This window comes from Anopheles cruzii, chromosome 2, assembly GCF_943734635.1.
Source record: "Anopheles cruzii chromosome 2, idAnoCruzAS_RS32_06, whole genome shotgun sequence".
Lineage (NCBI taxonomy): Eukaryota > Metazoa > Arthropoda > Insecta > Diptera > Culicidae > Anopheles > Anopheles cruzii.
The window spans coordinates 50,046,960-50,119,048 of NC_069144.1; the positions used below are offsets into that span (position 1 = coordinate 50,046,960).

General features: G+C 47.7%; 1 protein-coding gene across 1 annotated transcript; it reads left to right on the forward strand.

Annotated features, from left to right (window-relative positions):
• The first annotated feature begins 38,519 nt into the window (after window positions 1–38,519).
• Window positions 38,520–58,930, forward strand: LOC128266891 (uncharacterized). Its single transcript, XM_053003680.1, has 4 exons — window positions 38,520–38,563; window positions 56,594–56,685; window positions 57,701–58,242; window positions 58,904–58,930. Exons 1-4 carry the CDS (start codon window positions 38,520–38,522, stop codon window positions 58,928–58,930), a joined length of 705 nt encoding a protein of 234 aa, XP_052859640.1.
• Window positions 58,931–72,089: the final 13,159 nt, after the last annotated feature.

Below are 72,089 nucleotides of genomic sequence, written 5' to 3' on the forward strand. Positions count from 1 at the left end.
CCATTTGGCCTCGCCGCCAGCCGGTGTTTCGATTTTAAAGTCGGTCCGCAGTTTATCGCCAGCAAAATCCGGGAACTGCAGCCGGTCGGCGAGCGGTGCCACTAAGTATGACAAATTGAGGCTCCTGAGTGTCCCCGGGCCACGTGTTTTGCCCGTGCTGTGAAACATCAGCTCGCTGAGCAGTGAAAAAATGGTACTAATTTGTGCGAAAAACACCCCGAAGGAAGAAAATAGCCATTTCACGGTGGCCATAAACCCGTACCGATTAGGCTAAATGAGAAGGGAAGGTGCGTTTTATGCTCACGGTGTGCCCGTCTTTTAAATTGGGACTTCCCGGCGCGTGATGGTGTCTCCACTTGCGGACTAAATTAAGTCTGCAGGCGACAATACAGTTTTGGTACCGGCGCTTTTTAGTGGCGGCCAGGAATTGAAAAAGGACAATTTCTTAGCTAATGCTCGAAAGCGCCCTGCACTGTTGGTAAATTCTTCATCGCTTACGAATGATTGCAAACGCAATATCTCCAAAACGCAACAACTCGGTTAAATTGTGCGGTGGACCTACCACGGCCACAGCGACAGTGATTTGCGGTATATTACGGAATAGAAAATAAATTTACCTTATTTATTACCCACCGCGAAGGTATCCTTGTTTGCCATCGGCCTGCAAGTCCGCCGGTCACGTGCGAACCACCCGGGAGAAGTATGTGCCCCGAAGTAACGCCTACGATCCTGCACGATCCCGCACACCGTGTTATTGCTGCTAAATTCAAATCAAGCCCACACACGCATCAACAGGATCAACGGATCTCGCGAGATGGCACCGGCACGGTGTCGGTGCCATCGATGATGCTGCGTGTGGCCTGTGAGACTCACGATTGTCAACAACGTCGGGTGGTCGTTTGGGTCGGGAAAAGCCCCACAGGATATGCGAAGCGTCTGATGGGTTTCGAAAGCTCCTCGTAGCACACGGGCGACTCATAAAACATCCCCCCCGCCACCGTAAGACGGGCGGTCCGCGTCCTTGGAGGCTGCCAGCGTGTCCGATGCGTAGCCAGAATCGGCTCCTTCACGAACGCCACCGCAGGTCGTCAACGAGACGCGCACGCACACGATACGCGGCCTGATTGAGTGCACGCACAAGAGTGGAATATTTTATGAACTCTCATAATCATAAATGATGCTTCTTTGTTTGAATATAAATTCGGCATTATTCACTTGATTAAACGGATGAGACCGTCGAAAGGTGCCCTTTCATCTCCATTGTGCGTCGGGGACGAGCCTTGCGCGAAAAACGCGATTCCAGCGAGATCACTCTCGGTCTCCGGCCGACCCACCGACCGTCATTCGATCCACGAATATTCAATTGAAGCATCTTCAAGAGGCTTTCCTTGGCCGCTGCGGTGGTGGCGGCGCCCCAACAAAGGCTACGACCGAGCGCGCGATGGGAAAAACGAAAGCAAATTGAAAACGAGCCTCATCGGGGGCAGAGATCTCTTTGAAGATGAGATGGCGGACCCGTTCTCGAGGTTGTTGTTGGGATGACACGGCAAGCCGCCGGCCGGCTACATAAACACTTTGCGCTGAAATCTCTTCTTTTGAGAACCGGCGTGCAGTTAACTTCTCCTCTGGGGCAGCGTGCCCAACGGCTTGCCGTCCGCGCAGGCAGCTGCTGGCAAGGATGTGGTGTGGTTCGCGCTATACGCCCGGAGGCTTCGAGCCATGTTCGGGGCGCCACGACGAGCTAGGCCCGCGTTACCGCCGACTTCTGTCGACGATATAATTCAAAGATTTAAGATTTAATTTTAGATAGTGCACAGGGCCCCAAGTGACAGGTCTCGGGCGCTTCTATTCGGTGCAGCCACCCCATAGCGAGTCCAGCGAGATTGCTTAGAAAATTGCACCCGACTGGTGGACTGGCGGCGACGGTACCGAGCGACCTAAGAAGCTCTTAGAGTATTCCCAGTCCAGATGAGTCTCTCGAATTCTTTACGTTTTTGTTTCAAACATAGTCGCTGCACTTGTCCGAACAAAAATGCATCCGAATACATAAACATAAGGATGTGGCAAACGGTACGGTATCTTTTGCGCTCAAAGGTAGTACTCACCTACCTGGCGTTATCAGATTCCCGTTTTGGAATGCCTTTCAGAGAGTTAAATAGTTTCGCGTTGCTGCTTGTCAAACGATGAGATGACAATTCTATTGATTGTATTAACAAAGCCTTCCGGGGCGAACGTTGCGGTATTTCTGAACCGAATCCTCTATTCTAGGCATTGGACGGGTGCTATCAGTGTTCTCCTCGCTGTACGCCTTTTAATCTTCTGCATTTCGAAATGAAGTATGTACTGATCAGCGTTATTTATGAGAAAATGGCCAACAAAACGATCACATCAAGAGGAAAACACATCAAGCGAAGCAACATAAAAGTGTTTCACTTATTGCATAGTTTCAGGCGTTTCTTCCGAACCATTCGACAATTCCATTTTAACGAGCACAATGCGAATCATACAGAATATAGAAAGGAGAATAAAGTGGTAAATGAGCAAAATGCGCTACTCAACAGGCAGCCAACACTCTCCATCATCAGCTGGGCCTCGTGTCGACTCGAAAAAATGTTCAAAAATCTAAAAATATTAATTTCATGCAGCTGCTTACCATCTTTTGCGCTTTGGATTACACGCTTAAAAGACAAACAATCTGATGGGCGAATCACGGAGACTTGGCTAATATGCAACTTTATCAATCAATAATTATATTCTTAAAACTGTAGCCCTCAGTGTAGCCCAGGTTGGTCAAAAAGCTTTCTGTATTTGGATTCAATTTGTTTGTTTACTCACTGACGAGCCGTAATTGGGCCAAATGGTAGAGTAATGTTTCTTTCAAAACGACTTCGGGTTGATGGCACTGCTGGTTAGAGTTGATTTTGGCTAACAGTTCCTGGCGTGCGTTGCCATAGATTACCGAATGGGTCCTAAATAGACAATCGGCTGCGCCAATCAAGATTGTCCCATCTTCACGCTTCATCTAGGCCATGTCCCTAGTTGGTCGATAAACTCGGAGATCAAAGCCCGAAGACCACATAGACGGTTCTTCTGGTGGCATCAACTCAACGGATGGTTCAGCACTCTTCGCTCGGTAAGTACCATAACCATAGATAATGCCAATTGCAGGTGCTTAATGCCCACTTCTTCGTTTCCTTCTTTCTGCCCTGCAGTGAACCTTCGCCGAGTCCCCCCCATTGAGTGTCTATCGCCAACGGTCCTGATCGTAGGGAACGTGCAATAAAATGTGTCACCCTCTAGTCGCTGTGCCCAGAAGCTATCTCAGTTCGGCCGATATCTAGCGTCGATTATGTTTCAATACCTGAGCCCGAAACTGCCTTCGGCGAGCATTTGCTAAATGGTACAGAAGTTGCAATAAAAATACACTATCTACCATCATGCTGCTGCCATCGCCGTGGGGTGTCCAGCATCGTTCAGCCTTCAAATCGCCTCGAGCCCCGGTGTCTAGGCGTATGCCGGATGCAGATATCAAAGTGGAGGAGCTGCTGAAAGCCTCAACGGAACGGAACCACACCGCCCGCTGTTTCGATCACCGAAAGGCGTGATTCTTTTCAAGATTCAACATTTTGCGAGAACAGAACCAAGAGACAGACGAAGTCTCTACCCAGAGGACAGAAAATCTATTAAATGCTCAATGAAAAATACTCACACATGAAATAACGGGCAAAAAGAAACAATATGTACGAAGCCTCCGTCAAGCGGTTCATCTGTCGTTTCCGGCTTGGAGAAGACCAATGGCTTCGGGCCATACAAATGGTGGAGCGCAAAAAAAAGGAATCTTCCAGGCACGCAGTCAGCAGCCAGCTCCTAAACGGTAGATGCTGCGAGCAGTACCTGACAAAGCAAGGACCTTCTCGATCCGAGCCTAGGTGGGTGGAGGAAAAATAAAACCAAACCGAAAGATGTTCTACATTTATTTAGATGAGCTTCCTTCCGGTTCGGCTCCATGTTCGTACCATCTGTATAATGTATGTTTAGTAGTGCGTCGCCCGCCACCCAAACTACGCCCCAGGATCACCACGGTACATGGGGTCGTGTGTGTGTGTGTGTGAAGGCATCTTCTAAAGGGACTCGACCCGATTTCGGCACTTCCCGAATCAGCGTCTGCATCTCTCTCGGGGAATCTGCAGATGGCAGGAGTGGCAGATAAATAAAGAAGCAAGCAAGAGCGACCAAGAGATTCCTTTCTCCCGGAAGTGACGATTTGTTGACGACCGGAAAGCAATCTTGTAGCCTGTGTGCCAGAGTGACAATGTCGGGATGTGGGTTCCTTCCTGGATTGGGAAATGTTTACTACGAGGCACCATTTTGCCAAATTGAACAAACTATTAAGCACCCCGAACCATTTAGAATGATTGACGAGTGGTCGTCAAAGGCACACACACCAGGCGGACCGAGAAGCTCTTTATCCGTCAGTGAATGGAAGTGGAAGTTCTGGGACGGCTCCTCGGCAGGAGCTGTGTGCCTTTGTTTGCATTTAATTAAATTGTTTGATGATCTACTTCACGGTCTAGTTGCACGATTGTGCTTTTGGTCTACGTCTGCTTTGGCCGATCGGCAGATCGATAATACAGATCCGGGAGATGTTGTTGATTCGATGCCCTTCAATGGATGCCAAAGTACACTTACACTTGACCAGCCCGACTAATATTACTGACCGTTCATTGGCGTTTTATTCGATGAACGACGCTAGTGAGCTAATGGGTTCATTAGCACGACTTGAACTTTAAGCAAACTAATTGTGCATTAGAATTCAATCGCTTTGCTTAGTTGAAGTATTCAGAGATAAATTGAAGCTTCATTCGATGATTAGATAATACTCCAAAAGAGGGACAGCAGAGCTCGTACCCATTTTTTCCAACATGATGTAATTATGATCAGTTGATTGGTTAAACAGGCGAAATTAGTATCACAATAGCACGCTCGTTAGATCTCTTTGGGCCAAACAAAGAGATCTAACACTTGACTACAAAGAACGGCATTAAGTTTCATTTTCCATCTCCATAATTATGATTATTATATTCTCCATTCTCTATCTCTTTGTACGTTGTTTGAGTTTGAATTTATTCATTTTTTTGGGTTTTTGGGTTTGACAACACACATGACACTACATCTACTGATATTAAAAGATATGTTAATGCAAACGCATCAACTGCATGTTCGGCTAAGGTGGCTTTAGCTTAAAACTAGTAAGGATCCTTGAATAACCAATGACTTTGAAGAATGGTCGGGTGTTGTCCATATCGTACAGGAATGCAAGAACGCTATGACTAAAAGACAGCGCTGACACCATCGTCCGTGGTAAGCTCGTGTTCTGATCGAGCATGTCTCGCAAGCGTATCATAAACAGCGCAAAATATGACTGCCAGACTGCTGAGCAGAAGTTGGGTAGCATATTGCAGGAGCGACCTTGGGGGATGGTCCCAATAGTAGCACGCGACAGAGTAGAGCGCAACTGCGCACCACATAGTGCGCGCTGGCCGCGCAGTATGCTTCCAATCAACGTAAAAGGAAAGCTCGGTTATACCAATTTGCATACTAAACTCACGAAGCAAGCGCCACAATAGTCACCCCGGGGGTGGCTGTTAAACGATGTATCTCCCAACGTTTGTCTGTTTTCTTTTGTCCCCTCGGCACTGTTGCGTTCAGCGGTAAGTGGTGCGATGCCACAGCGGTCTCCGACCCCGCCACCGACGACCATGCGCCTCCATCGCAAAGCGCAGCACGCAGCCACTCGCACCTGTAATGGCCCTGCGGTTAGGCAGCCTAGAAGGCCGATGACTACCGCGTTGATTCGTATCAGTCGGTGGTGTAAACGGCGCCGTTAGCGTCCTTCTGCAGCGCTCATCCTCCTCTCGGAGACCGGGCACACAATAGCGGCAGCTAAATGTTTGCGTGTCTATTGGGTAGCGTTATCTTCTCTGTTCGTTCCTCCAAACAGGGTCCTTCAGCAACAGGAACAAGACGAAAAAGCTTTCTTTCTACCGCTCTCGCAGTCGTCAGTGGCCGATAAATGGCACCACAACCACATGAATGGCTGCTAAAGGCACTCTAGCTGCCCAACAGCTTCCAGATCCAGCTCTGGGCGCCCCCGGGTCCCCTACTTTTGCCACTGCAAACTGCCGTTCCGGACGGTTTACGTATCAAAAAACTGTGACGAAAGTATCACCAGCCGTTGGTTCGTCATTCCACTGACGGCCCAGTTCCGGTGACAAACTGGGCGGTGGGTTGGGTCCCATTTTCCAGCCGTCAAATGCGAGAAGCCGGCACCGCGACTGGGCGAGCCACACTCGGAGGGTGTGAGGCCCATAACGTTGCATGGGTGTTTAATCTCAAATGACCGTAAAAATCATAAATAATAAACACGAACACCGAAGTCACGGACCGTGTTTAAAACATCCGCATCAAGAGAGAGAGAGAGCGAGGAATGGAAAACAAACATGCCGAAAGATGCTGCGGAAAATGTTGTGTGTCGCATGGAAGGAGCTAATGGAACGAAGAGGGTCTCTCGTTCACTCTTGTCCCCTCTCGAGGTTTGGCCACGGCTTGGCTCAGTAAAGACACACCACACCTCACTCGCACGTTCGTTTACTTCGTTTGAGGGGCTTTTTTTTGCTTCGATTGCATACGTTTCGCCTACATAGTTTTCCCATTTTTCGCCAGCACAGCTTTGGACATAAGAGAGAATTTAGATTGCTACTTTACGCAGGACCTCGCACGTTATCGCACGGCCGAGTCGGCTGTAAAGTTGCTCGTCGCCCCCCCCCCCTAAGGTGTTTCCGGGGCTGGTCCTTCCCTCCGTCCGTGTCACAAAAAAGGTGTCACAATATTGCGCACATTCTCACCAGCAGCAGCACCTCACGTTTGGACGGGCATTCGATTAGGAAATCAATAACCGCAGACTGGAACCGGAACCGCAAGGGACTCGCTCCGGGAGCTCGCAGATACTTCGTCGCCCGATGGGCGCGTTCCTGTGGTACACGGTCCATGTTGGTCTGTTGCTGAACGACAACTAAACTCGCCCTACGCCTCGCCCGACAACTGGTGCAGCCTTACGGCCGCAGGGAGGACTGCAGATCTGCGAAGAGAAATGGGGAAATAGTGTTCACTTCGCGGTTCACTTTCGGGTTCACGTTTAGTTCAGCGGGTTTTCCACGCGGTACTCAAGTGGCACTGTGATCACAGGAGAGAGCTTTAACTTAAAGTAGGGGAGAAATGTGTACGGTAGTGTGCGTGTTGCTCGGAAACCGTTTTCCCCTGCTGGCTACGTCACCGATGAAAACACCGAAGCGGCAGGCAGAAACAAACGTCACTCGTGACGTAGTTGGCTCAGGAAAGGTTGGTTCACCCAATTTCGCTCAGGTAAAATTCGTAACTTTTGTAGCTGACATAACCAAAGCGAAAAAAGGCATATCGAAAATGAATTAATATATTAATAATGGTAAAATTGTTGTTGAAGTCACAAACGAATTTTATTTTAACGGTTGCCCAATATAATTATTTATTGGAGTTTCTTCTTTATTTGTCAATTTTTCATATATTTGGTGACCATTGAGTTCGACGATGGCCAACAAACGAACAATTTCGTATAATTCTAACGTATGACAAAGTAAGTGTGTAACAGTGATGCTCAATCACGAGCCTGTAGAATTGTAACACATTATCTAGCTTCATTTTGGAATATAAATCCTGAACAAAAATCCCACAAATCTCAACAAACACTCTCTGCTCCGAATTGGTGCCATTTACTTGAAAAGTAAAAGATCCTTCACCACATGGTCCTTCATTAGGTATTCTTGAAGCGCAGCGGTCTGGCCTGGTTCTGCAGTGGTGCACCTGGTGCAACCTGGGAGCTCCTAGAATCTCCGCCGATCTCCGATATGTCGTTCGAGTTACAGCCCCAGGTCACGAACAGTCATCTCAAAACAAATAGCTTAATTTAATTGCCACTCTTACCAGTTTGCTCCGGTGCAGCCGTCGAAGGGGTGCTCGAAGCTTTGGTACCACTCTGAGGTGATCGCCATATTACAAGCTTGAAGGCCGGGCCCGTTTTGATTGAATTACCCGGCCAAGCTCATCCTTCATCAAATAGTTGGCCTGCCAAGCGTCAATTGGCCTGCAACATGACACCACTCGCCGGAGCATTGATCCGTCATGATGAGGGGCTCCAGCGCCCCAAGAACTACTTTCGTTTTCGGACATGAAACACGAGAAGGCACCCGGTAGCCGCACTTGGGCACGGGAGAATGATCAAACGTGGCAGTGGTAATTGGCATTCATCGAATTTGAAATTCACATCCGATGGCGCCGGTTTCCGATATCAAAAACCGAGCAAACCAGCAGCCCAGTTGCAGGCCGCTGGCATGCTCGTTATCACGCGGGCATGCTGCAGACACACGGCACACTGGACATGCCACTAATGGTTAGCATTTGTTGGAACAAGCGTAAGGATCCATCTTTCTGCCACCGATCGTGTGTCCGACTAGAGATTGACGGCCGAAGAAAAACAGCGTGCTTCCCGTGCTTTGGAGAAGATCATAAATTATTCGGTGGCTTTTGACTTATTGCCTACAAAGGTCGACTAAGAACAGGGTCAACGATGTCCGACCACAAGTACTAGGGAATGATGTGTGTGTGTGTGGTTATTTTTAGTTTTATGTGTTGGGTTTACCGTTTTGCATTCGGGAACTCAACCGTACCATTGGTGTAGCTTCCACCGATGGCGGATTGCAGCGTGGGCAATTGCATAACCGAGTGCCCAACATCCCCGCGCCGTGGGTGTGCCCATCTTCGAACCAGCTGATGTCGGTATATTGTCGTCGCATCAACCAGTTCGTACGTGGACGGACTTGATTATCAAACTCGAGTGCAATATTTTACATCTCATAATGGCGCGTTGCAGAGAAAGGGAGAGATACGGATACGGAACACGGACCTAAAGGGCACTGCCGTACCGCGTACGCTTCCTTTCGTTCCTTTTCAGTAGTAACGCACGGCCGGTAGAGCATATTTTTGTTGCGCTCTAGAACGGGTGAGTGCATATAAAAGACCGACTGTGCCATTATTGGCTTATGGAGCATAAAACGTGCTGTTTAGACATGAATGCAATCAGTGAGCGGAAGAGAAAAAAACACATGTCCGCATCCGATTTGGGTCTTGAGCTACCCAAGTTTGTCGTGGGTTTTATTTTTGGCGCATGACAGCAACCTCAAAGAACACAAAAAGTGTGTGTAATAAATCAGGATAAACATATTGCATTATTGCTTTATTCTCCTAGGTTGGGGGACATCTTTTCAATTAGAACCCAACACACCCCAACGAAGCAAAGAACAGACAAATTTGAGACTTTTCTTTCAAGTTTTACAACATCAGATTTAAGTCCCAATCTGTTTTTTAACATTCTTTTTCGTACATCTTTTTCCGGTACATATTTTTGGGATGTTATTGAAAGTAAACTAAACATAAACAGCTGACACAGCCTCGTACGTGACTTGGTGGACTTATTGAACGAGAAACTTTCGGCGAGAAAGAAGTTGAATACTTTTCAAAGCGCACACTTGTTTAGGTTCCCGTGTCTGGCGTACAGAAACAAAAGCAATCCTGAATGTTGAAGTTGGCGTTCCACTTGCTCCACTTGCCACATATATTCTTCTCCCCATGGTTCGTAAACTCAAAAAATCATTCTGAAGGTTACATGCGGGCAACAAAAATGATCATATTATGCTGTGCCGCGTGGACTTATTTTTAACGGCGCGCTCTGCTCGCCATTCATCTTGCAGGATTACAGTAGGCTATGAGCGAGACGTAGAGCCGTACATTCAAAACAATCAGTTTCAAATAAATCAACATAAATCGGTCGTTGGCAAAGATTCGTAGAAAACTTTTGCCATTTACCGTCGGGCGGTAGACACATCATCATCGACGAATCGATCGAATGCGATTTGCATTCGTATGCTGTTGGTATCGGAAAATAGAATGATAGCAAAAACCAGCAAATGTTTGTTTATTCGTAACTTAAAGTAAGGAAATATAGTAACAAAAGAAATGCAATGATCAAGATGCAAACATATTTTTGAACAGCAAAATATGACCCAACCTGTGATACAGATAGTTTCCCAAGTGGCGATTGCATTATATTGGCTTTAGTAAAGTACATTGAACGAACCACTTTGCGAACCACTTTCAACTAGGCCAATGTTCGAACCTCGAAACATCAACACCTTGGTGTTCACCTTCGACGTACAACAGTTGTTACATGATATGAAGATTAAAAACAAATAGATTTCAGCAAAGCTTTTGGGTGTGTAAACATGCTGTTCTGCCCTAACAACATCCAGCACGGTTAAAACCTTTTAGTGGTGCAATTGAGCTGGTTGTGAACTTTGAAAGCACTTTCCAGAGCATCGTAACGGAAGATATTATCCAAACACCAGAAAGCAAAACAAGCAAATGCGCTGACAATCAGCTTCTGACGGATCCTGACCAAACCAGGAACATGAACGATGATACATCACGCCGATAAGCGATAAGCTTTGCATCGTTTTGCGTGAACATGTAACTCGATTTATCACGTACCTTGGTCCAATAATTCTCTCCCGATGAAGCAGTCGCTGCCACGCAACGGAAACACGTGGTGGGGGTCGTGGTGCCGATAAGACATGATGTCAGGCGATGTTCTGACACAAATTAATCGACACCGAATACCGATGGTCACGGAGCCGATTGTTTGTGGGTGTGTCTGAAAACAATAAGCAAGCCGGAAAGCTGAAGCGCCATGAATGGGACATAAAATTGTGCATAAGATAGCGAGGGGCGAACATAGCAAAGAATGCACGTAACCCGTTCCGGCGGTGGATACGGTTGAATCAAAACGTCAATAAATCATTGAATGCGTTATCCGGCGCTGACCGGTGAACGCTGCAGTATGTGAGGTATTTACATGCAAATTGCATTTTGTTACCTTAGCGCTGAGCAGAGGAGACGTTTTATGCTTTACGTGCGATGCATGGGTGTTGTTGGGGTTTTTCAAAAATGACCGTACAACACTTGTTTCTATATAACTAGTAAGAGAACAAATAAAACGAATAGCAGAGTTGTAATAGGCTCAACAGAAATGTTTTGGGATCACCATTTATAGCACCATTTGCGAATGTGTAAAGTAAATAAGGAATAGTTCAAATAAAGCCAAACAGAACCATAGTATTGTGATAAACCAATGTAGGCATTGATTTCATTCCGGTGAGAATGATTTGTTATTAGTGCATTATTGTAAACAATTCTCTTCCGGTATAGAGTTCGGAATAGCTCTAAAGGATGCGACGCCTCTAGCATCGTATCGGTATGCTTTAAAAAGGAAAAGCAAAGCATTTCGGTCGTGCGGCAACAGTTGCTCGATGAGTGCCAGCATTACGACTGAATGGAACGAATACAGTATCCATTCCTTATGTAAATGAACAGTCAGAAAAGCGATGGGAATTTTATCAATTGCTAACACATCCGTTTGTCTTGTTAAGAATGTGGATGTGAGTGCAGAGCAGCATAGGTTGCAAGTGCAAGCAGTAGTTTACCTGCTTCTGTACCGATTATATTGAACTGAACGAACAGCTATAAGACGTATTGCTACTTCCGTATTGCTGGACCTTTTTGTATGTTTGTAAATGGAGGATTCTAGGTGATTCAAGTGTGAAAACTCGGCAAGTGTCCGGACGTGACGACTTTTTTGTGTAACGCTCAAGTAATAGGACGATTCTGCGGAAACGTTCAACCACCGAAATGGTCAGCGGTTGAAGAATTCGGTTTTTAAAGTTCCTAGTGATAGAATGACGTAAAGTTTGACAACACAGTCGTAAGACGTAAAATGGTAGCGCCCGTCAGCGATTACAGGCGTTAATACGACCATATAAATTATGCTACTAGTTTCAATGAATAATTTACAATTTAACAGGAGCTATGGTTTGAAATAGTCTATAATTTGGATAATATGTTGCAAAACCTTCGATGATGGATGACGGGTCATCAGTCATCGTGTGTTTACGATCGTCCAATGCCAAATCACACGTACCATGCATCTTTCTGCACCCAACAGGGAGTATTACAAAACACTCCGCAAACTTCGCATGCATCCCTTCAGCTCGCGCCGCAACAGCGGGAGCGGTGCATCATAATTATGGCCGAGAGGTGTCAGCGTAACGCCGCTACCAACTGCCATTCGTTATCATTCTCTTTGATCCGATACGCGTAAAGCAGGCACCGTAGTGAGTCCCACTCCCCAGGGCACATCCCTCAGGCGGGCAATAGTCTATGCAGCGGCAACGCAAGCAGTAATCCATCGTTTAGCACCGGAGAGCCAGCACCTTTCAGTGATTTCTTAACTCCCCTCCCCGAGGTGGCAAGGGATTGCGTTCTCGCGCTCCTAACGTGCGGGGACGATGATCGGCCCCAGGCACGGCACGAAGCAAGACATTTTTCAATTAGAAATCCATTCACCGGCCGGGCAATGTTTCGATGTTTGATAGCAAACCCACCCACCCACTGCGGGCGGTGTTCATGGCGATTGCCCATTGCACGTTGTCCGCCCTCATCTGACGGGCAAAATTGGCCAGCTCAGCTCAGTCATCGTTCCGTGAGCCGTTGGTGAGCCGGCTGTTGGTTTAAGTGCGCGCGTAAAACGCTCGGGTTGGCGATTAATGTTTATGTTTCGCCGATACCGACGCCGCTACCGAAACCCCGCGTCTACTGGCTGCGCCGGGTGGACTAACCGGACTAGCTCATAACTTCATGATGAAATGGACAAGCTGGGATGGTGCGCCCGAGCTAGAAATAATTTCAATTAAAAATGCGCACAGAACGGCACACTGCTCCGAAGCGTTCTGTTTGCGTTGCCGGCGGCCGGCGCTAGGCGCGAGCAGAAAATTGGAGCCAGAAATGTGGGCACCATGTTTGGCGCCTGGGAAAGGCCCCTAAATTAGGTTAATGCTTTGCGAATGCTTGCCCAGTGCGCGGCAATCGGCGCCCAGCGAGAGGATGACTAGCATGGGAAACAATGCCATCGAGTGAATCACTTGCAGACTTTCGTCCGGTTTCGAGGCGATGATAACTTAACGCACCACAATGGAGTGATGAGACTTAAGCGGGAATTCCTTCGCCGAATCGTTCAAACTTTGAGCGATTCCGTTTATTGTTACTCATGCGCGAGCAACGAAATGAATCATAACGCAGATTATTCTTACCCTAGTGCGCAGCGAGGATGACGTACAGTGTTCAGAATGGTGTCAACATTGGCTCCAGGTGACAAACCCCATAACGTCATGCTTGACATCATCTGGAAGAATGCAACGCGTTGCCCCATTATCATACGACCCCGACATACACTCACCATTATGCAAATTCGGTGCACCATTAAAGCGCCCTTCGATTGCTCATCGAGACCATTTTCTAGCCGAGGCGTGCTGTGATTAGCCGCTCGAGCCCGCAGCATGTCCGATCTGATCCGTGCGAAACCAAAGGGGGCGATCTAAGCAAGCCGCCCGGAGTCTTACAGCCCTTCGAGAGCGGAGGCGACCGATCGGAACCCGACGATGGGTCATAATTTTCGGCTTCCACCTCCACAGACGCGCACATGTGGCTCCAATAAAAGCAGATTTATTGCACTTTCATAGCTTCAGTGATGTCATAGTCGACCGAATGTCGCCGACGCCGACGGACCACCCCGCCACCCTGCGTGAGCATTAGAGGGCGTCCGTTCGCCGCTCGCTGCAGCCTTCGGGGCGTCAGTACATAATTAGCACACATGTTTTCCGTTCCGGCAATTTTCCCAGTGGGAAGATTTATCATTTCCTTCCGATCGCATAAATTGGATTAATGTTGCGCAAAACTTCATCGACCTGGAATGTCCTGTGTGCCGAGCGTTCCTTATTCTTCGCCTACGGTCCAACCATGAGTCACGGTCACGGTGGACACCTCGGACAGTCACTGGCACCTCCGGGGTTCCAACCAGGCGCACGCACTACACCGGGAGAGTGTCTTCGGTCAGACCGCTTTGTCTGCCAGCTTCCTCGTCGTCGCCGCCACCGCCGTTTCGGGACTATTTTTAGCTCACTCGAGTGCCCGGAAACATAAGGAGAAAATTACGAGCACGGCGAAGAGAGAACCAGCGTGCGTTGGTAAAACCCAACTCATCTTCCGTAGCATTTCCCATGACCAGGAAGCACCGAAAGAGGGCGGCTTCCCACACTGCGGTCCGTGAACCGTTCACTCAACGCCCGCCCGGTGCAACGGTGATGATAATGTTCTGTGTCATGTCGATAAAGCAGAAAACCACATCCCTGCCGAAGGGTCATTCCCGTGTAGTAGACCAGCAGCAGCAGCAGCAGAGGTTGGTGTCGTCTCGGTGGCACCTTTCTGCAAGTTGGTGTTATTTTCTGTAAGCAGAGAGTGGGAGAATTCACGGGAAGGACGCGGGCTGTGGGTACATGTGTCTGTTCGATGAGTTGCTGTACTCGGACACAAATCCGAAGGATTTCTCCTGTTTCTGCTGGGCAGCAGAGCCGCGTGCACGTGTCCGTCACTAGGAAGGAAGCACCCGGAATGGGATCCGGAATGTAAATCGGACACCGCCCAGCATTCAGTGACGTTCGACGACGGTGCGTCATCGATCTAATCCAAGGCCGCCCGCTTCCTTTTAATTATAGTCTGATTGTTCAAAACGTTGCCCCACAAAGGCAATATTTGACCATTCGAATATTCGACTCCTTTGGCGATGATGGTGGTTTATGAATATGTTAATGTGTTCACTGCATGTCGTTTGATATTTGATTGATTTAGACAGATGAGATGAGATTTAGATTTAGATGAGTGCCCAATATTGCAATTTGCATTGCAATTGACTAATACGGTGATACATACCTCATTAGCAATATTTACACTATTTTTTCAGACCAGTTGTAAAGTTAAATAAATTGATAGAAAAAATTAAAACAAAACTCTATCCAAATACTTTCGGTTGCTAATGTCTGCCATCTGTTTCCTTCGACCCGGCTGAGTCTTTTCGTCAATCGCAAGAAGAAATCGATCGCCCACTTCCTTCGGCGGCCTAATTTCACACGTGAGCTGACCGGAACACACTCACCTTGCACGTGCCACGCCACGGTTCGGAGCACTCGCTTTCGTGCGAAAAAGAAAAACATCGGTGCAGCGGAATGAAATGAAAACAGTTTGCCGCACCGGATCCGTATCGGACGTCCTGCAGGAAAACCCAATAAGGATGCATTAGGTTATGCAATAGATTTTATTGTACACACAGCCTTCCGCGCTCGGCGACGGGAATTGTTCTGTCTCTACCGATGCATCCGACCCAAAGTTCCGACCCGTCGGAAACGGGGCTCGGGAACGGATTCGATTACATGCATGGTTCAACGGGTGACGGCATGACAGACCCGTGCGAAGCTAAGGGGAACTATGTTGCCGCACCAGAAAAAGAATTTCTTCCACTTCCCGTGGTCCGCACTGCTCATGTTTGGCTTCGAAATTGGATTGAGTGAGCAGAAAGGACACGGAGTGGGCCACCTTTCAGCACGTCCACGTGCTGAGCAACTTTGCTTGCCCGAGATAAAGGACACCCGTCGGTGGATCGAAACCCCTACCATTGCACTTATGCTGCCTTTGTCAAATTATGTCGAGTCCGGGTGACACCGAACCGCAAGTAATGGAGCTCGTCTGCGGAACGTCGGCCCAAGTGTCACTCCGTTTTGTGGCAGACCGCCAACCGGCGGGCCGAAGGTCACAGTTAGTGGTCGGTGGGTGGGCTGCGCAGGAAACATAAAAGTGAACTGTCCCTCCGGTGGTCGTCCCAGTGATTGCGAACGCCATTTTCCGACCGTTTAAATCGCGTTCGGAATCTGAAAATCAGATCCCAAACTCAGGACGCAGCATAACTGATGCTGATTTTGCTGGACTCCTGTGGCGTGGGCCGGGTTTGATGCAGCATGTGCAACATCCCGTGGCCTGAAGGGCAGAGGGTTATCCTGTGCGCTGACCATTATTGGGCGCCAGTTTACTGAGCCCAGGCTCGGTGTGCGTGTGGAGTAATGCATCGTGCCGTTTCGAACGACTGCTGGGAGAGAGTAGCATTTTCGGGAAAATAATTTCACACACCGAACATGCCAATCGTCCCGCCAGCGATTGAAGTGGTTTTCACTTTAATGTGATGAGAATTTTAACTTTCCACCATGTAATTCTGGGAACTTTGGTGTGCTTCAACATCATGTGGGAGTTCGATGCGGGCATTTTATTAATACGCCGCTTGCAAGCGAGGATTCTCGTGGCCTTCGACGCAATAATCTCGTCTACGAAGTGCCTTTGAAGTCTTTGGCGGTGCTTCTGTTTCACATTCTTTTGAACTGTTTGCAACTCATAAAGGGAATTTGGTATTTAATTCATCATAATTTCACCGTCGTGCTGCCCGAAGTACTTGGAAGTGTTTACAGCATTTTTTTCAACAATATTCAACCAATAACCAATAATATTTTTAATTTTTAAACTAAATTTAATAAAATAAAATAAATAGATAAATAACCAAAGATGAGTTAAACAGATAAGATGAGTTTAAACAATTAATAAATTTGTGAGTAGTAAATTTTCTCTGTTTTCATACATTTCGTCTTTTTCTTTCCCATACATTTACTTATTCAACATTGTACGTTACTTTTTACATTGATTATTCAATTCATCCTATTAATTAAATATAGCAATTCTCTTTGTGCATATTGATTGTAAAAGTATTTAACATTTTTTCAAGGCAGTAACAACGAAGCGAATACATTTCTCCCTTTAAAATGACCTATTTAACACGTTCTTGGCGCGATTTCGTTTCGCTTTTACGAGGAACATCTCCGCTGTAATGGAGTCGTTACGTTTTGTTACATTCAGCGATGAAAATCACTGTACAGGTTCAAACCGGCCCGCCGGCCATAGCAATTAAAGAGAGGTAGGTTTTCGTGCGCCCAAAAAAGGGAGGATTTTCGTGAAAGAAAATCCGCTTTCCGTTCACCGCTCAGCGCTACGGGGTGCTACGGGGCTGGGCGTAAAGTTACAGTTTTACGATTGTCGCTTTGTATTGCTCAAACTGCCCATTACAACTTTCATGTGCCGTGGCGGTGGCGGCCCCCGGTGGGCTGGTTTTTCCTTGTTTTTCACCCGGCCAGCTCACCGCCCCCCGATGCACACCATGCCGCCCGATGGGCCGGTTGCATACGGATTTGACGGCACGCCCGGATCGGGTTGGTTGAGTGGCTTCATCACTGCCCACCACTTGATCGCTCCGGCACATAAAAGGCCACCCACACCGGGGCCGGTGTCCTGGCGCGCAAAGTGCGCCAGTAAAGAGGATAAAATAATAAAATACCCGCAACCGGCATCTGGCAACGGAACGGGAAGGATCGGAACATTCGGTTTCCAGAGAGAGCCGATCGCTCTCGAGCGGTGTTTTTTTTTTGGTTTGTTTTGTTCGCTCCCTTTCCCTTAAGACAAGAAAAAATCCTGAAATTGGCGAAAAACCCGTGCCGAGGCGAGAAAGAAGGTCGAGGCCACAATCGCCATCCGTGGCCATCGCGGAGAGAACAGCAACACAATTGCGACGATGACGACTGACCCGGCCCAGACCATCCGATGTCATCCGATCCTTCTTACTGCCCGTTAAGCTGCCCGGGCCAAGGCCGGACCGTTCGGCTGACCATGCCAACAGAGTGTAATTTTATATTTCAGTTGTCTGCTCACTTTTCCGGGTCGGCCCTGTTGGTTGCACTTTTGGGTGGCTCGCCGCGCTGGGTGGGTGTTTATGGTTGGCCACAGACATGGCAGGAGCCGTAGCACTTTACCGGCCTGCGGTCGATGCACATGCTTCCGGGCGGCGGTGGCTGCGTGCTACGGTGTCGCCGTCGGTTTGTTTGCCTTTCGTACGCAGCGAGTTTTCCAGCCACAGAGCAGCAGCTGCACGGAAAGTTCATTCGCCCCACGCTGAGCCCGTGGACTGGGGGTGGCGCAGACCGGGGGTTGGCAGAAGACCCCGGCACTGTGCGAAGTGTAAACGAACTTAGCGGCTTTGGAGCATCGCACCATCGGCGGCGTGGTAACTTGAGCCGGTCGATGAAATGGAGCCGCCAGCAAGGGACAAGCGCCTCGAGCCGGAGCCCGCGCTTGGGTGTTGGGAGAAGGCTAAAGGATGGTGTATAAATGGCAGGTAATTTCTGGCCAACACCCCACGGTCATGGTGCCGGGCAGTAATTATCCATCCCCGCCGTTCCGTGGCAAACTTTACCACGAAACGGTGCAATGATAAATCAGAAGATCGGTCGCTGTTTAGTCAGACGCAGATGGTGCGACCTGAACTTCAACATAAGAAGCAAACAGCATAAAATTTAATGAATTGTTTGACAATATTACACAGTGCGCGATTTTGGGAAGGCCGAATTCCGATTCGGAAATCGGGACGCTAGGGAAGCAACCGAGGTGAAAAATTTTGTCGCAATGGAATCAAATAATTAGCTAATCTTTTCATCTAATCTAAAGTTATATAAAACAATGACACTGCATATTTGTAGATGAGTTTGGGAAACAATTTGAAAGAGACGTTTGAATGGAATGCTGCTGAAACCGTTTTGATTAGTTGCATTCCATAGTTTTTCAATTGAACTGACACAGACCCAGTGCAAGGTCTTATCACCATATGAAGTTCCTACCTTGATGTTTTTGTGCACAACTTTTGCATTGAGATTTTATGATGGCATTTTTTATCCAAACCACTATCAAGTGCATCTGATGGGTTTCTGAATCGCATCTCTATTTTTTTAAATTAAATAAAATCGTTATCAATTTTTATGATATTTGATTATCACTCATTCAATTCGCAAGCGGTCAGTTGCCGGTTCTGAAACGTAAATTAATCAATCTAATTGCCTTAATATAGTTTTTTTGTTCGCATTCCGCATTCGTCTATGTATGTGATCTCAACGCTGCACTTGACCTCGCAGCGTGCGCCAAAACTACACTAACTACTAACTACACCAACTATCAAGTCACAGCATCACCGGTGAGCGCTTTCAATGGATCTCACGCGATGAGAGACCGATTCAAAAATATAAACATTGGCCCCACGCGGTTGCTAGGTTACGCATGCCGGCTTCGGTTGCGCTTACGAGCGCGAGAGAGATAGCGAGAAGGGGGGCACCGATAGCTGTGCCGTTCACCCAAGGCCCCCCCCAAATTCTCACTCTCCCAGTGGGGTGTGCGGCTCTCACAGATTTCCGTTGGAGCCGGCACTGAGCCGGCTGAGCGCCACACGAAATTCAGTTTCACGCGAACCGTTGACTGGGCAGGTTTGCGTTGCGTGTATTCGTCGTTGCCGGTTCGATCCGACCGTTCCGATTCGTTCCGAAATTACGGTTCCCGCGTTCGGGTGCACTTAGGTGGGTGCATAACAAACAGCTCGGGCAACAATGGCTGGGTGATAGACAAACTCAAACAAATCCGCCCGCCGCCCTGTCCGCCGCCCTGTCCGCCGTGCGATTTCATCGACGACTGTCTGTGCCGGAGGTCCTTAAGAGACGACATACCGGCAAGCACTCGCCCGTACCACCGCCCCACCAGTGGGTGGGCATGGTACTGAGACGGAAAAGTGAAATTTGACTGACGGAAACACGTGGAGCGTGCGCGAATGCGATTCTATGCCATTAGTCGCCCGTCAGTGTGTTGGATTAGTGGGCCTCTTCCTCAGGCTGTGTGTGTGTGTGCATGTGTCGTGGTGTGTGTGCGGTGACCACGGTACTTCCGCTTTAGGAGAAATCCGAATCCGTTAGCCTGATGCGCGACGTTGCCCCGGTCGAGCCCCGGTTGGCGTGCCCACACCCGGAAGTCCTGTCGAGCTGTCTCGCGGTGCGGCGCCGCCAGTTTGGCGTGCATTCGTCCCTCCCGATGCGCTTCCTCCGGTTTGGGGGGACGCTTTACTAACCAACAACAACCACAGCAACGTACCGGTGGCAACATAGAATCGGTACGAGGTCTGGCTCACCGAACTCGGCGGGAAATGGATATCAAAAAGCCGAGTAGGGAAATCGATGCCACCGCTCAGAACGGGGAGCTCCACCCACCGTGGGCCCGACATCACGGGAAAAAAAGGAACTCTTATCCAGTTCTTACGATGGACGCTAAATTGGCACTCGCCGAATGTCCGTGGGGCTTGAAGAAAACGATTTGTCGATGGCTAGCCCGGAAGGCTGACTGGCTGAGTACTTCCCTGTCCCGTGTGCACGGAATTATAGTGGCGGTGAAATTATAAGCCCACCAAACAAAAGAGGAAGAAAAAAAAGAGAGAGAGTACCAAAATCACGAACGTGCCGTTACGAAAACGTAGTTCGGCCGGGACGGGACGTTACTGGCTCGGCCGCCGGTGGATCATTATCGGCTTTCGCTTCCGTCTTATAATCCGCCGGGGTCGATCCCCGAAATGTGGCCGGCTTTTTGGTGCCGGGGGCGGGATAAGTAGTAGTGCAGCAGTGGAGTGTGTGTGTGTGTGTGTGTGTGTGTGGTGGAAAATTAATTAGAGCCGAGAAAAACGATGAGAATTTCCGGATCCCATCAGGATCTGCTCACTGGCCGCAGCTCGCCCATTGCCACTGACTTGCACGGAAAGGGAAAACTGATTGGTCAGCTGAATTTTGTATTACCTTGCCCTGCCCTCTCCCCCCGGTGCCCCATCGCCGTGAGTCTGCATTTCTTTTACACAGCCAACAACACCCCGGCCGCAGTGAGGAGGCCGCAGTGGTAGGTTTGGTGTTTTGATTCTATTTCCGAAACCGAGATTGATAATAATCTGGGACCCAGACCCACCGGCAGGACCCCTGGCGCACAGCAACCGCCTTTCACCGTTGGCGTGATTCATCATCGGCCGGTCGGCTTACATGCCGATAGGCCAATGCCAATTAAGACATTTTTATGCACTCGTTGCTCGCCACCATTCGGAGTGGATTTATCGTGCGGCAGTGAATTTATTTTGGTATTTCACAGCCGTTCATTTGTTCGTTTCCCCGTTTTGCCGCTTTGCTTGTTTGCTTTGACTTTTCGTATCGCATCATATTCGGTTTGCGCATTTTGGCTCTCGATTTTAGCCTTTAATTATTGAATCTTGTATGAGAACATTGCTGCTAAACGGTGGCTACGTATATCAGGTCGTGTGGGAAATGTTTCGTGATTTTAGTGAAGGTGGCAAAGTTTTTATGAAAATTCCAAGAGTGCATGAAAGCTTCAATTGTGTGCATTTTGTGATACTCGTGAGCTCATGAGCATGGTTCTAATCTAACAGGAAGTGAAGCGTTACAATAAAACGATCAGTTTGGATCGCGATCGTGAGTAGCAAAATAATATTGTTTGCTTATTTTATTCGCATCAGTGTCGGTCAGTGTGTGAGAAGAGTGAATAAAATAATACAAGTAATCTAGAGTGCCAGTGTCAGCGACAACAGTAGCAGCGGCAGCCAGCACCCCAGATAGGTCTCTCGCCACGTGGCGCTACTGCCCGGGTGACGAAGCCTGGAACGGCGCAGATAACGTCGAGCATCGGGCCATCACCATCAACCCAACGGCTGGGCAACGGAAGTGCATCGCATAAATGCAGCAATGAAGTAAGTAGCCCTCCGGTGGCGCTAATCTGACAAATCGCTTACTGAGTAATCGGCACAAAAGCAGCCCTTGTCGCTCCGGGGCCTTTTTTCTGCTCCCGCCGCCCTCTATTATGCTATGTTCTAGGTCTAGAGGGCGAGCATAGACAGAATGGCATGCAGAAGAAATGGTGTAGCACAGTAACACGATTAAAGTCCGGGCGCTTCCGGCGTCAGGCTGCAGGAGCTTGGAGCCTGTTTTGCAGCACGTGAATGATAGCAGAAAGGTTCACGCTTGCTCAATTTGCTCCCAGAGAGAAGCAACAGACAAGCTACTCCCCGTCGACGCCACTGCTCCCGACGGTACGGTGCGGATATCTTGCTTCCCATCTTGAAGGGCTCGTAATTGCAATGCAAATCACACTGCGATGATTATCTGCCAGCAAGAGCCGGGGTCCAAATGTCTCCGCTAATGCTTTCTGCTTCATTTTACTGATTGACGGTCTGCTAATTTTTATTTTCACCGAAATTACTCATCAAATTAGAGATAAAAACATAATTGCTGGTTAAGAAGAGGATTCAGAGGATTGACAACATCGAAGAATGTATTGAAATAAATGAAAAGTTTTTTATAATGTACAAAATCCTACATTGTAGCTTCAGGTAAAACATGCCATAACGGAAATTATAATTCATTAGTGGTCCCAAAATCCCTTGGCAAACGATGGCCGATCGGTTTGCAACATTGTCAAAAGTATCCGTTTCGCAAGCGTGAGTAAAGTTATTAATTACTTTTCACTTCACGCTAAAGTCCTTTCGGTTGGTCTCCTGCGCCACTCGGATACGGTTTCGTTGGTTTCGGAGGCAAATCTCATCTCACCAACTTAAACGATAACGGTCAATCAGTAGCAAACTTCGAGGCGCTCAGCTCTCAAGCCTCGCCCGGTGGTGCCACTAATTGTCAGATACAGTTAACGCGCCATCCCGAAACGGCGAGAGTGCACTGCAATTGGGGTAAAACTGCTGAAAACGATCCCAAAGTTCATTCCAAACACTTGCCACTTGGCCGTGCACAGGAAATGAAAGTTTTCTGTTCGGTTTCGGCGCCCCGGATCCGGTTTTAAGACGTTCGGCATCTTGCTGGCCCGGTGACCGGTTGCTTTCATCACTTCAGCTACCGAGAAGTCCAAGCCACCGAGTCCAAAGTTGACAGCCCTGGCTCAGAATCCTTGGTCGGTGCCTGCTGGTCTCTCGAGCACCAGGGTTGCGTGTCTCGTGGCGTCTGAAAAACTCCGAAAGATGTTGGCGAAAAACCTAGACGAAAATGTTTCATTCGGTGGTCAACCAGAAGCGCCAGATGGTAGAGCTTCTCGGCCATCTGTCGCGCCGGCATCGTACTAATGATTTTACCCTCCAACGCTGTGTGTCTTTGTGCGGTGCGAGATAAACTGGCGAATTCCTTCTTTCTGGCCGACTCGGTGACAACCAGAGGATCTACCAGATACTGTTTGCATTGTGGTATGTGGTTTGGAACAATGTTCCAAAGAAAGTGTGGTCAGTACGTAAATTGTACTTGTCGATTCGATTCGGACAAGAACCGTTTGCAATCATTTCTCTATAGTCTCATGTCCATGAAGTTTTTGTCTCCTGCTCGGTTCGATTGCGTCTGATGACGCCACGAGCATCAGTCACCAGATTTTCGCCGTTTTCCATTATCGATATCACCCGGAGATCATCGATGTGAGCAACACTTTGCACCATTTGCGCCAGTCCGGACCCGTGCACCGACAACATCCGAAGCTGTCGTTCATCGAGGCCTCCCGTTCGCCCTAGACAGAGCTGGATGAGGTTGGTTGTGTGGTTTGTGAAAACTTCGCAACTTCGCTACCCAACCCAAGACGCGTATACCTTCCGTAGCTTACTGTCGGTACCTTTTGTTTCTTCGAGGGGGACACTGCTGGGAAAAGTGAAAAATCTAGCGAAAAGCACACAGCGCACCGACAGATAGCGATTTGATCTCTCTCGTTCTCCGGCCCACCTCCGAGAGCGAACCGGATTTCAATTTGTGAAAAAGATTTCCTCAGCCACAATCGAGAACCGGTCGGATCAGCACGAGCAGGGCGACCGAGCATCTTCTAGGGGGTGGGTCATACTAAAGGACGAATCTTACTTTTACATCACAGAACTGCTCGTTCCGGAACGTTATGGTTCGGTTGGAAGGTAAAACATTCAACGGTTGGAGATTGGGAAACTTTCTTTCTCCTACAAAATTACGATTCCGCAGTTGTTGGTGGAAAGCAAAATGTTTTTCATCAATACTGGAGTACGCTTTTCACTCCGCGGACGCGATCGGGTGTGCTGGTTGATGTTCTTTTGACCCCGTTCACCCGTTGCTGTCAGAGACAAGGCGCCTCCATCGGTGGGGCTGGAAAGTTTTTCTGTTCGGTCGTGAGCGACTCGTGCGGAACGTGGGTGCAAAAATATGAAGTTGAGTGGTAATTACGAACCATGCCCACCTGCCTTCATAAGCTGGTGGATGACCAACCAATGCTAATGTCTGGACGACATCGCGATAAGTGGAAGAAACAGTTGCCCAAGTGGCCGTATCTCCTGGACGGGATTTTATCTAACAAATTGGATAGATCCGACCGAAAGATTTTCACAACACGGAAATAGTTTCTTCCGAAAGCTTTTCATTAAAATAACATAGACGTGGAAATAGGATTCGCTTAAAGTTCTCCATTTCATTGCGCTTACTCTTTCATGTCGACAGAAAGCATTTTAAAGCATCTTGGTCATTAGACGGCATAAAATTGGATTTTTATCAATAACCTCAAACGTAACCTTACTTTTGGCAGTAAATATGCGAAACGCAAAAACTTCGTAGGCGTATAGGCGTAAAAAAATCCCCCAAAAAACTCTCAAATTTCCTATAGCAAAGCGGCTTACGGTCCGATTTAAGCTGCTTTTGATTGGAGTTTTATTTGTCGAGGTTCTCACCCATCCGGTTCGGTAACACCCCCAGAGCCCATTAGGTTTCCCCGAGCAAACTCGCCACCGATAAAAACAGATTTTTGTCTTAAAGCCGGCAACGTTGTCCGGTTGTACGAGATAATCCATTTATCCCGACAAAAATTGTGAGTATTTTTCACGCCCAACCAGCTCGGTTCCAGCTCGGCAGAGTGGTGTGCTCGTCCAGTAGTCGAAGGTGCATCGAGTGACTCAACCGAGGGAAAGCCACACTCTTGTCTCGGTAGATTAGTGATGCCTAATCCGATTACCGGTGCAGGACTATGGCTCCAGTCCAGACACGGGCGTACGTGGCGCGTATTGAATTATGATTAAGAGGCTTTCGGTTAACCTCTCCGAGTGGTGGGCCTAATGGAGTGCTTGGTCACGGACCCTAGTCCCCTTGGCGACCGAGCAATTGGTACATTTACATTTCAAGGGTAGTGCACAAATACAGGACAACATTCTGTGCACATACACTAATGTCTGTTAGCCACAGACTCCGCTGTCCTGCAGAGAGCCCCAGAGCGCAGAGCACATTAAAAGCCACTTCAAACGAGGAGCCGTCGCGCTCACCGCTCTGCGCCAAGGGCTGCTGCGATCGTTAACGACATAAAACAGGTTTCATTTGAGCATCTAGACCTTCGCTACCGAGTCACCGGCACCGAGGGTACCTCCCAAACAACGGAACCGGAACGACACAAAGGCAGCACACTCTTTGATGGTGTCTTCCGTTGCGAAAGTCGACGGCAAGCGCATCCACGGAAATCGTGCACCAGAATTAACGAGAGACTCGTGTAAATAATTGACGCCAATTGTTTCGCGAGGGAGCAATAGAAAGAAGCAACACACACGGTTGGTTTTGTTTCTTTTCGCCTGGCCCTGGCTGGGTGCGACATTTGAAGATTTCTCCGGGCGCCATACGAGCCCGCGGAACAGCAAGGCAGGCAGCAAGGACCTTCCATGCGGCCTGGAAACCTGACACCGGTTTTACGTGGGGAACCCTGCTCGGGCCCGACGCGGCCACACGAAATCACGGACCGGGGCACAGATTTTTGGCGGGACCGGTGGCCCCCAACAACACGCGTCCTCAGCGGGTTCTACAGCGACGACATTTTATGAGACGCGCCCCGGTCGTTACGTTGGTAACGTCCACGCTCGGCACCAGCGGAGCGAAGCAGTGTTTGCCGCCTGCGAACGGGCGCCACCACTAAACGCGGCCATCATCACCGTCACCGGTGGGGGGAGGGGGCGGCTGGAGAACGTGTCGATTCATCAAATTAGATTTTATTAGACTCTTGGCGAAAAATGAAACATAAAAGGCGCCCCATTCCGGGCCGCCATAATGCTCGAGTTTTGGGATCAATTTCGCTAACGACTCAACGGACACGTCGTGGGCGACCCGGGGGCCGGTTGCCGGGTAAGGACCCACCCGCTGCCCCCCGAGGTGGACGCGAGTGAGGAAAAAATGTCATTCCGATCATGATGGCTCATAAATGTAAGGGAATTATGAGAAAATGAATAGTACGTCTCCGTTCCTGGCGCGGGACACAGCGCGAGAGAGAGCGAACGTGCGAGGGGAATAATAAACCTTACGAGCTGGCCACATGCCACACCGGTTACAGTCACACACACACACATACACACACACACACACACTGATTTTGGGCACTTTTGGCCGGCGTGGCTCGAGCCACTCGGAAGGAGTATGCGACATCGCAGCGAGAATCGCAAGGAATATTGTTTTCTTTTCCCACTTTTTCTTGATGCATTCCTGTTGGCTTTCTTCTTCTTGCTTTTGGCTGGCCGTTTTTGCTCCCCATTATGTCCCGGTCGCACCGCACAGGACCGCCTGCGAAATTGTTATTTAATTTTATTTATGTACTTACGCCACTTTTATGTTGCCGCGTGTTGCTGTCCTTCCGGGCACGGGCACGGGTGTGGGCACAATTAACTAGCCAACAGGCGGGAGACCGAACGACCCGAAAAGGACACTGTTTTGGTTCGGTCCGGACGATTCAGAAAAAATAAACGAACCCAATTCCGTCTGCTTTATTGCCAGTTCATTTGGTGGCCGGAAGAGTTTGGCGGTTTTTTTTGTTTCCGGTTCCGCGCGCCCTTTCTTTTCTGCGCTCGCCCTATCGCTGGAAGGCTAGAAGTTGATTACTTTTCAACGTCGGCCCATTCTCAAGATGTGTCTCGCTAGCGACACGTTTCGTCTGTCATTTCCGGGTCCAGAAATATCAACTCTACTCTAGCCACTTGATGCGACACGCTGTGTAGGCCTGGGGTACGCAAAAAGGACGAATGACAAAGTATTCGGTCGAATTTGGTCCTGGTTCCCACGTGGTACGCGAAAATGTCTCAAAGTTGATTTTGTCGACAGCAGACGAGTACCCATCATAAGGAAGTCAGTTTTGCTAACAACCCCCAATTTACTAGTGGAACCAAAAAAATTCGGGAATTCGGTTGTAACTCGAAACAAATTTTTTGATTCTCCGATAACCGAAGACAACCAGTTCCGGTTACTTTTTGGCCAAAGTAGTACAAATGAAAAGTAAACTCAAAAAATATCTATATTATCTATTGTTTTATTTTATTCTTTACATATTGGTAACTCAGAACTCCGGCATCTCTGGTTGTCTCTTCTAACATGGATTCCATTAAAATTAGTCTTACGTTTTCCAAAATGCGAAATGGCCAAACGTGTATGCGGCGAAACCGCTCAACGTCAGCGTGTCCCGGCTGTCAGCCGAGAAAGAAACATTTGAAAATTATGCAACAATCTTGGGGCTGAGCTTTTGCCCGCGGACACAGCCGGAAAATGGAGGACATTTTTCTCGCAATGTGATCCGGCAACACGTATGTAAATCACTCACCACGGCTACCGCGCCGGTTTCTGTGGCGGTGCCGGTGCAGACCGGGTAATTCATTCGAATTCGGTTTCCTTTTCCTGGATTCAAAATTCCCGCATTTTCCGGAGCCCGTAGCTTGTTACATTCGGCGCTTTGTTTCGTTGCGCTTTACGGTCTTTCAAGGAGCTCCGAGACAAAATGCTTCCGAAAGAAAATAAACCATCCTTTCGGACCCGTCATCCGTGGGTACCCTGTGTCGGCTTTATTCGGACTGAACTGGCCCGGAGTCAGCACATTTGGAATGCGGTTCGGGAAAATCGGAAAGGGCGGTCAGAGTGCTGTGCGGCCGGCCAGTACGTACTGTTGCATCGGGCTTTGTGTGTCGTCCAAGAGCAGAACGAGAGTCGGCCAAGTCATCAGGCGAACGAGAATAAGCCTATATTTAAGAAACAATGCTTCCATCGCTTTCATGTTGATATTCATTTGGTTTGACTTCTCACTACATGGACTGTTAATTACGGAATCTTACAGAGGAAATAACATAATAAAAATGGGAAATAAAGTTGTAAATCACAGAAATGTAAGGAATCAAGATTGGTGGTATATTGGGGATCATTTGTTGAGTGCCCTATGTTTAATATTAACCTCGTCCGTAGATCATCCGTAACCCGTCGCCGATTGATCGTTTGCTAAGCGAAAGACGTTACTTCGAACCTTGACACTACATGAACTTAAGTTGACAAGTTCAGATGACCATATACATCAGATGAAAAGCACAATAAACCTAGATTAATTTAGCTTTAATCATCAATTAATTAGTTTTATCTTTTATTAGTCAATTATTATGGCTGTGGGAATCATTAGAATGTTTTTAAACTAACCGAGTTCAGTTGCAACAGAGTTAATATCTTTTAAAAAGTTTGCTGTTTGTTTAGAAGAAATTTGTGTTATTATGTTTCTGTGTTTAAGCGACTGGTTATTGTTGAAAGGTGTGATCTTATCAAAGATTAGCGCCTAGCCTAGTCATCTTACATGTCCTGTTACAATAAAAGTCCAGAAAAAGTATCTGAAATCCTCTAAAGTCTCTAAGGAATTAATCATCCTCATGTTCCACGCATTCCCAGCATTCCGAAAGGTTTTCGGAAATCTCTCCGCAAAATTGCTTATTGCTTCGCTGTAAATGTTTCAATTATCCCCGTTCCGTTATTGCGCCAGAAGTTTGAAATTGGTTTGGACGAAGCCTAACGCTCATCGCTACATGTGTGCCACAGGTCTTTTCTTTCGCAGCAATGTTTCAGCTTTGTTCCTTGGAAAACTTCATCCAAACTCAAGCACGGAGTGGAAAGTAAAGGTCGGTCGTCGGGTTGGCAGCGTCTCGGATCATTCAGTACACACCCACTCTGCCCACTCAGCATCCGCCGGTATGCAGAAACTGTTCAGGTTTGGTTGGAAAAGCCACCTTAGCGGCGTGTAATCATAGCCGACCCGGTGTTCGGCACGTTTCATGCTACCGGAGGTGGTGACGCTAATGTTAGGTACCTCACACACATGCGCCACAAATTCTTTCAGCCCATGTCGCAATATGCCTCCCGCAAAGGTAGCCACTCCCGTCACAAGCCGCGTTTTCTTTTGCGGTCGCAGGCAACTCATGGCGAGAGAACTCCTTTGAGCCCCCCGGTCTCATGCAGAGGGGTGGAAAGTTTTCTCATTTTCCCTTCGGCTGCCAATCGAACCTCGTTGTTACCCTTGACCGAAACAGGCCCACTCGAGAAAGATTGCGATGCGAATGCGATGTTTGAGGGCTTTGTTTGGCGACGGAAAGAGTTTCACTTACTCGGGTTGGTTGGAGTTGGAGCGTGGACAAACAAGAGAAGGACAGTACGCCTTGATTTGAAGGAAGCTTTCCGAAGCAGTTCTTCTCCCAAGCAACAGATCGGAACCGTCTAACGCGGGCGACCGAAGCCGCTGGATCAGTCGGTGGGATTTTCTATTGCATTTAGCCCGGGTGCCAAAGCTCCGAAATCCGACATCCCGCGACGAGAGGGTTTTGCGGTGATGGGGTGCGGGGGGGGAATTCGGTGCCCAGAAACACCCGGCCGTATCGATTGCGACCCGCTTCAAAACACACCTCGACCAGAAAAGTAAATAGAAGCGATTTAACGATTTTCTCGTTGTAATCCTTCCGAAACGGAGCGACGTTGATATTCTTGCCAAGTGAAGTTCTACGTCGCCCTCTTGTCACGCTGCTTTCGGCAACCTTTTCCCGCTACAGCCGGGTGATGCTCCCTTTTCTGCCGGGCGTCGCTATAGAAGCACTTTCTCCGTTCGGTGCGGCAAGTTGAAATGTTCCGTTCCGTCTCCCGGGGGGGCCCGGCTGGGAATGGCTTCTTGGGAAAGCCGAGAAGCCATCATCATCCTCATGCGGATCGGTTTCGGGTTGACACTTTTGGCTCGCGTACGGTGCCCGTCCGTTGGTAATTCAAATCTATGTTGGATTATGCTCGCATATGGATTAGGCGCGCTTTTCTTTCCTTCCGATGGTTCCCTCAGCGAAGCGATGATCCCGGCCAAATATTGACAGTCTGGTGGGTGGATTAACGGGACCGGCCGGAACTGGCTGGGTAGGTAGGACTTGTGCAATCAACGAGCGCAATAAGCGATTTCTCCGAACGGAGGCGGCTGAGAGCAGCCGGCCGCTTAAGCCGCAAACAAAATGTCTGAACTTAGACAAAGCGGTTTTGATTTTTTTTATCTTCCGGCAGCCAAGTTCAATTCCCTCTACGCAGCTACACATTTCAAGCTGTTGCTTGTTTGATATTAAAAATCTCCCCTTTCGACCAGGCTGGTGTCTCCGCAGGAAGAGAATGAAATTAACTTTGGAAACAAAGGACGGCCAATTTAAAAATTAATTTTAAAATTCCAACCCACCAAGTTCCAGCCGGTCCAGTGGAGCGGCTCCGCAAAATCGGACGAAGATATGTCAGCATCGGCATCCATTTCGTACCGGTTGCTCCAAATTAACCTTTTCGTGGAAACGTCCAAACTTTGTTCACCTGCGCCCATGTCCTTCCCGGCATGATTCTTCGCATGTTAGTGCGGAAGTGCTCAGTTCTACCCTCAAAAGGGGGCGTGCACTGTGAGCGCTCAACACTTTCGCACACCGCCAAACCTTGGCGGCCTCACCGGGGTCGGTGTGGTTAATTGAAAAACAAAATTAAATAACTATACAAACAGCCACGAACCCTCAACAGGTTTACTGTGCCCCGTGCGCTTTTCTTTTGATGGCGACGTTAAGGAAGCTTGGGGCCGATTCCTGAGCCGCCTGCCACCGCCCTCAGGGGCTTTGTTTAGACAACGCGCCGGAAGGGGGTTCGGTGCATGTCACGAGGGACAGACACAGAGAGAGAGAGAGAGGGGTAAGTGTGTGAGGGCGAGCCCACAGAAAAGTGTCCGACATTCCCCAAAAACGGGCCGAATAACACCGACGAGCAAGACGGGTTCGGAAGCCAAGACTCCTCAGAGCTTGGGGCGTGGGGCCTGGGGCTGTCTCTCTCACACCCCGTCCCCTCCCCCTCCCATTGAACGATAAAGCACGCCTTGTGTGTCCCTAAAAGCGGTCCTGGGGAAGCCAAATTAATAGAAGTCTAAAACCTTTCCGCTGTTTCGGTCATTATGCAAAATTCACGACTCTCCTGAGAATGATTAAAAGCGAGGAAAAATGGCTGCCACTAATGGCGGGGACGCGCGGAGGGTTGACGGAGGGCGGCCGAAGTCTTCCTACTATTTATTTGCCGGAATGCTCGCTCTCGCTCGAGCAAGCCTTCAAAGGCACTTTATTAGTATGTGAGGTACGGAGTCTTGAGTCCAGTGGCCGAAAGCCCGGAGAGATTCCCCCAGATGGCCATCGGGTTGGAGGAGTTATTTGCATCCTGCAAACAGCCAATTTTGGCTTCATTTCACGTGCCTGCCCGAACGGTGCGCCTGATGTCAGTGCCACGAAGCCACGAAGTCAAAGTTGAAAGCTGAGGTTAAGGTTCGTCGGTGGTCGACGACGCTTCGGCCTCGCCGATTCCCGGTGGGCTGGCAGTCGGCTTTCTGTGCTGGCAAGCGACGCGACCAGGATCTGGATCCTGGATATTAATAAATTCGCTGACTTCATTCGATAACTTCGCTCTTCGGCGAACGGCTCGACCCAATCGGGCCACTGGCGACAACTGCTCTCCCACGTGCTCCGTATGGTCTAGCCCGATTTTTCGCTTCACCAACTTTTTCCCGCATCGTTTCCCGACTTCACAGGTCACAGCCGATCACCTGTCGTGTGTATTAGTGGGGCCCTCCGGTCGGAACATTTGCCCAGTTGTCACTGTTATTCAAATCCGAACGGAGGGCTCCTTTTGGGGTTAGTTCGGAGGCTGCAAGAAAAAAAATCACAACCAACCGATGGGGCACCATTTTTTCGGGTTATTTTGAACGAGTCGAACGAGAAGAAAGATGCGCCATAACGGGCACGGCGGCCTTAGGCGTCGTTGGGGCGTCGTTGCTATGCATCTCGGCCCGGGATCGCATCCGGAATGGCTCAATCAATTTTGCATGGTTCGTTTAGTTTATTTACAACCAGTCCTGCCGACCCCCAAAAAAAACGGTAAGTCGGCACCGGAGAATGCAGGGAAACAGAACGCCCTGGATCTCCCTGGACTTTCGGAGGGTGCGATTTACAATCAGTGTCAAACTTTTACATCTTTATTATCGTCAACTCTAACGGGGCTGGAGAAGAAAACTTTCAAGTGATTTATTTTAAATTAAAGGTAATTAAAGTATATGAGCTTTGTCGAGCATTATTTCTTGTGCTCCAAAATAATTTCGACTCACAATGGTTCAAATTGTCCTGAAAGGTAAAAGGCGACCAGTGGAATTAACACACATTAAGATGGATTAATTTTTGTGTAAGTTTATTTCCAGCATGTGGACTAACAATTCGAGCAAAAATACCTTTTGAGTAAAAACAACTTCATCCAAAAAATCTGACCCCAATTTGGATGCTTTTCTTCAACCGATGCTAAGAATCGTACCGTCGAATGTAAAACGGTCCCCGTTCCGGGGAATTTTGATTTAGCGCCACAGTTTTAACCTTACCCTGTCGAAAGGAAGCAATAATAAAAAAATGGGTGAAGTAAAAAATATGCTTGACCAGCCTCCCGAAGCCTGCGGCGGACTGGCGAACTTCCATCCCGTCGGAACGTCGCAGCGCAGCGTGCTTCTTGACCCGCCGGAGAGTGCTTCGATCGATATCACCTTCCGACAATGGTTGCTAGATTCGGATCTGCTTTCGGTTGATCCACTGCGGCGCGTTCAACAGTTTGCATCGTAAATTCGTTTCTTCATTCGGTGCCCTTTAAGGCTGCTCCCTATCTTGTATCTGCGTGAAGACATTGCGCGATTCGGCGGCGAACTGTTTAGGCTGTTGTTGGAAGCGCATTTTCAATCTATCACTTGGCTTGGCGACAATGACCCCAAAATGGAACACGTCCAGGATGTCCAGGATGATAATTAACGGCCCACTACCGTATGTTCGAAACAAGTACACGCATCAATCCAATTAGATGACTCTGACCTAATTGGCAGCGTGTTTGCTGTCAACTGGACGGTTCATTTTGAGTTCCTTCCGAGTTCGCTGGCCCACGAACTGACCCAAACGTCGTGGCGTCGATAATGAGTTTTTCCACAACCATTTACATAGTGGTGTCAACGTTTTTTTTTTGCGATAATACGTGTTTCATCGATGATCAAACGCTGGTTAGGGTGACTCATAATATTGACTGATTTGGTTTTCCAGGCTTAGACCAAAGAGATCGATAACCAAAGTCCTGTGGGTATCGTACCTGGAACAATCGATTTAAAAAAAAACGGCTGCCAGTCCATCCGATGCATTACCGGGGTTCAACGAACTGACATGCTATTTTATGCTACAGAGCACCATTTCTGCTCACGCAGCCGCATGTCACGAACGCGGGCTTGGGTTTGGTTTACAGAATTTACACGCTTCATTTGGCAAACCACAAGCTCTTAATGAAGTAAATGTGGCTATTGGTTTCCAACAACCAAAAAAAACCCCAACCGATGCCGGTGCACAATGGGGGCAGTGACAGTAAACAGGCTTGGGCTGGGCATGGGCGAGCATGGATTTATTGATTTCCTGTTAGCCGGCGGAGCAAGCAGGGCTTGTCGCCTATCAACCGGCCCATTGTGACACGTGATATATTGTGCCATTAAGCTGGCTGAAAGTGTGTATCGGGATGTTTCACATTTAATCGTAACCAGTTGATGTCGGTAGCAGTTTGACACGTTCAAACTTCCTTCCCACATCGAAAACGTGAATTAATACCCATCCCATTATGGTAAGTTTTAGCAAATTGACAAAATAGTTAATCAAAACCGAGCGCGCGCTCATGCTAATGCTTCCATGGAAGCGGCAAACATTTATCATTATCAGTGCCCCGCAGTGCTGTTCTCGGTTTCATTCGAGTGGGCGATCCGAGCTACTAAAGTACATTGATTTATGTAAAAATATTCAAACCAGTCATGCTTGCGCAGTCATGCCTGCCCGGGACTCATGCCGGCCACCCGTTCTACTATTGTAGCTCTAGCGGTGTCTGCTGGTCACATTTCACTGCCGCTGAGGCTTTCGGTACGATTTTTTCTTCCCCGTTTGAATCCACTTTGTCGCTGATCAATAAATATTAATTTAATCTGCATATTTTCTCCGATGCTGCGAACATTCTTCAACAGGTTCGATCTGGCCGGGACTGGGATCGAACCGGGACACGGGCATGGAACAGAATTCCGAAAGCAAATTACGGAACAGATCATCACTCGGCGAACGTTGTACGATGAGCTATGGCTATACATAAGTACAAAAAAAGACTCTAGGCTCTGGAGTGCTATGGTCTGTGATCTACCGTGATTCGCTGCAGATGGAGTAAAAAAGGAGGAACTAAGAAACGCATTTTTCTTGCGTCCTTAAGGGAGATGAATCCCAGAGATCTTCCGTCGGACGGTCTCAAGGTCGCAGACTGTCTATTAGTCGCGGAAACTAGGGCGTAGTATTATGGTTATGGACGAGCGCCATGCGAGCGCAGTGTTCTTTTTCCTCGTGGCGCTGTAAATTAATTAAAATTTATTAGCATACATCTCACGGCCGGGTGGTTCATAATTTCAATTTATTTTCCATCCGCCGACTGACGAACATACGTGTCGCTGGGCAACATTCCATGGGAGCATCGGAAGCGTTAGCATCATCAGCGCGGCCGATGCTGAACGCTCCCCTTTTTTCCGGTCCACTCCATATTGACACTTTTAATTAGGGTCTTAGCTTATCAATTATCACCATCACTGGCGCCACCGATGTCAATGTTGCCGTTTGCCAGCATATTCACACCTCGGATACAGTTTGAAATGTGTCGTTAGCGCCATGTACTTATGTACTAATGCTGGTGGTATGATTTTGGCGCCGTGTTCCTATTTTGTTATTTATTTTTTGTTAAAATGCTTTGAAAACTTTCTCTTCTGATTTGAAGTTTATTAAAATCATCTTACTCAAACTTGTGTATCTACTAAACTATACCATAGTTTCGGGAACCTTATTAGTGGATTAAGTCTATCCGATTTGATGATTCAATCTGAGTGTCCCTTTTCAAGTGCAACTTTATCCGCTCAACTCTAATGGAAGTTAATTTCGCTTTTCAAAGAGCAATTAATCAGTGATGGGTGCGACGTGAACTGTTTTGTAACATCACCGTAATGAAATCGAACCCGAAACGCTCGATGTTTACGCTTTAACAGTGACCACTAATTGTGTGTGGCGAAACACCGGATCCGGACGATCGTTTCATGCCTCATTTAGCGAGCCGATCATTTACGTTCTTATCAACCCGAACCCGGCAACAGTGGCGCATGTCAACTGGTGGAACACACCCAATTCTCGCTCCCAAAACCATGTAATCAAGCAGAATGACCCCTGAATGACAACGTCTCGGGAACAACTTTTGGGACATCTCGGTCGATGCTGGTGCCGCGGTCAGCCCCAATAAACTTGAGCTCGCTAATCCTCGGCAAACTTTTCGAACCAAAAATGTGACTCAAGTAGCGCGTAATGCTGGGAGGGCTACTTTCGGATTGTAACGAGATTAGACTAGACGTCGGGAACCTTTACTTAGCGCCATAAATCTGACTTATGGGGTTGGCCTCACTTGACTTTAACAGCTGGCTTGTCCAACCAAGAGGAAGGGTTAATAGGTCAACATTGAGATTATGTTTCTATATTTCCAGTTACGCTTCATTACTAATAACCTCATTCCTCCCAGAACCAGGTTCTGTCCTTCCTGATACCCTTTTCCGTGTCGAATGCCTCCAGCTCTATAGAGACATAATCCGTACTGCATTATGATACTTTTAGCTGTTTAAAGTTATGTGTTAATACATTTATGACTATTAGACTTTTAAAAAATTACGCGGAAACAACATTCTGATTCAACAAAGTGCTTTTTTACTGCATCCATCGTAGCTTCTCGGCGGGCCTTCTGAAAGGCAGGATAGGAAAAAAAACATTTAAAAACAATGTGGCCCCAACGAACGGTGCCTATCAGCTGGACAGACACCACACGGGGGAAATCATTTCGAACTTGGCAGAGTGTCAAAAAGGTCTTACATAGATGGCAGCATCACTCATGTGTGTGTCTAAAATGTTCGCCCAGAGATAACATCGTCTAACATTGACCCTCGTTTTGGGCGCTCTACGTCGGGGCACACGAGTTCCACACACACTTTTGGTCCATTGAATCGCCCACCCTCACAGAACTTCTCCAAATGTTTCCCGTGTCGCATTACCATAAAGCAGATTTCTTATCTTCGGCTTCGTGACCGTCACCGTGACACGGATCATAATCGTCTTGCTAAAATTAACACAGTCTCAAAGTTGTTGGTATTAGTAATCCTACGAATACATCTCTTCTTGGAAGCATTTTAACAAAAAAAAAACTCTTTGGAAAAAATGCTTCACATAACTGTAGTGCTCCTGGTGTTCTCCAATGTCATTTCTTTACATCTGTCTATGCTCAGATGATTTTTTTTATTGTTTAACTTTGTAAAGGAAAGTATTAAATGATGAATGAGATAAATTATTCAATGTTTTCAATGTTGAAACATCAGAGCTCTGTTTTTTGACTATTCAATCGCATCGAATCAAAGTGTAGTTCGATTCCCGGAATAATAAAGTTCAGGACAAGTATTTAATCGAATAAATTTAAACTCAATAGCAAAAGCTGAATCACAAACTAGATTTTGATAAGAAATCTTAGCAGTCGGCGAGGCATAAAGCATTCCAATCTTGTTTTCCAATCTTATTTAATTTCTCATTTCAAATCAAACTCGATAAGAACATTAAAAAAACGACAAACAGAGTTGCCGGCCAAACTGTGACATAAAATCGAAGGCGTGGGTTCCTGCGTCCGTTTTTTTACACTATTGTCAAAGCACGAACACATTCGAAACACTAGCATATTCCGAATTCGCTAATACGGCAGCATCTACCGCCGGTGGGGCACTATCTGATGACACCGGACCCCGGAGGAAACGTACACCTGGGCCAAGAGTCCGCGCAAGCCTCGACACTACCGTTAACCGTTGCTCACCGACGGTAAACCCGTTGGCCGATGCAAACGGCTGTCCACCGCCACGACTCGCCTCGTGAATGGGACCCCCCCACACACGGTGATCGGATGGCCAGTCGGACATCGCTCGAATGTTTTATTGGATAATAAATTATGCTTCTGTCTCGCGAGGAAGCCGACATCGTCGTTTCACTTTCATGCGTGATTGAAGTGCACCGTCTTGAGAAATGGTTTTCTAATTAAAACCCCGCACAGCCCAGATGGTTAGATGGTTTGCCCAGTTGGCCCCAGGCCTCCAACACGTGTAATAAACCGTGAAACAAACATTTGACTAATTGTCATCATCATGCAACGAGGCACGAGAGGAAGCTCTCAGTCTGCTCACTGCGTCGACGCTGAAAAGGTGGACGTTAAAATTATACTTCAGCCACTTCGGTCAAGTGGTGGCATTAAAAATGGTGGAACACTTTCGCTAATCCCCCGCCACTCTCGTAACTTATTAGCAACAGGTTGACGCCTGGCTGAAGAAGTGTCCCCGGTCCGTGCGATCATAAGATCAAAATAAACTTATGCCGAGCTCATTTGCCAACTTCACGCGCTTTCCGACAATCGACGACTCACTCACGGACCCATCGCTCCATTGCGCTGGAATGCACGGCGCAGTAATAAATTCAAGAAGGCGTCCCAGTGTCTTGCCACATTCACCGGGCGCCAAGCGACTCGGACAACTTCCCGTCGGTTGCACGCAGATGACTAACGGCCGACCATGTATTACTAGGCCGCTCTCTCGTTCATCGCCAATTCTAACGTTTAGCGCGAGATAAGTGACCAGCTCTACAAAGTAGCAGACGAGCTGTGCTAATCTCCGGCGCTCTACTCACATACGCTACTAGTCACACGTCGTTTAGGACGCTGCGAGGATCGACATTGCGGTCTGACGCACTCCTACCGCACATCGATAACCTCGCGCGGGTCTGGACGCTTGCCAGAAGAAGTGGATTGTTGCTGCCTTTCATTCACAAATTGGAGCTTGATTTCAACGCATCTTGGGCGGTGAGGTTATCATGTTGCGAGTTTGTATGCCACTGTTGGCGTGATGATCTCATTGAACAGAGCTCGTTGGCTCAGTATGCAACGCACCACAACATGTTAAATGTTTGATAGCTGGGAGGACAGTCGTTGGACCAAAAGCTGGATTAATATGATTTGTCAAACCACACACTGTGCTCCTTTAGTAACATTTTCGTCGGGGTTGAGGGTAACATTTGTATGCTACTGAAGAGGATGACTGAGCATGAGACTGAAGAAGAGGAAGACTGGGTTCAGCTGTAAGTTGAAATTTAAAGATCATATTTGATTTTATCAAGTTCAATCCAGTTTTTTGAGAAATTTGATGAATTTGATAAATCTATTAGAGTTAATGAAAAGAATTATTGTTTTTTTACGGCTAACTTTTGGAAGTTTATTAAATTAAAAAGGTTTTCATAGGATAGAAACTCGTCAATTTTCATCAGAAAATAATCCTTCTTTCAATACGATTACGAGTAAAATTTATGAACTTCCTTTCTATCTCTTTTGGCAAATAATCGCTTGGCTTTGAAGGAATCATTGCATTAACAATCTTCTTCGACAAGAAAAGCCTTTTTCCGGGTTCTCAATCCGTTAAGCCCTTAACACCCTTTATGAGAGTGCAGCAAATAACAATTCATTTTACTTTCGCACTGGCGCTCCAGATAACTTTCGTTCTCTTTTTCGCTGCACCTGATCTGTCTGACGACGTTGCGATGTTTCTCGATCAACGTAATCGGCCAAGAGAGTCCTTCACAGCAAACCAAGTCAAAACCATTCCATTAACTTCTGCACTCGGATTTTAATGTTTCCAAAACGCAACCCAACGAACACTCAATCAAATTGCACTGTGCCCTCCAGGCTTCAGGTTCTGCAGGCTATGCTCGGTCGCTAGGCCGCGGTCTATGCAATGTGCCATCAAGCAAAGCCGCGATTCACTGCTTCGGATCCATCTCTCGAAGCTCCGGGATCCATCTGCCACGAAAGCCAGAAAGGCAATCCCACGAAATTACGGCCTAACGGCGGCGAGTCAGCCCGAGCCCGCGCAAACCGAGAACAGTAAACAAAAGAAGAAATAACACATTTCGAATGCACGGATGAAAATGAAATCTCATAAATAAAAGTGCCTCCAACAACCGCCAGCATTGGGGCGAAGCGGCCGTACCGCGAGCGAAGACGTTGACGACGACGATGGCGACAGCCGTGCGCCATGAATGCCAAATGCCGACACCAACCATCCGTCGCATATGTTTTTATGCTCTCCGTGCTTATTCTTTCTATTTATTTCCACACGTAGCCCGCCGCGTCCAGAGTGGCCCCGCGAATGTTCCGAGGTCTTATGTGTAACCCACTCTGCCGGTTTTACGAGGAATTCCGTGTTTTACAGACCACCGCAATTGGATTTGCGTTCGGGAAAGCTTGTTCGATTTGCTGCTGCTCTGTTATCTCCCGGCTACAAGCTCCCATATCTGCGTGCGGTTCCGCCACGGAATGCAGTTGCTCTCGATTGATTAGAACGAGAAGCTGGAAACCAGAACCGTTGCCTCGGAAGCGGTTCTAAATCGCTCGAACGAAGTCGCTTTCCGTTGGTGCTGGGGTTTGGTTCTCGATTTCAACAAATTGAATTTTACAGAGCGCGCCACACGCAGTCCAACTGACCCCGAAGGCGGAATGATAATAAGCCCGTTGATTACTTCATCCGACAATGGCCTCTCAGCACATGCCAGTTGTGCACAGCATATACATATTCCGGCTTCCGCCATATTCGATCCGCGATCGTGCTGGACTAGGTTCCGAATCCAAGTAAATTAAGTTCGATCGAATGAATAAAGTGGTCATAAAAATGTTGGGCTCTCCCGTGAACGATCCGGCTTGACGTGGTATTTGTGACAGTTTCGTTATTAATCCATCCTTTGAAAAAAAACACGTTTTTTCGGTGCCATGTGATTAAGTGCAAATATGGGCCCGGAACAAGGGTGAAGCATAATATTTATTGCTCGTGGACTCCCCGCTCGAGAAACGGGTTTCCGCGTGGCCGCTAAACCTTGTGAAGCACGAGGCTCGAGCAGCATCGCAAACCGTTCCGCTTTTCGGCCATCTTCGCCATTGTTCCGGCAACCCCGGACAGCCTTCCGGATGCTTTACGAGCGCCGTACCATTCTGGTCGTGTTTCTTTCACAATTTATGTTGCGCAACACCCACAACGAGTGGTTATTATGTTATTTTTTTTCTAAAATGTCATAAAAAGCATCACAAATGCACTCGCTAGAATCAATACAAAATGTAATGGATGCGTACTTTGTCATTTCCCTGGCAAATAAAACTCCGTCACCCCATTTCTTAATGATCCGAAAGTTCACCAGAAGCCGGATAAGCGGAATCGAAAATGAACAATCGAAAACATGTGCAAAAATTTGCCTGTGACTCCCACGACGCCCTATTTGAATTAATTCGACTACCCAACTGGAGGAGAGTAAATAATGTTCGAACGAGCATGCTGCAGCTCGTGCGGAGTATCTTCCATGTGTGCCGAAACCTCCGGCCGAATATCATGCGAAAGCTGATCGAGGAATTAATTATCGCGACCATGTGCGCACCGCTTTCATTATCATCCGCCCGGGAATGAGTGATTCGCCATAATTAATCATCGGCTCTGTGAAGATCCCGAACCCCTAAGGGGGTTCCTACCCGCTCGGGTGGAGCATAACCAGATTTCGCCTGCAGCAACGGTGAGCAACATCGGAGCTAGTTTACGCCAAAATGAATGGCCCGGAAAGCGAGCATCGGGTTTGTCAAAGAAACTAGGTAAAGTGTCCGGTTTCGTTCCCGTCGTGCAGCTTCCGTGAAGCGCCAAAGTGACGATCGATCGCTGTTTACTTTGAGGTGCAGCTCCGGCAACGGCAGCTCGCTTCAGACTCGCGAGCGTGCCTGAAAAACGATGCACTGAGCATGTTGCGGTCTCTGTTTGCGCTTGCGACAAGCGCACCCAGCCCCCATTATGCTGTCCGCTCATTAACGAAACATGCTCCATTTCAGCAGATCAAACATGACGGGCCACCTCGTTCTGTTTCGTTCTTTCTGTTTTCTTTTGTGAGCAGCAACATGATAGGGGCCCGTGGCAAACTCTCGCCGGCGATCGCTGGGGCTCGAATATATTGAGTGCACTTTGTCAACGGCACCAAGTGCAACCAAGGCTTGCCTTTTTGCGGTGCCGCCGTTTTGGTCGCTCGCTTCGGGGAAAAGGGGAAAATAAATCTCAACAGCAAAAAATCCCGCCCGTCACACGGGTGACACGGTGCAAATCGAAATAAATAATCACTCCCCGGAGGGATGTCTCAATTTCGGGAGTTGCTCCACGGTTTCGCTTCACGCGTGTCCCGCGTTGATTTATGAACTCATAATATTTACACACCGGAGTGCGACCGGCGGGATCCGATAATCGGTTCCACCGAAAAATAACAGGACTTTCGAGAAGCGCTCCTTAATCGATCGGTAGCGGTCCATCATCCCGGGAGGGCCGTTCGCCTTGCTGGTAGCATGTGGGACACTACACCTTTTTGATTTTCGATTTTCTCGAGAGTACACACACTGGCGTTGAGGTGGAAAAGGAATCCAATTTATTGTGTCCATTGTTTACCTTCTCGTGAGCGAGCATTTCCTCTGTACCGTCGGCGACGACATGTGTTGTCCTATGTTTCCTTCCTAAAATATTGTATCCCTTGTTTTCGGCGAAAGTAGGAAGTTGTTACGCAAAACGACACGGCACGTGATCGATCGGTGTTTGCGAACGAAAGAGCGGATGTGGCGGATACTTCACCTTGTTTCCAATTATGTTCCTTGGGATCGTGTCGGGAAAAGGGTTCCTTTGGATCGTGTGCATAAATGTGATTTATGTTTTGGAGCATATGCATACATGTTTTTACACATTCGGAGCGTTTTTAAATTAAGTACAACTCAACAAGCCATCTAATTCAGCTCGAAGGAACTCGAAGGCTTGGTTAGAGAAAATATCCCACGAATGTAACAAATTTGCCTTAGTTTCAAACGACTTGCCTGAGTATACTAGTAGACCAAAAATAATGTTTAATAATCTTAAAAAATATTATTTTAATTACAAATACGATAACAACGTACAAATACGGTAACCTTATTTATTTTGATACCGAATCGATTGAACTTCCTTTTGCGTAATTAACCTCGCAAATCATTTCGTTGGGATCACTTCGGAATTCCAAAAGCCATCAACGGCAACACGGACTGAAACCTATTTATGGACAATACTTTGGCCGGTCCAGAATGGGGTGTTTGTGCAGTAAAACGATTAAACTGTTCCGATTTTGGCGGCCATAAACATTTAAGTAACACCACATCTCCGGGCCCAGAGTACACGAGTCCAGCAACACGAGAGAAGATGGTCCCAAACGTCAGATTGTGGGCCAACCTCGGGAGGGTCGTGATAAATCTTCATTCCGTTTTCTCCTCCCCGGCTCAATCATGTCCGTTTCGCATGTCCAGTTGGCCCACGGAGCAGAGGCCCAATAAAAAATTTGCAACACACGAGCCGGCCTAAACCTGCTGTGCATTTTGGCGTTTGGCTTGATCGTTTCGGAGTCTCAAGGCGTCCAGGCTCGCTCCGGGACGGCTTTCGAGCTCTTGACAGCCGGTCCATGCCGCTCGTGAGGTGTCGCCAGTGGCAAATATAGCGGCAATTAGGATGCCGGCTGTAGCGTGCCGTGATTTGTTGCACTTCACTTCTTTCGCCGAGGGAGTGATTTATCTAATGCGTCCACTTTCCGGACGCCTCGACGCGTCGCTTGATCGCCCTGTTGCATCGACATCGTCTTTGAAGTCTCGACGCCGCATAGGGAGGTCTCTTTGAGGGATCGAAAATTCCACTCAAAACAACTTCGTTGGGCTTTCGGTTTTGTTCGACATAACAAACCACTGGGCACTGGGCAGCTTATACTTGGAAACGAGTTCAAATAAGAAGCACCATTTCACTCCATCACATCGGAGGACGCACGGACATGCCCAGACATTAACGCGATCAACACTTGGCGCAGCAAAACATGGGATGATTGATGATCCTCGAGCCTCGGCTATGGGCAGTGCACGCCATCCGCAGCAGATATAGCCATCGCTACCGAGAAGCGACTCCTTTTTTGTTTACAACTTGCAGTTTGCTAATGATTTTTACCGGGGTTCACTTTGGGCGTTGAAGAAATCACTTTCGCAAGTCAGTCAGGCGTTTGAAGGCGGCCAAGGGTCGTCAATGAAAGGCTCAAAATGATGGCATACAATTAAGAAAGTGCGAAGAATTGCACCGCCCACGGAGAACCGGTTTTATTGCGTGTGATGTGCGGAATGCATTCAAAACGCGCAAGCGCTCACGGCAACTTATTTCGAAGGAAATTTAACATCACAGATTCCACCAAAGACTTGTACGAATAAAATTAAATGAATACTTCCTCGGCTTGTTGTTGTTGTTGTACTAGATTGATAATAAATCATATAAATATAGCATAGGCCATAAATAGATGTTTCCTAGTGCTTATTTTGTGTATGCTGTTGTTGGCTAGTTGTTGAAAAATATCAATTCTTGTCCTAAAATATTTTTTTTTCAGTTGAACATTTTTATGATAAATCTTGAATTTTTCTCGACATAATGAAAACGTTGGAAACTGAACTGTGGATGCTCCACTAGCTTGAAAGCTGTTTCCCAATTAAAGAAAGAAGCTTCCGGTGCGGTCATTCATTAATTCATTTGGCACAACAAAAAACAAACATCATGAGCTTGCGTCCCATTTTTTTTGTTCGCCCGAGCCACAAATCACGCGGTACCGGGCACCGCACCAAACGGCGCATCGAAACCGGGTTGTTATTAATGCAAATCACTGAAATTTGCGATGAGTCACGAATGTGTCTTGCTTGGCGTGGTGACCGCCGGACAGGATCAGCACGTGGCACGGGTGCGCAGCGCACACAGACGGATTGCAACATGCCTCAATCAGTTAAACAAATTTTCATCACGAACTCACTCAATAATTCCGGCGCTCGCACCTCGCAGTCGATTAACATCAACCGAAGGTTGACACACACTGCTCGTCAATGGAGAATTACCTCCCAAAACAAAAACAATCAATCGACCGTCGACCGTGAGAGACTATTGCGAATGCAACATTTTGCAACAAAGCGCAACCTAACGCGCGAACAGAAACAATAGGCTCGTGAGAATGGCTTTTGCCGTGGCGTTCGAAAATCAATTTCATGATCAAGTGCGATCTTTCATTGTGCCCCTCGTTTTGTTCTCTGCACTTTGGATGCACTTTCGGCGTTGCATCAGGCAGGCAGGCCGAAAGGACGTAGAAAGGGCATCGAGACATTAATCCACTGGTTACGCTGTTTGGGGTTGGCTTTACGGGGGACTTGTGATTGATGCGCAATTGATTGTGGCCCCCGTCCCCAGGAGGTACGTGTGTGATCAAAGCGATATTTAATTCCCAACGCATGTAACTAATGTGTGACGGAACAGGATTTTTTTCGTCGAACGGGATAATGAGCGTTGGTCGGAAATTACCGATTCGTTCAGCTGTCACATTTCACCACTGAGCAACATAAGTGAGTTTGTTTCCCCTGGCCAATTACATATCTGCCGGCGAGTAGTTGGGGACCACCGAAAGCCACAAAAACCGCCAAACGACGGCTTCATTATCGGCTTCAAGCTCGACAGGCTAATAATTAGTACCGGCCCGCTGTCGGGCTGCCGAACGCATGAACCGCAAACCGATCGCACTGATGGGTTTGCCATTCACACGCGAATGTGATAACATTCGCAAATTTCTTGCTTACTGCAACTCGGGCGAGGGATTCTTATCAGGACCGAGCAAAGGCGCCCAGCATCCATACATCCACTAAACGGAAGCTGCAAGATGCGAAGCTGCCTTTCCGTACGCCGATGCTTCGACTCATGTTTTCCTTCAATTCCCGTATAAGATTATAGCAGACCAAAACAAAAACACGCAAATCGGTAATGGATTTAGACAAATGGAAGCAAGCCAGTTCGAATCGTCGTTATAAATTATACATTCGCCTATTCTGCCCACCATTCGGTACGGTAGTACTGTGTTTGGGTTCTTAGATAATGTCGATTGCCGTAAAAAATCAACGATCACATTCAACGAGTAGGGGTTATCATTCGAAATATCACAAACAGGGATGTGTACCAAATTGTTAAACGACCAGATTATTCAGGGTGAATTGTTTCGGTCGATAGATTATTCTATGTTTCTAGCATCTTGTTCATGTGCGCCCATTTATTTAACGTGGCAATAATTGCGACATTATCCAATTAATCACAGTAAGTAAAGCAGTAAAGCTATTTCCGTTAACAATCAACGCAAAGGCCTTTATGTTGCCGTAAACGTTGTTTGCTTTCTCCAATATTACGGATCAACAGACCAAGGTTGATTTTCAATATTCGTCTCAATATTGGGTTTCATTATCACGCATTCATGTAAGAAAAAAAACACAAATTTTAATAGAGCGTTCTGATGAAGGTTGCTTTTCCTCCCAAGTAAGTCATTCCATTATCTTTCTTCCTTCTCGTGAGCTACAGTCATTTGGAAGCACTTAATCTATCGAAATTTAATGTTGCTCCCAGTGCCTGATTATCGTCAGCGCCTTCAATAAAAGCACCATAAGGCGTCTAGCTAATACCGGCTTTCGCCGGAAAATTCATCACCCTAGGAGTTGAGCACCATTTAGCGACCATTATGCTCACCGCCTCAGTCTTTTAATCCGCGCCTTTACGCTAATGTTTGTGCGAAGCGCAAGCGTTTAGTGTAAAGCCCACAAATCGTGATCCTATTTAGCGACACAGACTGTTGACGAAAAAACGAATCCCAATTCCTGCGGGGCAGACCCGAACCCACCTCACCGGAAACAAGGCATAAAATATGAGAAACGGTGCAAATGCTGACAAATTTCCGTGTCACCGTATCCTCGAAACTCGACCCCAACGCATTGGTTTGCGTCCCGAAGATTGGTCGGAGTTGTGTCCGGAGACGATATAAATACCATCATTAGTCCGGTCGCCGCGCTCGGTCCGACCACGCGAACATACGGGATGACAAATTACTGCTGACGCACTTCCTCTTAATGCTGGCGAGCTGTTTGCTCGGCGGAAGGTGTCGCTGGCTTGTGTGCGCCCGCAAAACATAAACAATCATAAACGATAATAATGATATACTTTCGCCGGCGGTTCATTATTGCGCTCTGGCATATGATCTGCCTGTCATGTGCCTCTTTCCGGACGGTGGTGGTCGGTACCCTCTCGATCCTCGGGGTCGTACTTTCATCCCAAAAACCAAAACTCGAATCGTGCAATGAACACACCAAAGCCTGTTCGCAGGGTCGACCGCCCGCACGCGCACCCGCACGTCCTGTCGGGAGCGTCTCTGTGCCTTATTAAGCCTCTCATCATTAGCCGAGCCCCGGAACGCTCCATTGTTTCGGCAGGATCGTTCTGTCAACAGCTTTTGGCGCGCGACACGCGCTCACCTTTTCGGCGGATGATTTATGGTTTGGCGCGCAGATTATCCGGGCTCGTACGTGTTTGCCGAGGACAAGACTTGTGCAGCGATGGAATTAAGACATGCAGACGTGGAAATGAACTTTCAGATGGGGCCGTCTGGATGAGCAGCGGTTTTGCGTTTTGCTTACTTTATTGGTTAAACGCCAGTGGATTAGGGCACAAGAAAGTGGCCCACTAAAGTTGCTCAGACGAGATCGCTGAACGACGAACGGAAAAGATGTAGCACGATAATGAGCTTACAGATGGAAAGTAAAATGAGCCCAAGGTCTTGTGGCTCACGAGAATTGTCAAGGCATTACCGGCTAGACCGGAGCTGGATTGACTACCATTCCGGTGTAATAAAAATAACTTCAACCTGTAATTCGTTAATACCAAGTCCCCAGTAAAATAGCCGTATAGCCTTTAAAGTCCTAATTCGCTGAGGCGCCGTGGTGCGATCACTATCGAACTCGGCCTCGTTCGGAGGCCACTCGTCGTTCGACACCAATCGAGAGCCGGTTAGAATAAAGTCACCAATTTACGACCATTCGAAGGAGACACCGTGACTCATCGTCCATTAGACACCGGTGTCTCGGGGTGGTAGCGTAACGAATGAACGATGACGTGCCGTGTGTGATGGTCATAAAACATCCAACGGAACACGCTTTGCATTCTCCACGGGCAGTGATGCAATCGCTAGACCCGCACCCAACCACAAGCCACATCGTAAGGCCTTAGCAATGATTAAAAACTAGCAACTAAAAAGGAGGAACGAATTTGATTTTCGCTATAGCTCGACGTTAGTTCACGAAAAGCATTATTATTGAAATGGAATTGGGCAAAGATTTGATTTTTATTTTAGTATCCTGTACAAAAAAATAGGTAATGAATGTCGTTTGCCAATAACGGCACCGTGACCAAGGCAGATCAAGGATAATGAAATTCAAACATCGTTACCTCCTACAGAAGCAAATGGTCCATGTTGAACGTCTTGTTTTTGTTTAATTCGCCTGAACGGTCATTGAGTTGGTATGAACTTTTCTAAAAAAAGCACATAAGAGGCTAATGTAAATGGGCTAATTGTAAATGATACGACAACCCACGATTGGACGGCGTTCGGCGTAATCGAAAGACCAACTGAAGCAGGGTTGAACATACATCAGGAAAGGTTGACGCCAAAGTTCATTCGTCAATTAGCACCGATTCGGTGTTTTGACGAATTTGCTAAGCACTTCAGTTGACATTCGCGTGGAGGCTTTTGGGCGAAGGAAATGAATTGCACAACGATCGAAACCAAAACAAGAAATTGCCGTATATTTGTTTGTTTCTCGATGTTGTTTTTTTGCTGCTGCGATGGATCCAAATTCATGTAGGATGTCTTTCTATTAAGAACACCCTGTTATTTTCACTCGTATTACCCTTTAAAAAGTCTTCAGGTTAAACAATATTTACACACAAACTTTCCCCTTTCGCTCATTTGAAGAACTTGTTCCGCAAACACTACGAAATCATAGTATTATTGGTATTATTATCGTACCGAGTGAATCAAATTTAAGTTAATAGTTCCAAAAAAATATTCTCTATTTAACAAAATTACTATGTACTACAGATATTAATCATTTTACTCCACTTCATCCTTATGCTTGTCGTTTGCAACTAAAGTACAGTTATCGTAACTAATCTATACATCAACGTACACTAATTCCACAGTCTGTAACATTTGCAACCAAACCTAAATTAGAAAGCCGCCAAACTTTACCGGCTCACTAAACGAATGAACGAAACGGCTCTCAGAGTCTTTGGACGTCTCGCGAAGATACTACATTTCAAATCATCAATGATTGATCATTGACGCTGATGTTGACACTGATATCTGTCTGATGTTTCGCCTGTTTCGCGGTGCAGTTTCAGGGCAACGGCTCGCAACGGTTCGTCTATCAGTCAATCGCGGATCAGTCACACGGGATGCCACACGAAGGCTTGTATAGAATGTGCTTTAAACCTCCCTCTGGATGACAACGAACAAACAGGAGTGAGCGATTGATAGAACGAAAGCGACATATTCCGGACAGCAACGGTTTGTGAACGGAAGAGCTCGCGACAACACGTTGACACATTTTCGGATCAATGTTTGCCCGCATAACTCCTTTTCGGCGTGAGCTATCGGTGGCTTTCATGGGTAATCTTTCTGCAGACGAGCGGAACAGGAACGGATTTATGAGAGATTATGGTTGTACCATAACGGTCCGCAAAAGCTCTTTTCGCGGATTTGTTGATTCGTGTTAATTATTAAGTCAATACAGCAACACTGTTTTCGATGTTGCAATCCGATTATACATTAATAATTAAACCGGAGCGCTAATTTGATGCTTTATCAGAACATTGTTACCTTTACCTTTTCTTCGGTGAGATTTAAAACTTCGCCCAAAATTCATTTTCAGTGTTACCGAATTAATTTGTCCACAAATCCGGATTTTCATCATAGATAATAATAAAGCTTAACTTGACGAAATGCAGTGATACAATATAATGATAGTTATCATAACTTTTTTGCACTTTTGCTCACAAACATCTGTTTCATTAGTCTTACATGATTTTTGTACACATTATGCCGTGGTGTTGTATTTTAAAGTCACTCAAATGTAACTCAAAAACACTCGTACCGTTGAATTCACATGCGTTAGCTCATAGGCCCGACAATGCTTTCATTTTCCAGAAGACAAACCGACGGCGACAGTGTATTGTGTTTAGCTTTCGTAAACATTCGTTCGAAATTTGCTTTTTTCTGTCCAAACATGAAGCGCAACTGTGACCACCTGTGGCGATGCGTCGCTCTCCTGCCTTCCTTCCCTCCCTGGGTGGGGATTAAAGCAAGACTGTCAACCAACCCATTCCACTGCAGTCGAGCCGCCGGGTAGCGTGGCCGGTGGAGTTGAGAAGACCTTAAGTAGGTGCGATCATCATCAGTCACCTTTGCACGCTTCCAGGCAATTGGTAGAGTAAATATTTCATTGCACGACCTGAGTTGTCGGCGCAAAAGTTGGTCAACGAGCCTTTGGGCTCTAACATTATCTTTCCGGCGGGGCTAGGCGAACCCACACCGAACCATAATAGCGGCTCGTCTTCAGAGATGCGCAAAAACTCGCTCAATGGGTTGTGGGCGAGATTTACATGCAGCCTGCCGTAGTGCCCGATTGAAGAGGGAATGTGACAAGATGGCTAGAAGTGCTCATGGATTGCCTATTGACTTTCAGCTTCTACTTGCTCTAACGACCTCAAGACGCGCTCTGTGCGGGGAAAACTAGTACCAAGCAATTGAAGAAGATACGGGAAGGTCTGTAAACTTGAACGATCGCCACTCGACTGCGAGACGGCGTGGTGTGCCCAAAAGCAAGCCCCATAAAAGTCATTCAACACGAGCAACAAGAAGTGTCCAGGAAGCGTTTGAAAACTCTGGCGAGATACATAAATTCGCCATTTCAGAAGGCGGGCACTGAGGGGACAGATAAAATATGATTTATGAGATGAAGTGAAGAACCTGCACAAGTGCAATTGTGTGAGATCCGTGCTCGCTTCAAATGACCCATTAACTCTCGTCCCGACTGGAGGAGGATTTGTTTTCGAGTGTCTTTAAACATTCGTTTTTGCCCGGGCGATGCAAAAGGGACTGTTAAGAAGCGGAGCTGAGAATGCTGAAGAAAAGCATAAGGTTGAAAGAGCAATGATAATTGTTTAAAGTTGACTATTTATGCTCCGCTCGCTGTTGTTTCTCCGGGGTGAGCGAACAAATATGCAATTGTATTTATTTATCATATCGTTAGAAAAACAACCAAAATAATGGCAGTGCTTGTTCAACGCACAATACAACAAGTGGACCAAGAAGACCATCAATTTATCAAATTTGCTAAGTAAATTTTATTCTAAATTTAATCCAACTTCCTGCATTCACAATTCGCCTGTTGCATTCGCCTTGGGCGATACTAACACTGTTCAAAAAGAAATAAACTTCCTTGGTGTCAACATTTTCCATCCTGTTTCCATTTTTGCCACCAAATATTTATTTACGCTTCCAAACCGCCGCTAAAATCCTATCCCAAATTCAGCCACCATTGCCACTCTTGTTGTTGGCCGCGGGCAACAGAACTTTCGGCATCGGGTGGGATGGGTGGTATTCCTTGTGGCCGCCAGCAACGAGGAAATAATCCTTTTCGCAATAATTTTCTCGTTAGCCTTCGTGTGGGGACCGTGAGATAAGCGTAAAAAATGGAAAACTCGCCCGACGGGAAGTTTATCTAATCGGTGAAGTAAAGGGATTTCCCGCCAGCGAGACCGACGTTTTTGTTGTGTGCCATTTTTTTAATGCTGTTTTGGCCCACGGTAAGCCTTGAAAACGCGTACGCGGTTCGATCGGCTAATGTGTGTTTTTCCCGCCTCATTGTTGAGGCGAGTGCACGCCTTTGAGTTTGAGTTTCGAATTGCGACGATGTTCCATCAATTTTCCCTTCTCTCTAATTTATTTTCTTAGCCCCGTGTGGTAAAAATTTATTTTCACATTTTCCGCTCAATGTTAATCCTTTGTGGCTTTCAAGGGATGGAAAATCATTCCCGGGCCCAAACGGCTCTGCCACGAAAACCAGGTCCTTGTGATGGCGGCCGGTAGCATACAGTGGCGTACGCGTGCTGTGAGTAATGCTTTGTTTTGTTTCCATCGCCTTATTTCTCAGAACTGCTCAAGGTGCGTTATTACTTGCACGCTAATCCCGGCCAGTATTTATCTTCTCAAGGACCCCATACCGCGAACGACAGGCTCAGCAAATCGCTTTTTCGCCTCACTAAGCCCTGGGCGCTGAACTTTGAAGCCCATAACGGACATGGAGGCCTCTCACCGGTTCGTGGTTCTGAAACTTCACGGCAATTGCATAGCTGCTGGAGGGACTGTGCCGGTACAGCGAACGCCTAAGTAAAGGCAGCGCCGTGGCTTACCTTTTTTGGCGATTTGCAAGAAGCTTGAGATTTGGTTTTTGCTTGACGCTCACTCCATTTATGACTATCGATTCATCGCCTGCCAGGTGCAGCAGTTTCGTGCCGGAAGAAAAATCAATAAATATTCAATTATTCACGCAACGGGTTGGGCTCGCTAGGTGGATTCAACATGGTTTCATTTGCTTCTTCAGTTTTGGAACAACGGCCCACAATGCTGAGCCTGATCGTCGACCGCGAGCGAGTGCCCGGCAATGGCCGCGCTCCCTCGGGGCGAACTAAGCCGTCGAAATTTCATGGAGCGCGCGCGCATAGATATGCTGCCGAGCAATTTGCATAGGCACCACAGTTTTTGGTTGTTCTCAGCTCAAAGGCTCGGTTGCATTGCGCGTTGTTTTTTTCGCCTCCTTTCGGCATTTGCCGTTGCCTTATTGTGTTCGGTGCGGCCACCTGTACGTCGGGCGCTATGCCGACTACGGTGCTTTTTGGGTGCGTGGCACGTTGAGGCTCCGTCCGATGCTGATGCATAAACCCATTATCGGCAGCATGCCGATCGAGCAAAACATTTAGACGATAGGCTTGTCTCGCGCGTGGCACGTTCGCGGCACTGTTTTGTTTTTTACAACGCACAGAAAGATGGAACAAAATACCGGTGCCGAGGATAAATGCATCGCAAAAACACACAACCGATTAGTGTGGTTGGCCGCTTGCACATTCGAAGTGGTGCATCGAGAATTCCAATTCTCGAGTATTGAAATTTAACTGGATTGAAGCACGTGGCGAATATTGGTGAATCGGCAATCAAAACGGGAATTGGTGAGCGTAGAATTAAGTGTCGAATTTCTGTTCAATTCAATTGTCGTAGATTATCAAACGCGAAAAGGGGAAAAGCCGATAATAACTGCCAGAGCACACCTTTTTTGTCTATCGAATTTACTTTTACTCGACTTCAGCTTAGATCTTACGCATCTTTTGGCTTATCTTTAGAATTTCATTCTGGTCTTCTAGGCAGATGATGCGACCGGATGCCAGCTAATAACGAGAGCTGAATGATTAATCAAGCGGAAGTACTTTTGTTGGGTAAAAAATACTCCGTTTGCGTTTCGGCACGAAAGAATTAAGCCGACAAATTTGCTGCTCTCAGAAAACGCGCTTTTGGCCTTTTGGGCTGAAGCTTCAACGCGCCTGGGAATGAAGAAGAAATGTTTGACTTTAAGCTACCGAAATTTGCGAGTTCATAGAAACGTTCGGCATAATTGGAGTTTATGCTAATAAACATTCGCTGCGGTGCAAAGTTTCTGAATGAAATCACGCTAACGCACACAATTTTGAACGTGCCGGAAAATGATCGTAGTTAAAACATTCTTCCAAATGCATGGTGGAATAATTTATACGTTACCTATAAATATAATTCAACAATAATTTTGTGCAATGAAATCAAATTTCGGGTGGCATTAGTGTTTGACAAACATCAATTCCTTTTATCTGTTATAGCATTTTGTTTAATGTTAAATGAAAGCTGCGAAAATTTCTATAAGATAGTTCATTACATTTTATGATTAGATAATTAAAATGTCCAACAAACTTGTATGTTAAAAAAAGATGTTATTTCAAATCGTTAGTTTGTAAAGAAAGTTATTTCCTTCTTTAGAATTACACAACGGTCAACACTTTGGCAATGTTTCGCATTGGGTTTGATCAGCAACTGTAAAAAATAAAGATCGCTGACGCTGATTAATTTGTTCGCCGTCCCTTCCCCCGGGCGAACGGCCCCGTGTAATCCTCCTTCAGTCCTAATTATGATCCAATTTTATGCCTTCTTCTTATTGCGCCCATTAACAACCGGAGAACGGTCCGGTGATCCGTGTACTCGAATTTATGACAGTTGACGATAAACTTCTCATTTTCTCCGAACTAACCGAGAACAACCGCCAACGGACTGGCTGACGGACAACTGTTGACGGTTCCGTCTCCGGAGAAAAATAAACACAGACCCGAGATAGAACGATGGGAAAGGCCGAAAAACGCCAGCAAACCCGATGGCCGAGATGTATCGCCAAGTTTATGCAAATAAATAGCGCCGGGAAACACGAATTGAACATAAAACGGTGGACCGGAAAACGGAAAACTGGCCGACCTGCTGATGTCACTGCTGGGTGGCCGCAATGAAAGACGCCCGGTAATGAGTTTCCGACCGAGAGAGAGAGAGAAAGAGAAAAAGAGTGTAGGAACCTTTTCTGAAAATCACTTCCGGACCATGGCGGACAAACTTTGGGGCACCGTCGCGGGCCAATTGGTTTTCGGGGAGCGCGCGCGTCGGGAGGGAAACTCATTTTCCTTCGGCCTCTCACTCACAACTTGATCAAACATCAAACCCAGTGCGCTGCAATCGATCCGGAGCGAGGAAAAATCTGTTTTTGATTTACTTTTGAAACATGATAAGCCTCTCGGTTTTCGGGCGATGATAAGAAAAGTGGAATCAAAAAGGTTCACAAGAAAAAGGGAAAGCGATAAGATGCTTCGCGGGGGCTTGGTGATTATTCATCCAGCCAATGTTTATGTTTTGCTTGGCTTCTTGAAAATAACCATCACACTACAAACATTAACAACAACAAAACGGACAAACAACTCCACGATACTACAAGCAACAAGTGGCTCGTAAGAAAATGGAGCTTTCTTTCTCCACTCTCAGGTCCCCCGGGTTCCTGTGCTGGAAGACGTCGCGTTGAACGACTAAACCGCAAAGAAAACGGAGAGGCCAAGGCGGGTGTAGCAATAAGTAATTAAACTCATCCATTCCCGATTCTACTTAGCAGCCGTTCCGGGCGAAGAAAGGGTCTGGGTTCGCGCCGATCAACAGCACTTGGCGCGGCCGTGAAACGGGGTTAGGCGTTGGGTTGCTCAAGACAAACCCTTTCCTTTCTGGTACCGAAAATGGATGACCACGGTTCTGTGGTTCACGGTCTCGTTAGGATTCTCTCTCTCTCTCTTGCTCGCGTGATCCCGGAAAAAGGCCACCATGAGACCGGGACTCTGGCCAACGAGGGATCTTTTGGTGTCCGCAATCCCGGCAAGACGTAACATCTGCAACAAATCGAAACTCTTGCCGCCTCCAGCGACGACGAGGGCACATCGCTCGACAATAGTTTTGTAATTAATTACGGCCACCAATTGTGGCCCTGCCGAGCGAGGACCCGAGGATGCGAGGATGATTTACGAAATAAATGAGTGAGGATAAGTAAAAGTCAGTTGCAAAATGTGCATTTGTTGGTTCACAACGCCAATCAGAATTAGCTTGCATTGGCTCCATGAACTGTGAAAACTGTAGCTGGCAATAGAATTGAACCAACTTTCGCAAAATTGGGTCACTTCCAAAAGTTCCAAACGTTTAATTTATTCCACGTGCCAAAGTGAGCTTACACGTTTACTCCCACCATCGTCGGTGACGAATTGAAATAGATACAATTTATTTCCAAACCTGACGTCTACAATCCATCTTGCAGCGCGTGTCTGGCGCTGCTTTTTCCATCCATTCGCACTCGTTTGGCGCGGGACGGATGGGCGGGAATGGGAAATGCGAGTTGTGAAAACTTGAACGACGTCATTTGCAAGATCGCTTCACACGTCGCTTTTTTATTCTTTTAATGACAACATTCTCCACACCGCGGCCGCGGCAGGCACCATCCGTTGCCGGTTTCCGAGTACTTTGTCGGGCCCAAAAGAAGCCGAGCTCCGCCGGGCCGAGTTCGGGAATGTTTTCATCCCACTTCCAGCCCCCGGCAAAGGTCATCTGGTTACGAGGGCGAATAAAAAAATCCATGTTCCACGCCACATTTGGCGCCAGCAGTTTGGCGCCAACGGTCGACACTGCGTACTGTGAAAATTCATCAGCTGTCACCGGTTGCATGATTGATCAGATTTTACGATGTGCCGCCTCTCGGCCGGCTGAAAAATGGCAACCCGATGTTGCTGCACAGCCAGGAGGCGTACCGGACTGGGCCAAACGCCGGATCGCGGTGGTCATAAAGTCACGCTCCACGTGACAAAGATTCGTCCGTTTGACGAGTACAGCTTGACTTTTTTTATCGCACCCGAACTTTAGCGGCTCGCAATTTCTGTAAAATCATATAAACCGTCAAAGTGCGTATGGCTATCGAAGCGGGACTCGTGGGACATCCCGGGAGGTGCGTAGAGCCGCACAGCACAGGTTGATGTTGACTTCTGCCACCCGTTTCTATTACCTAGCTACGATAGCAACCAATAAATCTTTCAAGGGGAGTCACAAAGAGCAACAAGACCACCCGTCTGCTGTTGATAAGTTGGACCGCGAAGGTCCCATACACGAGGGTACGCATGGTGTCTGTATGCTTTACGACACTTTATTGCCATGCTTTTATTGAACTTTCTCACAAACAACATTCGGTTGATATGAAGAAGCCGTTTGCATAGGAATTTTCCGTAACTTCCAGAGAAAGTGCACTCGACGTCGAACATGAAAATGAATTGGGGCTAAAATCATCTCGTATCTAGTTACGACTTCCACCGATTATGGCCTTCGACGAGCATAGCTGTCCGTGTGGCTGATTACAGCGAACGATGTGTGACGAAGAGCCTGTGATGGCCGTCCGGCGTCGTCTTCTCTATCCGAGCATCCGAAGCTTGATTTAAATTCACATCCAATTCCGGTATAATGACGTCTCACACACTCTGATCTCCTCTTCTTCATTCAATCTTTCAGGCGGCTGCTGGGAGCGATCTTGACGTTGATTTGCATCGGACACCGGGTGACCTCATCGGAGCTGAACATATTTGGCGGCCAAGGCATCAGAGGTAAGTGTGGCTGGCTGTGACTCAGTCCCGGTCAGTCTCCTGGCGGCTCCTGGTGGTGGCCCAGCAGCCTCTAATGCTCTTCGCAGGCTTATCGTAATGACTGATCGGATTCGCCTGGCGGTACGAGGAAGCTGACAGCTATTTGATGGCAGCATGGCAGACCGGCCAGCCCGAGCCGGCCTGCAAATCTGCGGTAGACTTGTCGGCTACCTGATGTCGGCCCATAAACCAGGCTTAGCGTACTCATCTTCCGGTGGTTCCGACAAGATACGAGTGCTACGGTTTAATGATAATATATTGAGCATGTATAGTCTCGACAGGGCTTTTGCCTCGCTGGTTGATCTGAACCAATGGTTATTCCATCATATTTAGTTACCTGAAGAATATGTAGACATTGGACATTAGTCGGATGATGGCGTTTAGAATTCAGTGAAGCAAATTCTTTTGGGGTGACTTGAACTTTTGACCTATGATATGCAGGAAGCGAGGCTGGGGAAAACATTCTAAGTAAATATTTAAATTGTGTGAATTATCTACTTTTCTGAAGTTGCTTATGTGTGTAGGTAGTATTTTCAGTCATCGCTACATGCAATGGTGGTGAGCCTTCTCTTACTTTTGAACCCCCATTCTAGGAATCTTCCAATGAATTCCCCAACCAGCTTTGCTGACACAGTTATTGGATCTGTTTCAAATAAAATTCGCCAAAAAACACGAATTCTGGACTCGTTAAAGAAAGACGAAGATTCGACCAACCTCTTTAAGTGTCTTGAAAATGAAGCAAATTCCAAACGAATTGAAAATGTTTTCAATTGTAATTGATTTTAGTTATTAATTTTAACCACATTGAAAATAACGGTGTTTGAAATTGAGTTTGAAATGTTTCACCTTACACTGATGGCGCCAACAAGTATGCAATCCGCCAAGCAATGCCTCTAGGTTCCGTTTTGAATGTCGTTTGGGAAACCGAAAAAACTGGTTCCATTTGCTGAACTACGCTTTCTCCTACGTCCCGCAGATGCGCTCGCCGAACGCGATCTGATGGAAGCGATCCAGATACCGCTGCAGAACGGGGTCAAGTTCGTCGATGGACTGGACGGGTTTCCGGCGTTTGGCGTCAACAGCGAGGCGGACATCAAATCAACGTACAAGCTCATCCTCTCGGATCACCTGCAGGACTTCACCATCATCGCTACCGTCAGACCGCAGTCTAGCTCCGGGGGGTGGGTGTTCAGTGTGGTCAACTCGCTCGACACCGTTGTTCAGCTCGGTTTGCTGCTCGAGCCCACCGCCGCCGGTGACCAGTGGAACGCGACACTCTACTACACCGACGCCAAAAAGGAACGCACCAGCCAACCGTTGGCCTCCTTCCAAGTGCCGTACGGTCGCAGCTGGATGAAGATGATCTTCAAGGTGCTGCCTGACCAGGTAGTCTTCTACTACGGGTGTCTCGAGACCGGTGTCGTGTCGGTCAAGAAGGAACCACGTAAGTTAGTGTTTGACACCGCCTCGACGGTGTACATCGGCCAGGCCGGCCCCATTCTGAAGCGGAAATTCGAGGTAAGTACCCAGCACACTTACAATGCTGTGCTACACCGGTGTCATCATCTGAAAACGCGTCCACGCTTTGCTGACACGACACGATTTGTGAAAGCCCTCGACACCGTCATGGCGGTCATCACGGTGGCACTCTGTGGTACGCTGCGGATGGAATTAATTTTTAAATAATGACCTTCGCCGAAAACTTCATCCTTACTGCTGCCGGTTCCGATGGGAACGATTGCTTCAACGTCCAGTCTGAAAACGAACTGTGAACTCAAACAAACGGAAAAAGGACCAAAACGACCCACACCTTAAATGCTGGTCGCCCGGCGTCCGGTTTACTGACACTCAGAGATTTCGTCGTGATTCCGAACCTTGTTTGCCGACGTTTGACACTGTTTGCCCCGGTGAACCTCTCAACATTTCCACACCTGACGAGTGTTGGGTCTGGTGGCCGCAAAGGTGTTTATTAAAATTTCATCACTGTCCCTCTGCAACGACCTGATAAGGACGATCTTTCCGCCGGCGGAATGCAGTGCTGTGGTTTGCAACCTGCCCAACGTTACATTTAGGGTCCCGCCGGACCCCATGGAGCCCCACTGGTTACGTCGTGGACCTTCAGCCTTGCCTCCGATTTTGATGTGCCCTACTTACTTCGTTTTCTATGACCCTTGTGCAGCGACGAATGGAAACCTTAAACCAATGAAAAAAAAAAAACAACAAACACGCCCGAAGCCAAATTCCACTCCAGAGACCCATGAGGCAGCAGTGAAAATGTTTCCAAAGTGGACGAAATTGGCACTTTGCGCTCCCCGTTTCTGTCGCGGCATCGCTCACAACTCAATAAAAATAGCGAATTTGTATTCATTATCATTCATCACGGGTTTACGGAACGGAAGTCAGTATGGCAGCACACTTCACCCTTTTCGGAGGACCGGAAAATTCTTCGCTGACCTGTCGGCTAATTCGCACAGTTAATGGTTATGCTGTTTTAGTTTTTCTTTCCATGTTATTCGCGCACACAGCGTCGTGTTCCATCCGTCGAACTTTACAGCTCATTGACATTTCGTTTGCCGTGAGTTTAATGAAACGAAGGTTAATTTATTGGTGAACCTTACCGGCAAACACAATCCAATTGCATTTTATCCCTTTCCGACGGGGAGACTTTTCTTTGCCCACAATATTACGCCAAGACTACCACTACCATTTTTCCAAGTAATTTCCACCGCTTTCAAACCATTCGGAGGCGATGGCATAACATTTTCTCGCACGAAAGAATTTTCATTTGTTGCTGAAACGTGCAATTAACGAACGAAGCGAAGTGAGAAACGAGACCGGATGACATTGGTTCACTTGCGTAAAGGTCATGTAAATTGGGTGTTGCCAATTTGTTAATGGTCGCTTTTGGAATGATCCTTCTTTGGCGCGCTTCACAAACCCGATGGTGTTCTCCGTGGTTGGCTTTCATGTAGCAACCTTAGTTTGGAATTGTTCTTCTTCTTCTTATTTTGTGTTACGACCTTTGGTGTTGCGACCTGAACTAATTAAACATGAAATCGTTTTGAGATGAGCAAACACAATCATTCAATGGTTACCGTAACGTTTGCAAAATGTAGATTTCGTCATACACTATTCGTGAAAGATGTCACAAGTTTCCGACTTGCTAGTTATGGGCCTCTAGCGGAAGAAGCACGATAAACAATCCCTTCACAATCCGTTGGCTGCTTCATTCCAAAGGCTTTTATTTGTTGCTTCGTTTTCCATTAGAGATATTAAAGTAAAGTTGAATACTCTCAGCCAAAAGGGCTTGGTGTTTCTGTACAACTTTGCCAACCACCACGGGATAATATAATTGATCCGCTCTTCAGACTGGAAACCGTTACAGAGCCCACAGCATCCACAGGTGACACATCGAAGAGAATCATGAATTTTCCATCTCCGCTTTCCCTGAGGGCAAGAAATCTGATCCCGGCAGCGGCACTTCGAACTCACAAGTGCATTTCAAGTGCAGTGAGACGTCTCTTCGGCCACCAGATGCCACCGTCTGTTTGCGTAACGTGCCATCATGCTCTACGCAACTGACGCTCTCGGGCACTGTTTGCCGGTGACGTACCACGGAGACGGTGCCGGTTGCCAGATGGCGTCCCCGAGCTGCGGTTGTTTGGCTGTGGTTTTCCACCCCATCAACTTCGGTACGACAGAAGCAGCACGGTGGAAGACAATATCATAAGCCCTCGGGAAACTCGGGATCGAGCGCGATCTGGACCTGGATCCACGTTCGATGAGACGACCTATTTTCGGGCCCGCGTTGCTCGAGCTTCTCCGCCGAGCGGAAGCAAGTATTACTCATTTGAGGGTATTTTTTAAAGAGCAGCCAGCCACCATGCAGCACCTTGGGCGCTGGCGCAGCGATGCTTAAGGCCATCCATTTATGATGCAATTAAGCGACCTGCTTCGATACCTCATCCTGAACGGGTTTTCGAGAGCCGATCGAAGCGACCTTCGGCGCATGATGAGGAAATTACCTAGTTCCTAGCCATGCTTCAGAAGCCGTTGGGTGAGTGATTTGTGTCGATAACGCATCACGTTTCATTAGGCAATCGTCTGCTCCGGGCGATGGATCATGTTCTGCGGTTTCGATTTCCACAGAACTCGGAGGAAGAGACCAGCATCGCCGTTTGCGCCACGCAACTTTTATGCCATTTTGCCATCAAACCGCTAAACATTAAACGGTGGTTTGCTGTGCGCAGAACAGTTGCCACACGGCGAACGATTGAATGTGGAGCGGTTTTATGATAATGTTTTTCCATCATTTCTCAATGGGTTCGAGGCTCCGTTCGGGGGACGGGAGTTCCGAAATCGACGGAAACGCTACCGAGCTCCGTAACGCACACGCACACAGGTCTTTCAAGTAGTAGTGAAGGAAATAAATGATTCTCTCAAATGATTCGCAACCTCCTACATCCGGCTCGAGCCGTCCTCTAATAGCAAATAATCTACCACTTCTCGTTGAGACTCGGGTCGATGCTTAGTCGTCTTCTACGGAGCTCGGATTGTAAGATGCGGCCCGCCAAGAAGAGCTCATCATTATCGCTTAAGTACTCGCTCTTATTTCGTGCTCCCTGCACGTTGGCCATCACCAATTCACCGTCTCTCGAATAGAGGTCCTGGCTAGCCGTTGATATTGTTTTGCGAAAGGCTTTCATCAGCGAGGGGCAGGCATTCGGTGCGACATAGTAACGAAGCCTAAGCCTGTACGACAAGTGCGAGAAATTCTTCAACAATGTCGAGCACTCCCCAACGTGCACGACACAACATGTGGCGTGGGCGTGGGCGTGGGTCCAACATAATACTTAACCCATCCATTGTGATTGATCGCACACAAACGCAGCGTCACAGCCGGGTTTGGTTGAAATAAAATTACTGCCTTAACGGGGCCGGGTAGCATCTTGCTCAATTGCTGCATTACGGAGGCACGGGAATACGGGGATCGTGCCAGAGATTACTTGTGACATCCGCCTACCTAGGTACAGTGGCAACTCAACAATCACTGGAACCCCCCACTGACTAGCAATTTCTCAATCAGTGTTGCTACTGTGCCGGATGAAAGCCAGGCTGACGACGATACGGCAGGATGCAACCTTCCGAGAAAGCAAACCTCGGCTGCGCATCCGACTGCGACGGTGGGTCGAAGGGGGTTGAACAAACATTACAAATACACCTCACGGTACGGGCGGCATAAACTATGAACTGCCATCTTCACAATGGGTGGGTTTTGCAATTTGCCGTTTTTTTCTAAACATCACCCTAAACGAGTTTGACATCGGACGCCACGCGGGGCAGGACGGCCAGATAAAGATGTCGTTCAGCTACCCGATTTGCTCCCTTCGGACCTGCTGGCTGAATTCCGCCCGGCCCGGTCGGGGCTACAGTTTTTGCATAATTCATTTTTCACATCATTATGCAGTGCATTGAATTCTTCCGGGGCTTCCCAGGGCACTTCCTCTGTTTCGAAACGACGACGAGCCAGTGCGCCCGACCGGAGACGTCTCAATTGGCGACTTTGGCTTCGGATGTTTCCGGAAAATCTTGGGACAGAAATTTGGCGCTCCCCGTTCCTGACATTCTCGTTTCTAATTAATTTTTGCCCTTTTCCGGCGCACAGTGCGGCGGAATTCCTTTGCGATGGGAGTTATGGAACTATGAAAAAATGTCGTCAGCAATGTGGGGCTTTTGTTAGCGTTAGTTTAAACTAAATACCTGCCGTGCACAACTCCTTCCTTCGATTTGAACATTTTTGTTGCTTCAGAAAATGGAACGATCATATTTTAATGATATTGGCAAGACTCAATTTGAGTTTATTGCAAAGTTGCTGGTAAATGGTTGAAAATCTCCACCTTGAATTTGAAAAACAAAGCAGTTCAATAAAAGGTTACTCATTTTCGAGCAACTTTTATTCGCAAAAGATTCTTAGTTAGAAAAAAATGCTCAGACAACAGACTACGGCACATCTTTCACGGGCAAAGTTTTTCAGTTCAATTTAAGGCTGTCGATGAAAGGCCTAGAATGTTATCATGAGAGCCGATCAAAGTTTGTTTCAGACAGATTGTTATAAAATTCATAACGTAAAGGTCAAATATACCAAACTAATTGATGAAACAAAAATACAAAACGAATGGTTTCCTGCATCACAAGTAGATTGTATGTATGTTATTTATGAATCATTTGTAAGTCAAAGTTTTTTATGTTTACTACAGGACAAATTTTGCATAATTCCATTTAATCCGAATAAAATACAGATTTTTAAACCACGGTAGGTTTTTGCATCTCGTGATAGGCGCAATTTTGCAAAACGACGCAACCGGCAATGATCTATAATTATTATTAAAATGAAATGCCAACCAAAAATGGTGATTAAAGCTTTCTGTACGTTTGATGTGTTCCTTAATAAGCACATTTCGGAGCACGTACGAAACGCCAGTAAAAATATTCCAGTCCAACGCCCGGTACGGCAAGACCGAAAGCCGAAGACCATCTTGAGCCAGAGCCAGGTCCAACATTATCATTATCAGCGCCATCAACGCGCCGCAGACAGCGGGCGCAGGACGCTCTATGCTCGTTTCCGGCCTCGACATGCACTTCCCGATGCGTTCCCACCCAGGGCAAGAGCGGGATTTTCTAATCTCGTGGCCTGAACGCAGCCGTTTGGCCGTTCGGAAGGATCGTAACCGCCAACCCAAGGTGCATGGTGCCGTGGCGTGCACCGGCTTGGCGAAAGGAAGTGCCGACAGGAAAGAGGGTGCTACCGCCAGAGCCGGAAGGCTCCGGCTTGATGTATGTGGCGTTTTATCGGGACAGCATTTTCCCCTTCATTAGCTCGTCCGTCTGGATCCTGTCGAATGTTGCGATATTTGGAATCATTCGCCTGCACATGGCCGCGATGCGCTTCGCCGGACGGAGCGCATTCTTCCTTTTCCCAACCACGTGTGTGTGTGTGAGTTTTCCACCATCAAACTTTTCCGTGAAGCAAAATAAAATGATTTATGGTGAACCACAGGAAAAACTGGGGCTGCGGCCAGGGAGTTTGGGCTCGTTATGAGGCACTTCAGCGAGTGCTTATGGCCACTGTCTGTGGTCGGTGAGCATCAAACTGTTCGGATGATTCGTTTTTCTCCGACCTGTGGACCGGACCAAACGGTGGGCACGGTTTCTTTACTTTTGCCCAATTTAATTCCCCAGCGTTTCGTGTTGGTGCGTGTTGTTTCAAATTTTGTCCTTCGAACACCTTGAAGGATGTGTACTTTACCGCGGAATTTCTGTTCATTCATTAGCCCGTAGCTAAGTGAAACCAATTTGGCGGCCACCAATATTTCTCGGCGCCAGATGATGATTTACTCAAGGATTCTCCCATTTCAGTGCAGCAAAAAGAAAACGGAGACGAAGCTCTGATCGCTGAACAATGGCTAGATTAATGGCTTTTCATGCTGCAACGAGAAAAAAGGGAAAAAGGGAAAGCGACAAGAGTAATGGTGGCTAATAAAGCTAATGCTTCGCTGCTTTCAGCGTTGTCCTTACGGTTGCCAAATTTATGCCAATTTAACGCTCGAAACATCATCCCAACAAAGTCATTCGGCTGCCTTTGGTCGGCGGCGCAGGTGCTTTTAACCGACACGAACGATTGGGTATTGCAATTTTCACAATCTTAATAGACTATATAAAATAATAGAAGAATAATATTATTTGATTTAATAGTTTTTATCCAGCACTTTAATGCAACGACACCAAAGTTTGTTTGAGAAATGGTTTATTTTCGTATCAAATAATTTATCATATTAATGAAATGTACATGCAAATGCGTGTTTTATCGAAATTTACACTTCTACGCTTTACGAAATCGACTGTATTTCAATGTATGAAAAATCAACCAAGAAAGCAGATGAGATGTGGGAAAAAACTTTCCTATTTATAGCGGAAATGCTGCCTGTGCAGTCCTTTCCTGGTTGTTACGAAGGCAAAATACATTAAAATCGTTCTCACCGCTCTTCGTTATCATCGTCACGATGTCGTTCCATTTCATTGGGCATTCATTTTAAAGTAAAATTCGCTCAATCCGAAAATGATGGATCGTAAAAAATAATATACAATCTCCCGGAAGGCTTCGCAGTCGCAACACCCAGATCGCATTACTGACGATGCTCAGCTTTCTATTTACTTTCTCACCATTCAGTTCATTATAGAGAATCACCGGAAGCTCCGTAACTATGCGCCACAAACACTGGATGGGGGGGGGGGGGGCAAAAAATTGCCCCGAAAACTAGATTGCCCATTTTGCGCCACGCTTTTCTTCGTCCCGCTGTCCTCGGTTCCGACCGGGCGCTGAAAGCGGATCCATTGCCACAAATCAATGGGCACAGGTATAGGGTGTCCGCATTCAAAGTAGCATCTTTAGAGCGACATCTATTACGATAGGAAAAAAAAGCGGATCACTCCTCGATTCGATTCACCGCCGCTGATAGGCTTTGAAAAGAGGCACACTTTCCAGCCAGCGCTATCTCGCAGCCGCATCTTCGTAGCACCATTAACCGTCCCAGCGCGGCGTAGGCCCCCGTCCGATAGTTACCTCACGTGCTCCAATCGATTCAAAAAGGACGCCTACCCATTAGCTGAAATGTGTGTGTGGTTATTTTTCTTTATTCGAGGGGCTCTCTTTCGCAACCGGCACCGGCCCCGGTTCGTTCGTCTTTAAACGGTGACGTCAGATTCGCACAACGTGACCGGCATGTCAAACTAGCCCACTTTAGTAGGCCAAGCCCGTCACAACACTGCGTTGTCACCAACACCAGCGCCTAGCGCCCGGTTTCGCCAAATCGGTGCAATTGTATTGCATAACTTTCAGGGGAGGGCACACGGTTGCCGGCGCGCCTGCGCACTGTGTCGCAATTCCGAAGACACACACTCACTCGCTGGAGGGCGCCACTCGGCGCTGGGGCGGCAAACTCTTGGACCGGCTGAATGGCGAATGAACTGTTGGGGAAGTTGGGGGCCTGATAAGGACTCTCTACTGGATGAATTCCGTTAACCGGAGCCGAAGCACCCAAGTGCTCGTGTTCGGAACTCCGACTAGGACGACTCGCGGTTCACCGTAGTCCCTTCGACACGACGCTGACGGCAACCCTGGTGTGGCGAGTGCTACGGTTCGGCGCTACGGTTAGTTTGCTGGTGGCCCGCGATGAAGTTACACGCACTTCAGCCGAGAGCGCGTTCCGTGGTCGCCGTCGTCGTAGCCGCCGTCACCAGTGCCGTCCGCGTCGTTCGTCGTGGTCGCGCGTGTCCGTTAATAGTCGTGGCAGCAGCAGCAGCACCGTTGGCTGCCTGCAGAACCGGGCGTCGGTCGATCGATTTCGGGTCCGCGTCGTCCGCGTATCGTGAAGAGTGAGAGAGGCTGGCCCAAAAATACGCCAGAACCGGAGCCAATTCTCGGGGAATCCTGAACGTGTCTGTGTGCCCGGCATCAAGTAGCACCGAAACGTATTCGTTCCACTCGACCTCATATCATCTTCCACCACAATACACTTCCGCCGGGTGTGTCTGTGCTTCTTGGAGTCTGCAGAGCTGGTGCGGGCATCGTACCCGCAGCACGCCGGTCTTCAACGCCAGCGCCCAAGAAACGGGCTGAGGTGGCCATCGTCGCCCTGTTGCTGTTCAGTGTCGATGGTTGCCGGCGGTGTTATGTTTGATCTTCCACGCGCCACAAAGTATGTTATCCGATTACCGAGCGGAGAGTTTGGTGTTCCGCCGACGATCCATTCTCGGCGCTTCCAGTGTTAAGTTGTTATACGCAGAAAAGTGTGGCGTAAAGTGATTTCCTTGCTCACTATTCAATAGCCCAACGGTGGAAGGGCATCGGTGATGAGCAGTGAGACAAGTGATTGGCCAGGCCGAGGATTATATCGCTAGTGTGACTGAATATCCGTCACTTGCTCAGAGGGACGGTGGTCCAAAATTTCTGGGAGTCCACTGTCGTAACCTGTCCGAGTAGGCCACTTACGTTTTGTTCCTGTTCTACCATCGGCTCCCACCATCGGCCCGAGCCGGAAGCCGGCAGGCCGGAGTTCAGAAACCACACCCGTGTTCGCTATCGCGCGGCCCGGAACCACCCTGGATCAGAGCCATCAAAGTGATTTATTGTTTTGGTGGCTGTCCTGGGGGTTCACAGGTCCAACCGTTACAAGGTTGGCGGCAGCAGTGTATAAACCGTAGTCAGACTTCCGGCATACGAATATGATAAAAGTTACGAGCACTCCGGAGCCCGCGTGAGGACGCCGCCGATCCACACCCGGAGCCCAAGGAAGCTCGCCATCTCGCCAACCTTCGCTTCCACGGTGGCACCTTTCAAGAACGGGCCAGGCAAGAAGAACACCAAAGCTCCCAGGTCCGCAATCAGTCGTCGTCCGGTTCGGTTTTCGGTTCGGTTTACGGTCTTTTCGTCGCGCGTCGCGGTCGCTTAAAGTTTAAACATAAAAAAATCACTAAGCTGGGCACACCCACAGCACAAGAAGCAACACACGCAAGCAACAGCTCAAAAAGTAAAAATCAATACGTTCTGTGATAAGACGTCAGGTGAAGAAACCTTCACCGAAAAAGGGGCCCGAGGTTCCCCGTCGTGGCGCCCAAGAGGTTATGTTAAATCGCTTCACTCGGCTGCGGCTCCGCTGTTATTGTTGTTGCTGCGGTCACAATTGTTTGCCTCCTGCATGTTTGTGTACCGCAGTTAGTGTGCCTGCGTGTGGCCTATTGTTTTCCACTGAACGGGTGAGCGCTCTCTGCGGGTCCTGTGTGTGTGTATGTTTCGTCGGCTTCACGTGTCGCTCGCGCGCGCTAGAGACTTTGGATTATCACGGGCTGCCCAGGCGTGTGTCGTTAGATTTCGGTGAAATAATTAAGTTATCGGAGGCGTCGGATCCACGTGGTAACCCTGCGGAGGCACTTCAAACGGCACGAGCACCCCGGGCCGGGCCGGAAGGATTCGGGCTATAATTTATGTCAACCTGGCCGCACCGGGCGGACCGGATAGTGTGGAAGTATTATCGCGTGTGTGTGTACTAGCCAGCTAGAGTTAAGCGTTATTGCCTCGCAACATGGAAGCTCATCAAGTGACGTCGTTGTTGGTTGTTGATTTCCGGTGAAGGCCGCCGCCGCCGCGACTATTCCACGCGTCACCGGTTTCCGATTGTGGTGTGGAAAGTGTGAACAAATGGATAGAAAGGTTAATTAGCGCTGGCTACGATCCGGGCCGGTTACGATTACGATGGAGCACACCTGACCTGAGCCACTGTCCTCCCGGAAACCCTGGCAAAGTGGCGTAGTAAACATATCGCAAGCCGCTAGTGGGAAAACTACACCGCTCCGGCCATCACGAAACGGTGCCAAGAAGTGTATCATCAATCGTCTGGGGCTAAGGATGATTAAGGCGGTAGGATGTTGGCCCCTTGCTTCCAGTGCATATCGGTTGCGTCATATCAGAGGAAAGCCGGGAGCTGGTGATCATATCGTGCACGGTGATTCCGCGACACATATCAAACACACGAAGCATATCGGTGGATAAGAAGAAAAAATATCACGTGTTTTTTGGGTCCTCAAAGAGGAGCGCATTGGAGGGAGCAGTGTCCCCGAGCACGATCCGCTGTGCTGTGTGTCCTGTGTTTGCAGTCCGCGTTGGGTCGGAGTAGAAGATCCTCGAGCCGCGGTTTCATCATCGTATAGCAAGCGCCCGTCAGGATGGCGATGGTAGTGTCCGGGCGGGCGAAGGCCGTCATTGTGGCTTTCGTGTGTTTTTTCCTGCTTGGCATCGTCCTGGTGACCGGTTCCACGAAGGGCTGGTTCGTGCCGATGCGCTACAGCGAACGGGTCGCCGCCCGGGTCCAGGTAAGCCGAAAACCGAAAACGGGACCACACGGCCCGGAACAACGGTCCACAGGTTGGTGTCACGGAAAACGCCACCATCAAGGGTCGGAAACCGTGATCGATTCCACGTGCGGCATGGAGCGTTGGGAAGCTAGCGAGAATTGCTTTTAATTAAAGTACCTACTTCACCTTTCTGATGAAGCCAACGTAGATGACTGTGGTTTTGTGGAGACACCATTACAGCAAGGGTTTCGGTTACTCCTGGTACTCCTGCGAGCTTTTGGATGGTGCTTTCCTATGTCGGTGCTATTGGTGCAACGGTCTGCGGAATTTCGCCCATAGCAAAGTTCTGGCAAGAGTCTGGTGCTCGTTGGCTCGTTTTGTGAATACAGAAACTCTTGAAACAAGCTTCAACAATCAACAATTACACATCCAAACTGTGTTGGTCCAATAAAAAAAACCTAAACAATCTTTAGATTGTCATCTCGGACTTTCTTCGCTATCCGTTGCCAAATTTGAGAGGACGAAAAAAGTTCGAAAAATAGTCCCATCTGTCCTTCTGTCACATTGTTTCGCGTTACACAATTGCTTCCGTTCAACAGCAGCACGACGGTAATCAAATTTCGCCGACAATCTCTCTAACATGGCCCCCAGGGTTCGCGGAAATCAGCATCATTATGCGGCGCCGTCCCCGCCAATCCATGGTCCAGCATCCATTTGCGTATTGCCATTCGGGCCAACGGCCTATGTCGATTCCGAGAAACTTGTTCCGCAATTGTCTGTGGCATTTGTTAGGGCAAATTGTTTTCTTTCCCTCCAATTGCTTGGCAATTGGAGTGGACTTAGTCAATTTGCTAAGCCTACGGTACGTTCGTCCACGCTTCTTGCTTAAAGGTTGCGTGTTTTCTTTACAAATTTCACGTTGCTCACTTTGGTTGCACACTCATTCGAAGGTTGCTTTAAAAACGAAAGCATGACTGGCACAAACTCTTTTGAATGGAACAAAACCTTGTTTTAGCACCATCGACGTGTCGCGTTATCGGCGATGTCACGGCTACCGAGGATCGATGAAAATTCAATAAATCTTCATCAGTCTAATTTACGGCGCAAAGCTCGGCGCCCTCTGCGAACCGAACCGAATCGAGAAAAGCCAGATAGTCGTGCTAATCATTCCTAATTAACTCAAGACGACCCGAAAGGGGGTCGACGACGTTGGGGTTCCTTCTTGCCACCGAGTCCCAGATCTTATCCCCATTGCACGGAAGGGCTCCCATTGCCCATTTTATCAAAGATCGGGAACGCCTGGGAACAACTGAGGATTCAACCAGTCCCAGCCTGGCCCTGGTCCTTTGAGGTGGGCAGGAACGATATAATTTGATTTATATTCCATAACAAAATTATCCTCTTATCTTTAATTCAAACACAAAAATCAGCGTCCCGTCAGTGTGATGGCCACCGCGATGGCCTTCCAAGGCGTCGTTATGCTTCATAAAATTTCCATCAGCAGAAGGCACACAGACAGACCGGCTCCGTTGCAGACCGTCTGAGCGTTCTCTTTGAAATGAAAGAGTTCACGTCTCACGCTGCCCCAAACCCCATTTATGTGCAGATAACGGCGAAGGGCGCAAAAAATCTTCCCAACGTGAACGATCGCAGGCAATTCAGTTCTCGCCCTATCGCCGGCCGGCTGACGAGTTGTGTAATTGGAGAGATTCTTATTTGAAAGGAATTTTCATCATCTCCTGATCGTGGTGTGCGTCCTTGCACGCAGCACGAAAGTCGCAGCGGAGTAAGGACAGCCCGGCGGACGCTTTGATTAGAGACGCGCCTGCCGGAATGCCGTAAATTCCGCAGCTAGAAGTCTTGATTTCATGGCAATCAAGCGCTGACCGAACGGAACGATGCCGTTTTTTCCGCAACTAGGTCGCCAGGATCGTCAGTACTAAGACATCGGGATCCATCCACCGGTTTCAAGTGAAAGAGCAATTATTGACAGCATGACAGCTGGCTATGCTGGACAACGAGTTGCGTGGGCAAACCTAGTAATCTGTCTGTATCGCATACTGTCCAACTTTCTCCTTCTATTTATTGCAACTAAGGACTGTTTTGTGACTTAGTTATCATACCAATAGATATTATGCATTTTTTCCAACAGCCAATCTCGCTTACGGTTTACACCCGCTGAGGAACCGCTTCTTACGATTACGTTATTCTAATGGCACGTGTCCAATTCATTCTGAACGTAAGCGGTCCACATTCACCGTAATTTGTTTGTGTTTTGTGTTCTCAAAAGTTTTGTGAACGGTGTAATAGAAAGAAATTACATTTTGCGAAAAGTTCACAACCGCGTAAAATGTGGAGTATGTTAAGTCAAATACCAGCAATCCATCAAAGGAATTTTCACGCAATCGAGTTGAAAGGCGTTTCTGGGAATTTCGTGTCGGTACCTACGATACCAGATGCTTTTACCATCTGTAACCATCTGTTACAACCGGTTCTTGCCGTAAAAGGTCACCGAAACTGCTTTGAAGCGCTACAACCATGTTGTGAAATTCAATACAAACTTGGTACGTTGTTCGGAGGAGCCCCGTAGGAATTCCGGTTTAGTGTTACTTCACGAAATTGTTGCGACTCAGAAATAAATAAAATACAACTCCAACTCGATGCACAAAATATAGTAGAATTTGGTAAGACATCGTATCAAACACATTAGTCATCAACACATGCCAATGAATATGGAAGTTAGGTATTTCAGCACACTTCAAACACTTTGGCAAGTATCACAAGCATCCAATTTAAGCCTCTAGTTTCCCCGTATCAGTCCGTTTGAATCTTTTTGGCAATGTATCTCGTTTGAAAGCTGGTGAATGAAATCATCAAAATTGCCGAAAACCATCAGCATCATCGTTTGTAGTTTCGACGAACACCAGAGATGAAATTGCCTGCGAAGAAACTACAAGTTGTCGATTATCAATCCCGAAAACTCGAGCAAGCATCGATTAATTTTCCCGGAATCCACACTCATCGGACTTCACGTATGCCTGACCGTTTTTCCCCGGAACACGTTGCTGCACGTTCTGGCTTCATTTTTGGAACGGAAATTGATTCATTGCATGAAAAACGACTCTCCACGGACGCACCGACCCAGTACCGGCTTGAGAGTGACTTCTTGCTCGGGCCGGAAGTGATCGATACCTGAACATTGTCGGTGCACGACTGTTGCACCGGTTGCCCCGGGATGCGTTTTCTGTTTTCCCGCCGACGGCTGGTGAAGTGCTTTGACTTTGTTGAAAAAGCGATTCAACATGCTCTCTGTCCATGCAACGCCGTCGGAATTACTCATTCAAGGGCGGAAAGCTATGCTTTTAGTCAGATGAAAGCTTCTTTCGCGCGGAAGTTATTGTTTTATTTTCGAATGGGGTGCCAGCTGTTGTTGCCGCGCACTTTGAACAAACCAATAG

Coding starts and splice junctions, on each gene's coding strand:
- LOC128266891 (XM_053003680.1), top strand. CDS start 38,520: ATGACTGAGCATGAGACTGAAGAAGAGGAAGACTGGGTTCAGCT. Junction 56,686..57,700: donor TGGCGGCCAAGGCATCAGAG/GTAAGTGTGGCT, acceptor TACGTCCCGCAG/ATGCGCTCGCCGAACGCGAT. Junction 58,243..58,903: donor TTCTGAAGCGGAAATTCGAG/GTAAGTACCCAG, acceptor ACCCTTGTGCAG/CGACGAATGGAAACCTTAAA.